Source organism: Cavia porcellus, unplaced genomic scaffold (genome assembly GCF_034190915.1).
Source record: "Cavia porcellus strain 051 isolate PalLab524CR breed Dunkin Hartley unplaced genomic scaffold, mCavPor4.1 scaffold_9, whole genome shotgun sequence".
NCBI classification, from domain to species: Eukaryota; Metazoa; Chordata; class Mammalia; order Rodentia; family Caviidae; genus Cavia; species Cavia porcellus.
The window spans coordinates 11,052,957-11,120,165 of NW_026947492.1; the positions used below are offsets into that span (position 1 = coordinate 11,052,957).

Genomic DNA, 67,209 nt, shown 5'->3' on the forward strand with positions numbered 1-67,209 from the left:
CCATGGCCTCTCCCCACCGTGCTCAAGCTGGCCTTGAAATCCTGGGTCAAGTGATCCTCCTGCTTCAGCCTCCTGGGTAATGACACTATAGTCGTCCACCCTCAGGGCAGGCTAATTCTGTGTCTTCTGTTGGCCTTGACACGTTGGGGGAGGGAGCCAGACAAAGAAATTCACAAGCACAGAAAGCAGGACCATCTGGACCATCTTGGAGGGTGGCAACACCATACCTGGGACTTGAGGGAGCACAGAGGAGCTTTCTGCCTCCCAACCCACCCTTCAAATCTGTTCCAACCCGCGCATCTGGGAATCGACCTGGATTCTTCCTTCCCTAACCTGGGGAAGTCACTGGTCTGTCACCTCTCCTTGATCCCGGCACTGCTCTCCGGCTCGGCCAGCGCTTCTCCCGGGCCATGCTGCTGCTCTTGGGTGTTCTGTTCTCTTCCAGTCCCCCGTCTCACCAGCTGTCAACCCACCCTCCACACTGCTGCAATGACCCTCACACAACCGCACCTCCGACAGCTTTCTGTTTTCTTTAGGGTAAAACCCGGTCTGTGGGTTTTGGATACAAAGCCTCTGGCAACCCTGCCAGTGGCTCTGGTCTCACCAGCTCCCTCTTCAAGTCCTCTTCCTAACCAAAGGGTAGCAATGCAGTTACCAGGTGTGAGGATGAGTCGCCTCTGAACCTTCTTACACGCTACTCCAAAATCAACTCTGGTTCATTCTTCAAAACCCAACAAGCTAGGGCTGGGGGTTTAGCTCAGTGGCCTGAGTGCCTGCTTGTCAAATGCAAGGTTGTGAGTTCAATCCCTAGCACCGGAAAAAAAAAATGGATGGATGGACAGATGGACAGATAAGCAGTTCCTGTGTGCCTGGCCCTTAAGGCATGCTTGGCGTACAGGAAACAGCTCGTTCACCTCAGCTTCCTCTCCCATGGACTAGCAACTCCCTTCAACATCAGCTTTGCTGATCAGCTGCTGGAGAAGCAAATCCCATGTTACATCCTACCTGATGCACCATCTGCTCAGTGCCCTTGGGAACATCATTTACCATCTCTGTGCCTCTAGTTTTCTTTGCAGTAAGAGTTAGGAAAAAGGCAAGGATCCAGGCACAGTGGTGCACACTTGTAATTCCAGATTCAGGAGACTGAGGCAGGAGGATTCTCATGAGTTCAAAGCCAGCCTGAACTATACAGGGAGACCCTGTCTCAAGAAACTAAACAAACAAACTTAGCATTCTGGGAGACTGAGGCAGGAGTATCACAAATCCAAACCCAGCTTAGCCAACTTAACAATTAAATGAGACCTGGTCTCAAAAATCAAAAATAATGGGGCTGGGGATTTAGCTCAGCGGCATAAGCGCCTGCCTTGCAAGCAGGCAGTCATGAGTTCGATTCCTGGTACCGATAAGGAAAAAAAATCAAAAATAAGCTGGGGAAGGCTGGGAGTTTAGCTCCGCAGCTCAAGTGCTGGCCTGGTAAGCACAAGGTTATGAGTTTGATCCCTAGTTCAAAAAAAAAAAAGCTGGGGATGTAGCTTAGTGCAAGGCAGGCAGCTGGTACAGTGCACACATCTGTAACCCCAACACTTGGGAGGCTGCAGCAGGAAGATCGTGAGTTTCAGGTGACCAGCCTAGTCTATAGAAGACCTTGTCAAACAAAGAAAAAGAAAGAAAGAGGGGGAGTCATTTGGCACCCACATTCCATCCTCCCTGAATGGGAAGGATTGTCTTATTGTGGCAGCTTTTCCAGCCTTAGATCCCAAAGACAGGTTTCACCACTTCCCAATGGACTAAGGTTCGATGAGTGCCGCTGACCTCTGAGTTCAAGCCCTCGGGGTTCCCTTGTCCACACCCAGGGCCTTGCACAGAATCCTACAGATTAGGGCAGTAATCTTCAGAATTCATTCTGTATCTTTATTTTATAGGCATTTTTACACCATCATATCTTGCTAGATCATCTGGGTAAAGAAAGAATTTTCAATGTGAAAAACTTGAGGTACAAAGTGACCTCCGGAAAGCTCGATGGCAGCTCTGTCAACACAAGGACAGTAGTTGCCATCGGAGGTCTGCAGGCCTGTGGAGCGGGCATGTTTGCCTGACTGGCTGGGTGACAGAAGAGTGGCACTGCGGTGTGAGAAACGGGTATAACAGACAGACGTGGGTTCTGATGCCAGCTCTTCTGGTGGTTAAACTATAAGAGAGAGAAAGAGAGAGAGAGACACAAGACAGAGATCTCTCTCATGGTCCAGAAAGAGGAGGTCTCCTTTAGCAGGTAATTTTCTGGGTAAATTACAGCCTGAGTAAAATAGAGAAATTAGGGACATTCTTTGAAAGCAGAAACTTAGCTCACCGTATATCTCTGGTGCCTAATACAGTACCAGGGATACTCTTGATGCTCAATAAATGTCTGCTGGCTGAATAGAAGATTTGGAGGGAAGAAGGCAGAGGAGAGAACTCAAGTGTGTATAGAATCAAGAATCAAGAGGGAGAGAGGTAAGAAAAAGGAAGTCCAGGAGAGAAACTCCAGACAGGTGGCCCTGCTCTGCTTCCTCTGAGCCATCGGTAAATCCTCCAGAGGAACGGGGTTCTGTGGCTTTAAATGACTTCAGCGTTGTCAATGAATCTGCTTGCTAAAAGAGTTATCCTCTTGCTCCTGCGCTTGGCCTCCCCCTCCTCTCAGCTCCCCAAACCCTTCTCGGCTGCTGTGATGGGATAATTAGATGCGAGAGCTCAGCACAGATGATGCTCCAGTTGCTTAGCAACTAATGGTTTCCATGGAGACCGCAAAGCACAGCCTCCAGAGCAGCCAGTGAGCAGCTCGGCAGGGCAGGGAGAAGAGGAAACTCTCTGCTCCTCCAGAAACCTGGGGAGGGTTGAGGTGGGGAAGGGAGGTGGGTTGGAGGGAACCAGGAGGGCTTAAAGGCCCAGAGCCCTCATATCCCTTTAAATTCTGTTTAGAGATCTGCCCTCCCTTACCCCACTCTGTCTCCCTGCTAATTTCACATAGGGCTGAAGGTTTAAGAGGACCCGGTGCAACCTGCCTCGAAATAAACCCAACCTCTTCCCTCTGCTCTGTGGTTATGAGTGACATGGGAAGAGACACCTCCCAAGCCCAAGTGTAAACGTCCTCTGGTGGGTGATGGGCTTTGAGAAGTCCTAGGAAGAGCCCCTCGCCCTGGCATTCCATCGTTTAGTCTCCCCCCGCTCAAGTTCCTTCATATTGGAGAGACCCTCTTTTGGTTTGGGGGTGGTGGTGGTAGGATCTCACCTAAAGGGACAAAAGCCAAGGGAGGGAGAAATAGAATTCAATTCTCCACCCAAAGGCAGCCTGTTGTAGCACGGTGGGGGGAAACAGCCAGCCCTGACCTCCGTCAGACACTGGCGTATGTGTGTGTGTGTTCCTGTGTGTGCATTTGTGTGTGTTCATGTGTACACACGTGCGTGGCACAGGGAACATCCCATACCAAGCCTTCTGGCAGCTCCAAGCGTGGGTCTTTTAGGCCAGTTCCATCCGTGTCACCTGAAAGATGTTAAAAATGCAGAATTTCAGGTCTTAGCTCAGACCCACGGAATCAGAATCTGCATCTTAGCCAAGTTCCTGGTGAATCATATACAGATTAAATTTGGAGAAGCTCTGGCCCAAACTGTTCCCACTGTCTGCCTGGGCCAGAGTTCTTTCTTCACTGTCAGTAAGCTCCGTCCTCTAGGCTCCGAGGTCCCTTCCCCACTCATAGTTGGGTAGGGACACAGCCCCTCACACCCCACTTTCCCGCTAGGACCCTGGCCTTTCTCTGACACCGGAAGAGACAAGCTGCTTCACAGAGCAACAAGACCTAGCCCAGCACCCTCTGTGGAGCACAGGTCTCTGCAACCTCTCCAGTTTCTGTGTCTACAAAAAGCCAGTCACACCCAGGCGCTCAGGGTGCCACAGGCTAAGGGCACTGGCACGCAGCATAGAGTAACCACATCCTGGCAGAGGGGGCCAAAGGGAAATTGTGTCTTTTTCATTTTTCTTCCCAGGTGTTTCTCTTTTACTCATCAGTACTGGGGGGTGAACCAGGGCCTCGAAGGCCCTGAGCACGTGTCTTACCCTGAGCTATTCCCCAGCCTTCTGTCTTTATTTTTTCTTGATCAGTTCCACAGGTGTTTGCAGACTAAGACTGTCCTCACCTCGTCTCTGCTGGACTCAGCCAGGGTCCCCCTCTTCGCTGGCCTCCCACGCCCACCTCCAGCGGGATCTGCAGGCCTGTGCTGTGGCCCCCTCTCTCTCTCAGCATGGTGGTACTGGGTCTCAGTCTGAGACTTTTGAAGCCAAGGCTGACACTTTGCCGCTCTGCACCCACACCACCCAGTCCTGCTCTTTCTCTCCCGGTTCTCCAGTGCCTCAGGTTTCCCTCCTTTAGCTGCAATCAAGGCAACTTCAGAACTCAGTGGCTTCCTGGGAATGCGCCCTGTCACCAGAGAGAGCAGCCCCCCACCAGGTCGGGCTCCAGACACACACATCTGCCCAGGGACAATGCCTCACCCACGGAGGCCCAGAAGAAGGGGGTTCGACCTGCCCCTCTCACCAGCTAAGCCTCAGGGCCAGACAGGGCATCCCCTTGGGCCTTGAGGGCCAGCACCCCACCCTGAAAAACCTGTCTCGCCCCCTCCCTCAGTGTGTGGGCCCCAGGGGCAGGTTGGACAGGATTCCCCTCCAGCTCCTCCCACCCCCAGGACAAAATCAGCTTACCCTGGGGGCAGGGCCTCACTGGCCTGCCGAAGCCCCAGCCTGCCAGCGCTGTCCCCTCCCAGCCCAGGATGGTGTCCCTGCTGCCGGTCCACACCTTGCCTTTGACGCTGATTCTGCTGGCTCTCCTGGCCCCTGGAGCTACAGGTCTCCTGAGGGAATGGAGAGGGGTTCAGAGGTCTAGACAGGGGCCCCGTGCCTCTCAGGGCTCTCAAAGGGACTCGGTGTGGCTGGGGATGGCAGTGACCTAGGAGGCAGAGAAATGTGGGAAAGGTCCCAGGTTGCAGGGAGAAGGCAGTGGGCATCGCCGGGCTCCTGGCACCCAGACCTGAGCTCTGGAGTAGCGTGGAGGAGCGGTCAGCTTCAGCAGTGCAAGCCTGCCCCCTGGTGGCCAGACTTGCACAGGACTGTCCGCTCTGCCCCCGGGCTGCAGAGGGGAAGGGGAGCCGGACCATTAATCCTTAGCAATGCTCCAGGGAGGGGTTCGGCCAGATCTGAGGCTGGCGAGGGCGGTGGTTCCTATCTGAGCCTCTTCCTGGCCTCCCGGCAGAATTCAACATCTCCAGCTTGTCTGGCGTACTGTCACCAGCGCTGGCGGAGAGCCTACTGGTTGCCTTGCCTCCTTGTCACCTTACAGGAGGCAACGCCACACTGATGGTCCGGAGAGCCAATGACAGCAAAGGTCTGCATTCCCTCCCCCAGAGACCCCCCTGAACCCCCAGACCCCTTCCCAGAGCACCCCCAGGCTACACCTCCCTTCACCCCTTTTCCAGAGGCCCCCTCTCTCAGGGGCCTCCAGAAACCTGACCCTGATTTCCACTCCCAACGTCCCGCCCAGTGGTGAACTCCAGCTTTGTGGTCCCTCCGTGCCGAGGACGCAGGGACCTGGTGAGTGTGGTTGACAGCGGGGCTGGCTTCACGGTCACGAGGCTCAGTGCGTACCAGGTGATGAACCTCACACCAGGAACCAAATACTAGTAAGTACCTGACCCAGGCCTGGACACCTGTGCCTTGGGATGCAGGAGGAAAAGCTGGGGAGGGGACCGGTCAGCGTGGGGACATTGCGCAGACCCAGCCTGGGGCAGGGTACAACGGAGGCACAGCTGTGCCCAGCTCCTCTTCCCTGATACTCACTGAGGCCTCTGTTCCCCAAACACCACCCCAAAAGCATCTCCTACCGAGTACAGAAGGGGACGTCCACTGAGTCCAGTCGGGAGATCACAATGTCCACGCTTCCTCGTGAGTAGCGCTCCCTGCCGCCTCTCACATCTCAGGGTCCACTGACCTTGTGAGCGCCCCCTCCTCTCCAGTCCTGGTTAGCTGTGCCCCTCCCCCAGAGGGTCCCCTCAGCACCCTGCTTACCCCTGTCCTACCACTGAGTCCCTGGCTCCAGGCTAGGGACGGTGTCTGTCTAACCTCTGGATCCTCAGTGACTCACCGAGGAGGTACCTCATAAATGTCAGTTTGAGGGGTGCTTGGGCCCATGGCTGGCTGGCTGGACTAACGGCTGGATGCATGGCCGGCTGGTCAGGGGCGAATGAGGCTCAGGGAGCCTAGGCCCTGCACAAACGCTCCTCTTCCCTCTCTCCTGCCAGGAAGGACTGTAGAGTCCATCAGGGTGGGAATGGCCCGAACCGGAGGCATGGTGGTCATCACAGTGCTGCTGTCCGTGGGCATGTTCATACTTGTTTTGGGCCTCATCATCACCCTAGCACTGGGCGCCCAGAAGTGAGGAGGGCTGGCCTGCACGCTGGGCTCTCCAGGACGCCTCCTTCCAGGCCTTGGCCAACACCTGTGGCTCCTCCAATGCCTTTATCACCCCCTCCCTGCCCCGTCCCCTGGGGTCCTTCCTCCCTCTGTCCCTTGCATTGCCCCCCAGTGCCTCACCTTGTGATGTCCCTTGAGGCTCCTCACCTGCTCTGGTCAGCATCCACCTTCCGCCTGTTTCACCCCGCTGCCCCTGCACATAACAATGCACCCCTCCCTCTGTGACCTGGGATTCAATAAAGGCTGCCTGTCATGTGTTTCCCTCTAGTGGGCCCAAAGCTCTAGACTTGAAGTCCAGGCAGGAAGTACACAGTCCTTTCCCTGCCTCGAGCCCCTGAGCGGCTTTTCCCACCGGAGAGGCAGGCAGCGTTCCCAGACCCACACCTGGCTGAGGCTTTTATACACGGCAAACCACCCATCAGGGCCAAGTTGAGGGCAGAAGCTGGGACTGGGGTACCAGATGGGGACCGAGAGGCCTGAGAACCTGGGGCAGCAGAAGACGGAGCCGGGGTGCGAGCAGGGAGGGGTAGGGTAGAGGCTCTGCCTGCAAAGACAAGATAGGGTCACCAGCCAGGATGACCCGAGGACAGGGCGCTGGGGGACCGGTGGCAGACAGGCTCACAGGGCTCTAGGAGGTGAGAAGGGAAGGGGAAGCTGCCTGGCTGAGGGGAAAGGACAAGCGTGCTCCCCCACTCATGCATGACTTCCGCAGTACACGTTCCTTATAAGGATCGGTGATCTGCACATTGCTGTAGGGCAGATAGCAAAATCTGCAAGGCGATCCTTGTGGTTTATATCTAGATGCCCCGAAACCGCATGCGCTTATAGTGGGGCTTCTAGAGGGTGACGGGGTACAGGGCCTTCCAACTAACTTGTTGCTAGGAAGTGAGGTCTTGCCAGAAGAGGAGCAGGGTGGCCTGGAAACATTCACCTCCCTCCCGAGCTCCTCTGCCCTCTCCACTTCCCGTCTGCCACGCCCCTCTGCCTGGCGTCCTGCCTTGGTGGACCACAGACTCAAAAGTGAGCCACTTCTCTCCTTTAAGTCACAACGCTCAGCTCACCATCCCAGACAGAAACTGCACACACATTAAATAATAACTCTGTCACCTCCACCAGCCCCTGACAGCCAGCACTTTGCTGTTGCTGTCAGTTTGTCTGTCCTAGGTACCTCAAATAAGTGCAATCATTCCAAAATGTGCACTTTTGCATCTGGCTTATTTCCTGTAGCATAATGTCTGCACAGTTCAGCCACTGTGTGACATGTGTCAGAATTTTATCCCTCTTCAAGGCTGAATAATATTCCAGTACACATATTTATTATGCTTACGTAAATGTATTTATCATTATTCATTGGTTCATCAATTGAACATTGGTCGCTTCCACCTTCAAGCTCTTGTGAATAATTTTGTTGTGAACAGTGTTTACACACATCTCTTCAAGTCTCTCCTCAGTTCTTTCGGCTGTAGACCCACCATATGGTAATTCCCGGTTAAGTCTCTTTAGGAACTGCCACACTGTTCACAGCAGCAGCTGCACATTTTTACACCAGCCCCACATAAGGCTTCCATCTTCTCCACTTCCTCACCAGTATGTTTGCTTGCTTTAAAAAGGTCATTCTGATCCTTAAACATATGTCTTAGAAAAAAAAAAAAGGTCATTCTGATCCTTAAACATATGTCTTAGAAAAAAAAAAAGGTCATTCTGATCCTTAAACATATGTCTTAGAAAAAAAAAAAAAGGTCATTCTGAGCCAGGCGTGGTAGCTCACATGGTAATCCTACAACTTGGGAGGCTGAGGCAGGATAATTGCCTGCAAATTCAAGGCCATTTTGGGGGTACATAATGAGTTCAAGGCTGCCCTGAACCACACGGCACACTTTTTCAAATAAATAAATAAGTCGTTATTCCACTGAAGGAGGAGTGGTTTGGGTTTGCATTTCTCTAGTTATTCCTGTATGTCTTCTTGGGGGAAATGTCCACTCTAGACTTCTGCCTTTCTGTTGTGGAAGTGAGAAGGTCCTGCTACGTTGCCTGGGCCCCTCTCAAATTCAAATCCTGGGTGCAAGTGACCCTCTCACCTCAGCCTTATGAGTAGCTAAGACCACAGCGTGTGCAGATACACACACACCCCATATCACCAGCCTCAGGGGTCCACCTTTTTTTTTGGTTTTGTTTCACTTAAGACAAGGTCTCTGCATAGTTCAGACTGACCTTGAACTCACTACGTAGCCCAGGCTGGCTCCAACCTGCCTCAGCCTAAGTGCCAGAATTCCAGGTGTACACCACCTCGTGCAGATTTTACTCACTGGAGAAAAGCTCTTCCTAAGTAGCTCAGGCTCCTCCTCCCTTAGCCTTCCAGATGCTGACATTACAGGCATGTGCCACAGTTTTCTCTTTTTTTATAATTTTACTTTTATCGGTACTGGGGATCGAACATGCAACCTCACGCTTGCAAGGCAGGCGCTTATGCTGCTGAGCTAAATCCCCAGCCCTTAAGTGCCACATTTTTAACCAACACCCCCCAAAAAACCCACCCCACAACATCCATGAAGAAAATGACTAAGAATAGCAAAATATAATCAATTTGGGGCTGAAGATGTAGCTCAGTTATAGTGTTTCCCTGCTTAGAAGACACAGATCCTACAGCAATCCCCAGTGTCATGCCTGTAATCCCAGCACATGGGAGGCTGAGGCAAGAGGGATCAGGGGTCACTTTTTGTTTCATTGTTTCTCTTTGTGCTATTTGAATTTTCCAAATTTTCTATATCAAATGTGATTGTTTTTATAATTAGAGAAATTATCATTAAAATGATTATTGCTGTTGATATCACAGGTAGAGCATTAACAAACTTCTAAGCAGGAGGCTGTTGACACCAGACTTGGTGGTGCATCCCTGAGGTCCCAGCACTTGGGTGGCTGAGGCAGGAGGATCCTCATGAGTTTAGGCCAGCCTGGGCTAGGTGGTGGGTTCAAGGCTAGCTTGAACTATATAGCAAGACCCTGTCTCAAAAAAAATTAGAAAACCTGAGCTGGGGATTTAGCTCAGTGGTTTAAGCGCCTGCTTGGCAAACACAAGGTTGTGAGTTCAATCCCAGGTACCAAACAAACAAAAATCAGTAAACCCAAAGAAGGAATGTGTTGATTGTACTTGAGTTAAAACAACTGGTGCCTAGATGGGTAGCTGGTGCCAGAGCACACAGCTGGTGTGCCCTTAGTCCTTGGGTTTAATCCCCAGCAACAAAACAACATAATTTCCCAAGAGGCTTTTTATGTGGTTTTTTCCCCCCTCAGGGTTTTTTCTGTACTACTTTTTTTCCCCTTGATACAGGGTCTTGCCACAGTGGCCTTGAGCTCTAATCCTCCTGCCTCAGCTACCAAAGTGCTGGATTCCAGAGATCCACCATCTGGGTTCTTAGGCTTTGGATTCCATCCCAGCCATGATCAGAGTTAGCAACTGGGATCACATTCAAATCAAATTATAAAAAACAAGTTTCTGATTGGCAGACAAGCAACCCGCAACACACAGGAAGTGGAAGGGGTCGGACTGATGGGGAACCAAGATGCCACAGGAACCAGGGGGGACTGCTTCAACCAGGGGCCAGATTGAGACAATTTCAGGATGAAAATAAATAATGAAGCACCACCCATAATCTCAGCACTCTGGGAGGCTGAGGCAGGAGGATGGAAAGTTTGAGCCTGGGGCAAGGGATCAATTTACCCAAACCAGCCTCAAAACAAACAGAAGAGTTCTGAGGCCTCTGGGTTCAATCTTCTTCCGCAGGACAAAAGCAAACAAAACAACACAATGGGTCAAGTGCATACCTGTAGTCCTCGGGAGACTGAGGCAGAAGGGTACTTTGAACCCAAAATTTGAAGCCAGTGAGCGGAAGGAAGGAAGGAAAGTTTGAGTTGATGTGCGTAAAACATTTCTTGTACATCACAAAGTTTTAGATTTACACGGTTAACTTGCTCTTTGGTATTTTAAAATAAAAACACTGATTCAAGATTACTCAGAGGTCTATAGAAAGACAGCCAAGTCTACTATCTTGAAAAAAAGGGACACTTTAAAATTCAAATGGCTGTGTTGAGTTTGTTGTAAAAGGTCATAGTAAATAAAAAATATTGAGAAGGCTATAAATGTAAGAAATATACTTTTGATATGAAAGAATTCTGTATGATAAAAGTCTTGGCCCACTAAAAATTTAAGAAGAGATAGACAAGACTAAAAAGCTTAGGCATGTCAGAAAGGTTGGTAAAAGCAGTTCATTAAAAAACAATGTATCTACAGTCCCGTGTGTTGCCTGGTGCAGGTTGGGTTGTTCCTACTCAAAACTCCCATGAGGAAAATAGTCACATCAACATGAGATTACCAGTCAAGTAAAAACCTTTTAAAATACTTATATGGTATATATACTGGATTATTCTATTCAGCCCTAAGATGGCCATTTCAGTGTGTTACAGGGGTTGGGGGTTTAGATCAGTGGTGTAAGTGCCTGCCTGGCAAGTGTGAGGTCATGAGTTCAAGTCCCTGGTACCAAAAAAAACCCCAAACAACAACAACAAAATAAAGTGTTACAAAACCAACGTTGTCATGATTGTCCTGCTAAAATATTATATATGGCTCTTAATCTCAAATTTTCTTTTTTTTTCAAATTTTCTTTATAAAGCTATATATTTATATAAAATTATAATAATTAAACCCACTACAATATTAATGCCACTGATCTTCTGGGCGTTGAACAACTAAAGTTTAGGAGCTTAAGCTAAACAGGTGATTAGGCTAAGAGGCTATAACAAAAAACACCACCCCCTGCCTCACCCCCTGCCCCACCCCCTGCCAGTAGCTTCAGTTCATCAGTTGCCCACGTGATAATTCGTGCTCCAATCTGGTTGCTCCTGTCTCTTAAAACAGCTGGTCACAAACCAGGTGTGGTAGCTCACGCCTGTGATCTCAGTACTCAGGAGACTGAGGCAGGAGGATCTCTGCACATTTGAGACCAGCCTGGGCCATAAAGTGAGCTCAAGGTCAGCCTGAAATGCACAGAGAGATCCTGTGTCAAAAAAGAGAGACAAACCAAACAGCTGGTTGCCGTGACACATATCTGGTCACTATACTGATAGACACCTCTCTTGCCTGTAAAGCCAGGGCAAGGTCTCCTCACACTCGATGTACCCACTGTGATTCTAATACCAGCAGCACCAAAGCCGTACACGCGCTGGGGCTCCCTCCCGATGCTGCTTGGTTCCCTGTGTAGATTTTTTTGTTGTTGTTGTATTTTTACCAGTATCAGGGATTGAACTCACGACCACATGCTTGCAAGGCAGGCGCTTATGCCTGGTGAGTTACATCCCCAGCCCCTCCCTGTGTAGATTTAAGATGCTTTCTTCAGCCTGCAAGTGGCCTCTGCCAGTCAACTGCTCTTTGCCTTCCAATGGAAACACACTGACCAGGACAAAAGGGGCAGCTCACATGGACTCGCTTCCCTCAAGTTTTTTTTTTTTTTTTTTTTTTTTGTCTTTTTCCTTTTTATCGGTATCGGGGTTCCCTCAAAGTTTTAAAACCTCCCATGACCAAAGAAAAATAATCAGATGGACGTTGGAAAAAACTAAAAACATTCCAACAAATCAAAACGGCCTTGACCTCAGCTCCACCCCTTAGGAACCCCACATGTGACCTGCCCCTTCCTCGGTAAAAAGCAACACGTAGCCTCAGGAGTCTTAACTCAAACCATGGGTCCCTGGGAGGGGCCAATCACCCACATTGGACTCAGTGCCAAAAGGATGTCCTCCCTGTTGGCAGCCACTAACTCCTTACCAGCCAGCCTGAGCTCCAGATGGAGCCGCTAACAGATGCTGAGTGCGCCACTCAGGGATGGAAGTTGCTCTGCTAACAGCAGACATCACCTGGGATGTGGCTCAGCAGCACCGGCCTCTGCCTGGCAAGCACAAAGCCCTGAGTTTGATTCCCGGTACAAACAAAAAGACAGTGTCAGGCCAGTTAGGCTGCTGTTACCACCGAAGAGGTGCTCTGAGCAAAGCCTCTTCCTCAGAAGTGGTCCACTCGGGGAGCCCTTGCCTGGGCAAAAGATAAAAACGTGAACAGTCATACAGACTCCAAACATGCCTTCGCTCATCCTAAAGGAACTGGCCTGCACCTAGATGAACATCACCATGACATCACCTACAAAGAAGGCTGCTATGGCCCAGCTTCCAAAGTGGACACCAATCTGCAATCAGTCAAAGGTGTCAACCCTGTGCACAGACTTAGCCCTCAACCACCTGGACCTCACCCACCACCTGAAATCCAACACATGGCACTCTCTCCCCTTTCAAAGACCCACGGGTAGATTTTACCGAGGTTAAGCCAGGTAGAGGCTACGGAACAGCTCCTGGGATTTGTCCGCACTTACTCTGGGTGGCCGGGGCCCTTCCCCCTAGGACTAGAAAGGCCTCTAAATAGGAGCAGCAGGGGTCCAGCCCGAGATCCATCACTCCACGATCCAGCGGGCCATCCCGGGGATTGCTGGTGAGTGAAGCCCCCTGAAGACCTCCATAAAGAGACCACACACTCCCAAGTCTTGCTCTGGCCACGCCAGAAGCTGGCAGCTCTTCACACGGGCAAAGATGAAGTGGACAACATACACCGGAGTAGCCACCATAACTGATCAGGCTAGCATCAGTTAGTTCCCTCCTCTCCTTAGTCTGGTGCTTGCCTTAAGACTCTGGGCTGCATCTCCAGACAACTAGAAAGTTCCCCACACAATTGCCTTTGTTCTTTTCTATATTAGTGTAACAATTAGCCTGGGTACCTCAAACGGTCTCTCCAAGTTTTAAAATGACTGTCCTGTGTTCCTCTGCAGCCTGCTTTGCTGAGCTGCCATGCACCGGCTCAGCTGCCATCTCCAACACTGTTACCGTCAGGCTCCTCGTTAATCTCTGTGTTCATTTTCTTTCTTTTTTTTTTTTTGTCTTTTTCTTTTTTATGGGTACCAGGGATCGAACTCACGACCACACACTTGCAAGGCAGGTGCTTATGCCGCTGAGCTAAATCCCCAGCCCTGTGTTCACTTTCAATCCCTGGGTCGCAACTCCACAACGCGGGAAACCCCACCAGAAAGTTGCTTTGGTTTTTGCCTGCACAGATATAATTCTTGGGCTACTTACTTTGAGCTGTCTTAACCAAAACTAAAATGAGTCTGGGGCTCCCTGGGCTTTCTCCCCTCAAAGATAAGAGCTTTGCTCAGACTGCTGATGGCTCTCCCAGGGTTTTGTGTGATTCGCATCCTGACTTCATTTCTGACTTATCGGCTCCTTAAAACTGAGGGGGAAAAAAATCTTCCCTAGAAAAAAATGGGGGCAGGTGACAGAAATTTTGAGCAGCCTGATGTCATATTGAAAGAAAATATACTCATCCGGCCCACCATGTAGCTAACGCTAAACCCAGTGAACCCTAACTGGCTCCCCCGTTAATTTGGTAGATGTCTGACTCAAGTCAGCCTGACCATGTCCAGCTGTACTTATCTGTGCTTTCCCTCTTAAAACTATATTCTGTTTTTCTAACATATTGTAAGAACTTTCTACCCAGCAACAGGCAGTCAGTCACCACCCAATGAAAACCCACCACACTTTTAAGCTTCTGTACTTCCTGCTTGTAAAGCCTCAATAAGCTAAACCCAAAACTGACTCAGGGCTGGTGACTTGGACCTGGATCCCACCAGCTGCTGGAATAACAAAAAGTTGCCTTCCAACTCCTTGGTGCAAAGCATTTTTCATCCAGGCTGGTGTAACTTTCTGTAACAATCTAGCCAGCTGTGGTGGCACACACCTGTAATAATACTTGGGAAGCTGAAGCAGGAGGATCACTGTGAGCTTGAGGCCAGCCTGGGTTAAATAAATAATAAATAAATAAACCAGTTCAATGTCAGTCTGCACTACATGGAAAGACCTTGCCTCTACACAAACAAAAAAATAAAAATTTTGGTACCAGAAATTGAACACAGGACCTCACATTTGCCAAGCAGGCAAACAAATACAATAAAAAAACAAAAACTAATCTGACAGTATTTCTAGAAAAATGTGAGGTAGCGAAAAACTTAATTGGCCACAATTTACAGTATAACTGTCAATTGGGTTATAGTTACAGGGCCTCCTACAATAAATCAAAGCTCAGCTACAATGATTAAACCCTGTATTAGTTTAGTCTTTTGGGCCCAGAGTAGCAGCCTCAGTGTTCTCCTACACAACTTTGTTCACCCAATAGAACAACAGCTAAATAAAGACTTTGGTTTTTGTTTTTTAAGACTGGTTTTTTTGTTTGTTTGTTTGATTTTGGTACCGGGGATCGAACTCGTGACCTCATGCTCACCAAGCAGGAGTTTATGCCACTGAGCTAAATATCCTGCCAACAGCTAGACAAAGAGGAAAAGATAGATTTGGAAACATTAGCCAGGCACTGTGGAACACACCTGCAATCCCAGCTACTCCGGAGGTGAAGCAAGGGGGTGGCAAACTCAAGGCGAGTTCAGCCAAGGCAGGTAGCACCTGCCCCAAAGGAAGATGAGGGAACGTGGGGTTCACTGGTAGAGTACTTGCTCAACACTCACAGCTATGGGTTCAGCCCCTAGTACTGAAAAAAATTTAAATTATCATTGTATAGACACCATAAGTAGTGACTGAGTCAGACAACAGTTATAATTGGATGCTGGTGAGTTCAAATTTGACACACAGAATCACAACATTAGGTTATTATTCCTATTATTTTTTTTTTTTTTTTTTGAGACAAGGTCTCACTATGCGGTTCAGGCTGGCCTTGGGCTCACTTTATAGCCCAGGCTGGTCTCAAATTTGCAACATCCTCCTGCCTCAGCCTCCCAAATGCTGGGATTACAGGCATGCACCACCACACCTGGCCCAACATTAGGTAATTAGTGGGGCACAGTGGTACACTCCTGTAATCCCAGCACTCGGGAGGCTGAGGCAGGAAGATCACTGAGAGTTCAAGGCCAGCCTGAACTACCTACATAGACACTGTTTCAGAAAAAAAAACCAAAACCAAATCAAAAAAACAAACAAAAAAAACCAACCAAGGCCCTGCAAAACAAAAAATCCCAAAACACTAGGTAATTGCTAGCATCTCCTCCCAAAGTGCTAATTTAAAAGATGGGGTAACCTTACAGTCAAGAAACCTGGTGACTGCCACTAAACCAAGTGATTGGAATTTAATATTACCAGTGAGAAAACAGAGCACAGGTCTTCTGAAGCATTACTTTTCTGGCATTCTTGCTCCCAAAATTCATATCTCACTCTAATTGTGAGGAAACCTAAACTGATGACCATTCTGTAAAACAAAAGGCCCATGCATCTGAAAAATGTCAGTGTCCAGAGGCAGCTCAGCTGGAGAGCACGACCTAGGATGTGTCTCCCAGGCTCAATTCCCAATCCTGAAAAAAAAATGTAAACACTGCTTGAACCCCAACTTTTGTCTCAAAACAAAAACACAAGAATCAGTGTTGGCCTGGCTTCAACTCTGTGGCGACCTTCCTGCCTCAGTTTCCAGGGTGCTGGAATTAGGGGGCATGTGCCACCACGAATAGCAATCCTGTGAATTTTAATATATCATAAACTTTTTTGGTGGGGGAGGAGATACTGGGGTTAAATCCAGGGCCTTCTTACTAAGCTTATTGAGTTAGATCCCTGTCCCGGCTTTTTGTTGTTGTTTGAGCCAGAGTCCCACTATGTAGTCCAGGCTGGCCTCGAACTCTCAACCGTCTTCCTGCCTCAGCCTCCGAAGTGCTGCCATTACTGGGGTGCATCAGCACGCCCGGTTTTTTGTTTGTTTGTTTTTTGCCAGAGAGGATTTTGCTAAATCGCCCTGGCTAGGCTTGAATTTGGGATTGTCCTGCCTCAGTTTCCTAGAGGGCGGGAATTACAAGCATGCGTCACCACGCCCATCGAGAAACCCAAAACTTTAAAAAGTTCAATCAACCGTCATTCTAATGCAATCTCCACCACCTACTGCAGATGCAAATTTAGATAAACCATAAAACCTATCAGAACTTTCAGGAAGGCGCTATTATCACTGTCACAATGTGAGCCTGAGGCCAGAAGGACGAGGCAGAGACACGCGGCAGCGCTCCGGCTGGAGCCCCGAAGCCCACGCGCGGAGGGGCCGGGAGGCGGCGAGCTCGGGCGCCCGCGCTCACCCCGCGCCCCGGCGGCCGCCGGGTACTTAGGCAGCGGCGTGGGCGCCGCGCCCCGCCCGCGCGCCTCTCCACCCACGGTGGCTGTGAGACTCCGCGACGCCGCCTTCTGGGCCAGCCTCCATGGCCAGGTCCCCGGGCTTCTGGACTGGGACATGGGCAACGAGTGCTTCCTGGCCTTCACCACGTCGCACCTGCCCGTGGCCGAGCAGATCCGTGAGTGTCCACGGGCGGGTGGGCGCGGGGGGCTCTGCGCGCTGGGCGCGCTTTTTCAGGGTTCCCGCCCCTCCCCCACCCCTGCTTGCTGGAGCCCACGCAGGACGGGGCTCGGCCCCCCGGTGGACCCGACCCCTCCTAGGCAGCCGTCTCCCCCAGAAGGTGCATCGCGGCTGCACCCGCCCGCCGAGGCCCCAGAACTTTCTAGGCCTCTTCTGGGCCCTTCTTGGCGATCGCTGACCCGCCATGACTCTTTTTGGTGGCATTGGGATTGAACCCGGGGCTTTCGCGACGAGCCGCCTTACCCGCGTCCTGAGCAATGTGTAGCCTTGGACTGGGTCTCCCTCAGGGCTAGATCCCCCAGACGGGGTGCAACTTGGAGCCCTCCTGCCCCACCACCGATGGTGGCCAGCGTGTGTCCGCGCCTCTTCGAGCGTTGTTCAACGTCAAAAAGTACTGAGTATCGGTGACTCCGTGGCTGACGGTCTTTCTCGTTTCTAAAGAGTTTCTCCTTTCTTTGGATCAATGAGTTAAAGGGACTCACACCTGCGTTCTCTGCACCTGCCCCATCCCATCCAGGTTCTGAGTCCACTGTATTCATTGTATCCCTTCAGGTTCCGGCCCCACCCCTTTCACGCCCATGTGCAAATCTTAAACCTTTTAGTGTTGCTTGTGCATCTCGCCTATTTCAGGTTTTTGTTTGTTTGGCTTGGTTTTTTGTGTTTTGAGACAGTGTCTGGCTATGTAGTTCCCACCTGGCTTGAAACTCACTATGAAGCCCAGGTGTGCCTGGGACTCAGCAGTGCTCCTGCCTCAGCCTCTAGAGTGCTGGGATTACAGGGGTGGGGCATGGCGCGCGCCTGCACACCTGCGGCTTTCGCTTTGTTTCTGACGCCTGTCTGGATTACTAAGTGAAACTGGGTCCAATTAGTTCTGCCTGTTGCATGGCGTTCTCTTGTCTGCTTAATGTGTCCTTGCCTACACCTAGATTGGCCCCTGCTCTTTGCCACTCGGTAAAGCTAGTAACCTTCTATGTGGTCAGTTACTCAAGAGGTTCTCAGTAATAAAATGCTTGTCTAGCTTGTCAAGGCCCTGGGTTTGATCCCCAATGTTGGGGGAAAAAAAAGAGGCTATGATAGGAATGTGTACCACAGCGACAGTAGGTGGCACCCAGGTGATAAAGACAGGCAGTGAGGTGACTTGGATTTGTGGTATAACAACAAAAATGGAGGGCTGAGGGTGTGGCTCAGTGTTTGAGCATCACCCTGCATGTGTGGGGCTCCTGCGTTATATCCCAGCCCTGCAAAACATAACATTCCCAACAACTTTCCGGTTTTTTCAGATAGGCTGGCCTTGAACTCAGTGAGTGATCCTCCTGCCTCAGTTTCCCAAGTGTTGGGGTTATAGGCAGGCACCACCAGGCTGGGCTCTGACAACTTTTTTTTTTTTTTTTTTTTAAGTCTTCTTCCTTTTTACCAGTACTGGGGATTGAACTCATGACTGCCTGCTTGCAAGGCAGGCCCGTATGCCGCTGAGCTAAATCCCCAGCCCCAACAACTCTTTTTTTTTTTCTTTTCTTTTTGTACTGGGGAAGGAACTCACCACCTTGTACTTGCCAGGCAGGCACTTATGTCACTGAGCTTAAATCCCCAGCCTCTTTCTTGTTTATGTTTTGTTTTAGTACCAGGGATCAAACTCAGAACCTCGTGCTTGTGAGGCAGGCGCTTATGCTGCTAAGCTAAATTCCTGGTCTGGCTCCCACAATTCTTTTTTTTTTTTTTTTTTGAGACAGGGTCTTGCTATGCAGTTCAGGCTGGCCTTGAGCTCACTTTGTAACCCAGGCTAGTCTCGAACTTGGAATGATCCTTCCGCCTCAGTGCTGGGATTACAGGCCTGAGCCACCACGCCTGGCCTGCTCCCACAATTCTTAAGAGGCCAGTGGATCATCTTTTTTGTCCCAACTACCCAGGAAAGTGAGACAGGAGGGTTGGAGCCCAGGAATTCAAAGCTAGCCTGGAAAACATTTCAAGACCCCATTTCTAGGAAAGAAAAAAAAAAAAAATTAACAAGCTGGGACTGGGGATGCAGCTCAGCGGCATAAGCACCTGCCTTGTAAGCATGCAGTCGTGAGTTTGATCCCCAGTACCAATAAAAAAGAAAAAGACAAAAAAAAAAAATTAACAGCTGACTCCTGAAATTTTGGGCCGACTGGAAGGGTAGCCTTGTACTGAGATAGGAGGTGTCTCTGACCATGGGTTTAAGGAGAGAGATCAGGAATTCTCTGAACTTGATGACTTGGAGGAGATGCTTATGGATGTCACATACATGAACCTGAACTTTTGGAGACAGGTGTGGGCTACAAATGTCAATTTAATTTAATTTAATTTAATTTAATTTTTTGTGCTGGGGATCGAACTCATGATCTTGCGCTTGACAGGCAGGCACTTGGTGAGCTAAATCCCCAGCCCTAAGTCTTGGGTTTTGTAAAATGAGAGACTTAACATGTTTGTCTGTTTGTTGTTGAGAATACTCCAGTGGACACAGAAAAATGAATGACAGGCTGGGGATTTAGCTCAGGGGCATAAGCCTTGCCTTGCAAGTGTGTGGCCTCTGTACTGATTTAAAAAAAAAAAATGAATGACAAAGGAATGAGCGGAGCCTTTTGGCACCATGCCTTTGAGAGGGCACTGGCAGACAGATGCCCGTCACTGTCCTTTGATCCCACTGAGACCAGCCCACTGACCCCGTCACTTTTTGTGGCTCTCAGTCACTTGATGTCCTCTTTCTTCAACCCACTTGGAACCCGTGGCCCAGCATCTGGCTGCCTCCAAGCGTCAAGGCCCTGGCCCCTCTGTGGCTTTGGAGCACTTTGGCCAAGCCACAATTAATTGTCCTCTGTGACACAGTGCTCTGAAGCCAGGTGGCGGATGGGCAAAGTGCGAGGGCTCTGGGGTCACAGGGGAGTGAGCTGCCCGCTGGATGCGGCCACAGTGAGGCTGTCTGTAGCCTGCCATGTCAGTTTGGGGCATGACTGAGAGGCGCTGGGTGAGAGAAGTGTGCTCCCTGCTGCTGGGGAGCCAGGAGCGGATGCCCTGAGCCCCAGTGTAGGGTCAGCCTGGACCAGTAGGGAGACTCTGTGCCCTTTGTCTCTTTTTTTTTTTTTTTTTTCTTTTCAGTGCTGGGGATCAAAACCCAAGGCTCCACGAGTTAAGCAAGTGCTCTGCTCCTGAGCTACACCCCTAAATTTTCTCTTTTTTTTCCTCGTACCCATCGAGCTCGAGCTCCTCACCTCACGCTTGCTAGACAGGCCTTTGTGCCACTGAGCTGAACTCCTGGCCCCACCTCTGTCTCCTAAAGAGTAGGGCTGGGGGGTGTAGCTCAGAGGTACAGCACTTGCCTAACATGTTCCAGCCCTGGGTTTGATCCCAGCACTACAAAAAATAAAATGTTAATGGGGTGGAAGCGCATCCTTGGAGAAGCTTCTAAGAAGTGGCCAAAATTTAAGGCAGGAGCAGGGCTGAGTGAGCCAGCCCGGAGCTAGGGGAGTAGCCGAGAGCAACCTGCTGGGCCGGCAGGCTGTGTGTTCTTAGGCAGTGAATGAGGCGCCCAGGAGCAGGGGGAGGCCAGGTCCCTCCTCATGGCTCCTCAGGGGACTGAGCTTCTCCGGGGCTGCACCTGGGCATACTCAGACTGGCAGGGATCCTGTTCCGCTGCGTTCTTTGTCAGTACCTCGGATTGTCTCTTTATAACTGTCAATGTGGTTGACCATAAAGTGTTATCTGCATTTTTCTTATTCCTAAGAAGCCTGAGTGTCTTGTTAGCCATTCAGGGGTCCCATCCCTGTGAACACTGTTCACATCTTTTGTCCACTCCTTAAGTTATTTACTGACTTTTTTGTTCGTTTGTTTTTGTAGGAGCTTTAATAGAGAACTGAGAACTTCTGGGCTGTTGTTTTGTTTTTTGACACAGGGTCTTGCTATGTTAGTCAAGCTGGCCTTGAACTCACTATGTAGCCCAGGCTGGCCTTGAACTCAAGGTGATCCTTCTGCCTCAGCCTCCCAAGTGCTGGGATCACAGGTGTGCGTGAGGGTTTGTGGGGCTGGGATTGAACCCATGGCATTATGGATACTAAGCCAACACTACCACTGAGTTACAGTCCCAGCCCTATTTCTAGTCCTTTCTGTTCTAGAAAAGTGATTTCTTCTTTCCCCACTAAGGTGTAATTACATTCTTTACTGATCGACTCCGAGATACTTTATAATTTTGCTTGCTATTATAACCAGTACCTTTTTTTTTTTTGGTACTGGGGATCAAATTCCCGACCTCATGCTTGCAAGGCAGGCACTTATATGCCACTGAGCTAAATCCCCAGCCCCTAACCCGTACCTTTTTAAAAGTTAATTTCCAGTTTTAATGCTTGCATAGAGGAACAGTATTGATTAGTATGTTCTTATCCAGCAAAGTTGCTGTGCATATTCTTCTTGGTTGTAATCATTTGTACATTGATACTACATTTTTTTAATGATACTACATTGTTTTTTATATTTTCTCACTTTATTTATTTATTTTTTTTTGTGGGGGACAAGGTCTCACAATATAGTCCAGGCTGGTCTTGAAATCACTTTGTAGCCCAATCTGGCTTTGATTTCACAGTGATCTCCTGTCTCCGCCTCTCAAATGCTGGCACTACAGGCATGCGCCACCGTGCCCAGCAGGCAGTCCTATTTAAGAATTAGCCAAGAGGAGCTGGGGATTTAGCTCAGCAGCATAAGCGCCTGCCTTGCAAGCAGGCAGTCGTGAGTTCGATCCCTGGTACCGATAAAAACGAAAAAGACAAAAAAAAGAATTAGCCAAGAAACCCAGGCTAGAGGCAAAGATTTGCAAGCCCTGTGTTTGCAGATGGTGCCTGAAGCCATCGGCACACATGAGATTGTACAGGGACTGGGCATGTGAAATGGGAAGAAAGGATGCAGAGGAGGCCTGGTACGCGGCGTGCATCTGTAATCTCACCACTAGGGGGCACAGCAGGAGAATGACGGAGTTCAAGGCCAGTCTGGGCTATGCAGCAACACCCTGTCTCAAAAAGAGACAGAGCTGGGTGTGGTGGCTGAGACTGAGGCCGGAGGATCATTGTGAGTTAGAAACCAGCCTGGGCTACAAAGTGAGCTCAAGGCCAGCCTGAACTGCATAGCGAGACCCTGTCTCAAAAAGAAGAAAAAAGCCAGGAAAATGAAAAGGGCAGAGCTGAAGGAAAGACTGATAAAATAAAATCCATAATCCTTCCTTTCCTGAGGCAGCTTCAAGGCCCAGGATGTCAATGGAAATTCTGAAATATTGTGACACTTTCTATCTTTTCACCAGTGGCGAGATATAAACTCCGAATAGTTGATCCACCTGTGTTGCCTCTGGAAAAGAAACCCAACTCTGATGGAGATGGTGAGTTGAGCAGGAAGGGAGCCCTCCAACAGGGACAGGAAGGCTGCATCTCCTGGGCTGAGACCAGGGACACTCAGAGCCGCTGAGCTGTGGCACCATCTTTTGCACCCCACACAGGTCCAGATATTGAACCCAACCTGTGGATGTGGGTAAACCCTAACATCGTGTACCCCCCGGGCAAGCTGGAGGTTTCAGATCCCACAAGTGTAGCAGATGAGACAAGTGAGGTCCCCTGCCCTCAGCCACCCCTGGAAAAACAAGATGCCAGCAGCTCAGAGGGCACCGGGGCGGAATCACCGCAGGCTTCCTGCAACGAGCATTCGCCCCCACGGAAGCAGAAGCGGAAGCAGAGCTTCTCGTCCCCTGGTGACCAGGAGGTATGGACACAGCCTGGGCAGTGGGCAGGGTGGGCACAGGGACTCAGCAGCAATGGCTTAATGGGTGCAGAAGTAAGCAGGCCCCTTGGGTTGGGGACAGGGCCAGGTGGCCTGCACCGCTCCCCTTCACCCGCTGCACCTTAGAGTGGAGGTCGCTGAGTCAGCAGAGTTCCTACTCTGCTCCTCCAGCTCACAGAAGAGGAGGCCGAGGACCAGGATGACAGCTCCTCTGTGGCTCTCCTGCTCCCCCTCAAAAGGGCCTCCCTCCAGAGTCGGAGGCTGCAACCAACCATCAGCCCGGAGGGGAGGCTCTGGTCCCGGCCCCCTCTCAATTACTTCCACCTAATTGCCCTGGCACTAAGCAACAGCCCCCCCTGTGGCCTCAACGTGCAACAGATCTACAGTTTCACGCGGTATGTGCCAGGGGCCCTGTGAGGAGGGGAACGGGAGGGGGCCCGAAGCCCTGCGATCTGCCCTGGCGCTAAGCTGTGACTCAGTTTCCCCATCTGGGTCTCAGGATGAGCACCCTCCCAGGCCAGTGTGTAAACAGGGTCCCTACTGGAACTCACAGGTGCACTTAGGTCGGTAACTCTTCTTCTTAACCCCACCTCTCAAGATTAGCCAGTGCGGACGCTCGGAGGTCCTGCCTGTCACAGCTCCCTGCACCCCAGGGGCCAGGGGAGCCCAGTCAGGAAAGGACATCGTTCGGTGGGTGTGTGCACATTCATGCGTGTGCGCTCGGGACAGAGCCCAGGCCTCACACATGCTGAGTGTGTGCTGTACCCCAGAGGTCACCCCGGTACTGATGTAGCTCTGACAGGGACCTGCACGAGGGAGTCTCTTCTCAGGACTGGAATGGAGAACAGTTTAATGTCTCAGGTTCTTCATCCTCCAATTGGGATATCCCTCGCTCAGAGGCCTGATTCTGCTTTGTTTCTGTGTTTCTGTGACTCAAGTCCTGAGCCCTGAGAGCAAAGGAGGAAAAAAAAAGAGTCTAGGGAGAGCAGTGAGGTAGGATTTGCAAAGAAAGAGTTAATGCTGGGAGTGGAGGCACACCTGTAAGCCTAGCTCTTGGGAGGCTGAGGCAGGAGGCTCCCTATGACTTCATGGCCACCCTAAACTATGTAGTGAGACCCTGTCTCAAAAATACAAAAGAGAGGGGCTGGGGATTTAGCTCAGCGACATAAGCGCCTGCCTGGCAAGCACGAAGTCCTGAGTTCGATCCCCAGTACCGCCAAAAAAAAAAAAAAAAAAAAAGTGTTCACTGGGTGTGGGCAGGCATTTAATCCCAGCACGCTGAGACGCTGAAGCAGAATGACAGCAAACTGGAACCCAGCCTGGGCAATTTGGCAAGACTCAAAATAAAATTAATAAATTAATTAATAAATAAATGGGGGGGCTGGAGATGTAGCTCAGTACAAGGCCCTAGGTTCATCCCCAGCATTGGGGAGGGGTGCTCATAAGCAGTGCACAGTGGGGAGGAGATCTGAGGCTCCTGGCCCCTGGGGAGAGCTGGCACAAGAGCGGGGCCTCCTCCAGCAAAGCCTTGCCCTGCCTTACGCTTCCTCCCTGCCCACAGATGGCACTTCCCCTTTTTCCGGACGGCTCCAGAAGGCTGGAAGAATACTATCCGTCACAATCTCTGTTTCCGAGACAGCTTCCAGAAAGTGCCGGTCAGTATGCAGGGGGAGGCCAGCCCCCGGCCCCGAGCCTGCCTCTGGAAGTTGACTGAGGAGGGACGCCGCCGCTTTGTGGAGGAGGCCCGCGCCTTGCCCTCCACTCAGCTGGAAAGTATCCAGCAGTGCATGAGCCAGCCAGGTGTGCTGCCTTGTCGCAAGTGGGCCCGTGGGGGGACCTGAGGGCCCCGAACTAAGCCCACAGCCTGGGTCCTGCTCCAGGGACATCTTCTGTAGAAAGCAGGGGTGACAGCAGTGCCCGGTGGAGATGAGGTCATTCCTGTTAGTGTGAGCCTTGATGCTCCAGGGATTGGGGGCCACAATAGGTGTCACTTGTGAAGGCGACCTCCTCTTTCTCCTGGTGCTGTTCAGGGAGCCTCAGGAGTGTTGTGTGAGCGTCCAGCGAGGGGAAGTAAACGGCCTGCTAGAAGAGTGTTCCAGATTTGGGGGCTGTGGTGGCGAAGTACAAGATCCCTTGAACTTTTTATTTTCTTACAGATGTGATGCCCTTCCTCTTTAACCTGTAAGGAGCAAGAGTCATCAGCCATGCCTTATTAAACTTCGCAAAGCAGCCTCTGTGCAGGCGTGCGTGCATGCGTGTGAGTTTGTGTGTGTGAGTGCATGCATGTATGTGTGTGAGTCTGTGTGTGGTCGTGTCCATGCATGCATGTGTGTGTGCATGTATGAGTGTGCATGTATGTATGAAAGTGCATGTGTGAGAGTGTGTGTATGTGTGTAGTCGTGGGTGAGCTCATGCATATTAGTGCATGTGTGTATGAGTGCTTGTGTGGTGTGTGTGTGTGTGTCAGGATGGGCTCTGGCAGGAATGTAGTTCAGCGCCAAGGGTGGAATCGCAGGCCCTCAGAGCCAGGGGCAGCTCCCCAGGCAGCAGGCAGTTGCTGGTGCGCAGTCTGGGCTTCTCATTCTCCTGGAGCAGCTCCTGGTTCCTGGGCTGTGAGGATCATCTGAGGAGATGCCCTCATTCACCTTCAGCATCCCCTGAGAGGCTGCTGCGGAGCAAGCGTGGTTGGGAAGTGAGGGGCCCTGTGAGGGGCTGTCGTCCCAGCAGAGAGGGTTCAGGGAGCTCGGCCGTTACCTGTGTGGTGCTAGGCACTAAGCCCAGAGCCTGGGGTATGCTGAGTACTCCTCCACTGAGCTGCGTCTCCAACCCTGCTGATCTTTGTATGTTTTTTACATCCCTCACAAATAGCCAGAACCAACACCCAGCAGCATTTTTGTTTATTTTGACTTGTTCCTCTGAACTGTGTTGTCCTTGGTAGAAGTTTTCTTAACATTTCTAAATCTGAGTTTCCTTGATATGTAAGAGATAATGAAACTGCAGAGACTGGACATGAGAACCAAGTAAGATACTGGGAGGGCAAAGTCTGATGTATTACATTTAGGGAGCTTACAGACATTGCTCATGTGGGTTTGTGGGTTAGTTCATCAAGGAGCAGTCCTGTACTGTTCTTTTGTCTTTGCGGAACAGCCTTACATTTGAGGACTAAACTTTATTTCCTGGGCTCTCATCACCCCTTGATCCCTGCACTCTGAAATTCAGCTACCTCTTCCTTGCTGCTTTTTTTTTGAGGCAGGGTCTCACTATGTAGCCGAGGCTGGCCTTGAATTTGCATCAGGCTTCCCAAGTGCTACAGTTACAGGCATGTGCCACCAGGGTTATGTCCAGGCAAACACTGGAAGTTGAAAATACATTGAGTATACATAATTATGTACACACTTAGCTCTTATTTCAAAGAAGTTAATGTAAAGAAATATTTTCAGTGTTCACTTGAAGATCATCTTGTAGCCTATTTACAATAAGGATGTGCAAATTTCCAACTATTTCATGTATTCACATAAAGTATTTTGCAATTAATAATTTTTCTTTTTTTTTTTTTTTTTTTTTTTTTGGTACCAGGGATTGAACTCATGACCTTACGCTTTTGTACTTACCACTGTGCTAAATCCCCGGCCCCAACTGCAAAGTTTTTTATCATACCTTTTTCCTTTATCTTTCTGAATGAATACAATTAGCATGGTAGAGCATTAAAAGTCACATGTGTGAGCCGGGCATAAGTTCCATGTGTGGAAGGTGCTTGACGGGGTGCTTTCCAGGGAGGTAAGGTATGTGCGCTGTCCCTAGGGTGTAAGGTAGGCAGCACAGAGAACCACTGCCGAGCATCGCATACAACCCTCAGGCCCCAGGGCTCCCCTTCTGTGCAGAGCCTAGCACGGGGCCCTCTAGGCAGGAGGCTTGCAGTGAGTGGCACCGCATAGCTGGCGGCTCCGGACTCTGCGAGCACAGAGGAGAAGCAGTCCAGCTGGAGGACCCGCAAAGGCTTCTGTTCCCACATCTGCTAGCGACTCTCCAGAAGTGCCAGGTGCTTGAGACCACACTCTTCAGCGAAATAAACCAGATACCTGCTTACTGCATTGCTTCTCTGAGAAACCTGAAGTGTAAATAAGGACCAAAATGTATACTAGATATTATTAGGAGATGGGCAGAGAATGTTTCGGCGGGGAGGGGAAGGGACAAGGAAGAAAGAAAAATGGAAATAGCTTTTGTAAATAAGGAGGGGAATGGGGAAAAACAAGATATATCATGTACATAAGTTCCCTGTGATGAATGTTACATTTATCTCAAATGTACCAATAAAAATTTTTAAAATGCAAGAGAGAAAAGTGCCCGGTGCTCTGTGAGGACCTGGGGATGGCACAAGGGGACAGGCCGAGGAGCCGGGAGGAGCAGAGATCCAGGGAAGGCTACTTACAGCCGGGCTGTGTCCAGCTAAGCAGTAGATGCTGAAAGTACACCAGTAACCTAAGCTATGGAGCCTCCTCACGGCCCTGCTTACACAGTGCTGGTGTCCAGGCTCGCCTCAGAGTCGTGGTCCGCCTGCCTTGGCCTCCCGAGTGCTGGAGTCATGGCAGTGCACCACCACTTCTGGCCTATACAATGAACTTCATCATAGAAATGTATGTATAGGACACATACATACCCAGTTTCAGTCGTCCACTGTGGGTCTTGGAATATCTCCCCATCTCTTTTTTTTCTCTGAGCCAGGGTCTTGTAGTTTAGGATGGCCCTGACCTCACTAGATAGCCCAGGCTGGCTTCAAACTTGCAGGGATCCTCCTGCCCTCTGAGTGCTGGGATTGTAGGTGTGTACCACCACATCTGTCTTGCAATGTGTCCCTTGAAGATAAGGGAAAAACTGTATTTGTTGATTGTTTTTTGAGGTATCGTCTTGCTTTGTACACCAGGCTGGTCTGGAATTTGCATTCCTCCTGCTTCAGCTTCACTGGTGGGATTACAGGCACACATTACCACACCCAGCTAGACAGTGACACTTTTTAATTTTTTTTTGTCTTTTTCCTTTTTATTGGTACCAGGGATCGAACTCACGACTGCCTGCTTGCAAGGCAGGCATTTATGCTGCTGAGCTAAATCCCTAGCTCCGTCAGTGACACTTTTAACGGACCTTATAGTAAGTGGAAGCCAAAGTAGCCAGGCCTGGTGGTGCACAGCTGCAATCCCAGACTCAGGAGGCTGAGGCAGGAGGATTGCCATAATTTTTAAATGGGCTACATACTGCGCTCAAGGTCAGCCTGAATTACATAGACTGTTCAAAATAAATCCCAACACTTTGGGAGGCTGAGGCCAGAAGATCACAAATCCAAATCCCATCTGAGCAATTTAGAAAGACACTGTCTCAGAGGAAAAGGGGTGAAGGGTGGGGCTATACCTCAATGCAAAGATTCTGGGTTTGACCCTTAGTTTCACAAAAACAAACCAACCTCAGGTATGGTGGTGGCACATGCCTCTGAACTACATGGTGAGACTGTCTCAGAAAACCAGAGACAGATGCAGAGACAGACAAACATGCTTACTGTGTTGTCCAGTCTGGTCCTGAACTTGGTTCAAGTGAGTTGCGGGGACTACAGACGTATCAGCCTTGAAGAGGAGAAGGGATGGTACCTGGGGTACTAGTGGGATGCGGCCACAGAGAATAGCATATGGTAAGCAACGGGAGAAACAGCCAAGGCACAGCTGCGGAGGGCCGAGGACTGGACCCTACAGGCTTCCCCAGGTTATGATAAAGATTTGGAATCTGGGGGTTATGTTTTTGAGACAAGATCTCACTATGTAGTTCGGGCTGTCTTTAAGCTCACTATGTAGCCTAGGCTGGCCAAGAACTTGTGGCAATCCTGCCTCAGCCTCCCAAGTGCTGGGATTACAGGCATGCACCACAGTGCCTGGCAGGGTTTTTGTTTTGTTTTTTTGAAGCTCAGTGGAAAGAAGCTGAAGTAACTGACATAACCTGTTTGTTATATCTAAAAGTTGTTATTGTTAGTCATGTTGAAAGGGTTGTAAGGGTGAAGTGGAAGAGCAATTCAAAGGTGTTTGAAGTAACCTAGGCAACAGGGGCAGTGGATGGAGAGATGTACAGGACCCTGGATCTTTTTTTTTGTCTTTTTCTTTTCTTTTTTTTCTTTTGGTCTTTTTGAGACAGGGTTCACTGTGCCATTCAGGCTGACCTTGGACTTGCTTTCTAGTCCAGGCTGAGGGCTGGAGGTACAGTTTGAGTGGTAAAGTGCTTGCTAGTGTACACTGGGCCCTGAGTTCAATCCCCAGTACCACCACAAAAATAAATAAATAAAGGTTCCTTATGGACTCCTAGGGGTACTTCTTTGGAAGATGTGTCTAGGTCCATGACTGTAGCCCAGGCTGATTTTGAACTTGCAACGATCCTCCTACCTCTGCCTCCCAAGTGCTGGGATTACAGGAGTGTACCACCACACCCAGCAGGACCCTGGATTTTGGAGGTAGAAAACAACTCTCTAAGACAACTGGGTGCAAGGGAACACAAGGACTATGTGGCTCGCCTGAGTAGTGGGGCGGTAGTCAGCAAGCAAGCATGGGAAGCAGCCACTTGAGCAGTTCTCTGTTTGGAGGCTGAGACACACAGGATGCTATGTCAGGTCAGAGTTCCGGAGAGAAGCCTGAGCTGAAGATGCGATTAAGTTTGTTCTTGGTGTCTGGCACACTGGTTCTGGGAGGCCCCTGCAGAGACCTACCTCCTGGGGTGTGTAGGTCGCTTATATAAAAAACTTGCAGATACTTAAAAGCATCCCTAGGTTTCTTGTGAGTCCTATTACAGATGCTGTGTAAAAAGTTGTTGGTACTGTACCATTGAGGAAATATCAAGAAAAATGTCTGTACATGTTTAGTAGATATAATTTTTTCCCTGAATCTTTGTATTTGCTTTTAGGCAGGGTCTCACTATGTAGTTCAGGCTGGCTTCACATTCAGAGTGATGCTCTGGCTTTAGCCTCCTGAGTGCTGAGATTACAGGTGTGCTCCATTCCTGGATCTTTCTGGTGCTGAGGATTGAACCTGAGGCCTTGTGCATGCTAAGCACTGCTCTACCCTGAACTGCATTCTTGAAAGTTTAGTTTTTATTTGAAAGGTTGTCCAGGCTGGCCTCCAACTTCTAAGCTTCCTACTGCAACCTCTCACATAACTGGGCTTACAAGCATTCCCAGCTGTTACCAGGTTCCGGGGATTCCTCCAAAAGGGAGTAGTCAAAGTAGGGCTCCATAATTTGTATTCAGTGAAGGAACAATTCAGGAGACAAGGGCGAGGACTATTCCCCCGTCAGGGGAATAATGAGAACAAGGTATTGAGTATTACAAGGGTCCTCAAAAGGACTCACTAGTGGGTCTCGAGTGGCAGAATGTGTGCTTGCCATGCGCAAGGCCCTGGTCAATCTCCAGCACTGGAGTGGGTGAGGGTTGGGGTGCAGAAACCTGTGTGGCAGAGACAGGGAGGCAGTGGGCAGCTCCAGCGGGGAGTCAGTAAGTATCTGCCCAGAGTCTGACTAGTAGCCGGGCCTGAATTTTGTAGAGGTGGCCACATACAGCTCCACGGACATGGTGGCCCATACAGGTCAGTGCAAAAGAACTAGTAACAAAATCTAAGAGAATTTCCGGTGTGGAGCCAGCTCTGGCTGCTTCTGCACACAAGATCCGGGCTAGGCCTTAGCTTTTGTAGATTTCTAGGGAGGGATCCAGCTCTGAGAAGCAACAAGCACGTTAGGCCCTAAAAGAAGCAGGATAAACAGGTTACTGATTCTGGGCAAAATGGCTTGCAAAGAATTACACATTCAATGGAAGCAAAACCTTTACAGGTTTAAAGTGTCCGCTAACCCTCAGGTCTGATCCTGCAGGTTTAAGTTTCTCCTTTGCAGGAGCAGCGCTCAGCACACCGTGCAGTGATGAGATGCTAGAGCACAGTCCCCACTACATGTGTTCCTCCTGCAGGGGCACACGGAAGCTGATTGTGTTAGCTCGGCTACTAAACTCCTGGGCGACCTTCCGCAGAGCTCTTTACCTGCCTTTTCTCATTTGTAAAGAACCAAGGATGACCAACACACAGCAAGGATTCAGTGTGGTCATTACTGCAAAGCTCAGGACCCAGTGCTCACTCTATAAATATCAGGACTTGTTACTTTGACAATGATCAGAGATGTATGTGCTCTGTGCTCCAAACTGGCGTGCACTTTTCCCTCCCGTGGCAGCGCAGGACTGCCAGGTCTCTGACAGCCGGAACAGCTCCCGGGATGCAAGCTCCATCGGACCGCCCTGGGAGCTGGTGAGGAGTAGGCGGAGCCGGTGAACAATCTGCGCAACCGCAGAACGTACTGCAGTGGCGCCTACTGGCCACTAGGGAGCCTCGGTAGCTACTCGATTCGCCCCGCCCCCGAGGTCAGGGGTCAGCGGATGGCGAAAGAGTGGCTGAAAGTGGCGGGGATACGAGGTCCCGGATCTATGGCTCCGCCGCAGCGCTGTCCCCTCTGCCGCCAGACCTTCTTCTGTGGTCGCGGACACGTCTACAGCCGCAAACACCAGCGGCAGCTGAAGGGAGCTTTAGAGCGGTTTCTGCCCCAAGTACGAGGCTGCAGGGGCCGGGGATGCGGTTCATTGGCGGGAGGGCCCGAGGGACTGTCATCTTCCCCCAGGCCCCCGATCCTACCCGGCCTCTCCCGCAGGTGGAGGCCGCCCGCAAGGCCGTCCGCGCCGCTCAGGTGGAGCGCTACATGCCCGAGCACGAGCGGTGCTGCTGGTGCCTGTGCTGCGGCCGCGAAGTGCGGAAACACCTGAGCTACGGCAACCTGACGGTGCTGCACGGGGCGCTGCTGGAGCATCTAGCCAGGTGACCGCCCCTCACCCGCGCCCCAGCACAGATGCAGACCTGTGTAGGAGAAGAGGAGCTGGGGTGAGGGAGAGGAAGGACGCTTTGTGATTTGATCGAGGTATATAGATTGCGTCACGTTGCAAGGCATTGACAACCTGGGGACGGGCCTTGTGGCTGCGATGGTTCCCAGGGTTGTGGGCGTTCTAGCTGCAAAATCTCACTCGCTCACTGCCCATCACCTCACTTTGTTTTTGGAAAAAGGGACACTAGATCGTGAAGAGGTGTGTAGTAGTATTTCTCTATGTGCCTTGCCCGAGTTAGGAAACCAGAAGTCATTGCGCATCACTTATCCAATGCTTAGGTACCTGAGCGTGGCTTTACAGTCTGCATCCTCTCCCTTCTCAGTCCAGAGCACAGGAAAGCGACCAACAAATTCTGGTGGGAGAACAAAGCTGAGGTCCAGATGAAAGAGAAATTTCTGATCTCCCCCCAGGACTATGCACGGTAAGTCACTGATTATGAAAGAAGTGAGTGGGGGCTGGGTATTTAGCTCAGCGGCATAAGCACCTGCCTTGCAAGCAGGCGGTTGTGAGTTCAATCCCCTGTACCGATAAAAATGAAAAAGACAAAAAAAAAAAAAAAAAAAAAAGAAAGAAAGAAAGAAAGAAGTGAGTTCTCGGGATCATCAACAGATGTGAAGATTTTTTGTTTTTGGTGTGGTGAATTGAACTCAGGACCTTTGCACTGAACTGCATCTCGATCCCTTATTATTGTTTTTTTTAATGACAGGGTCTTGATAATGTAGTTCAGCTGATCTTGAAGTCACTATTGAGTATAAGCTGGTTTTAAACTCGTGGTGACCCTCCTGAGTGCTGCGATTACAGTGGTCATTTAAAGGATTTTCTTCCTCCTCCTCGTTGTTCTTTTTCTTCTTCTCCTCCCCCTTCTCCCTCCTACTCCTTCTCCTTCCTCTTACTGTTATTGTGTGTATGTGAAATTAGGGAATGAACCAGCACTGGTCACTGAGTTATATCCCCAGCCATTTTTTTTACTTTTTATTTTGAGACAGAGTCTTGCTAAGTCTCTGAATTGCTCAGACCAGGTTTGAATTTGTGGTCTTCCTGCCCCAGCCTCCTGAGTGCTGGGATTACAAATGTGCACACCATGCCTGGCAAGAACGTTTTCAGATTGGCAGGTTCAGCAGGGATTTTATCAGTATCCATAATCTTGATAGCCTTCATTATTGTGGGCATTATATTGAACGTACATGCACACACACAAATGAGACAGGCTTGGGGTGCACACCAAGTTCGGCTCCTGGGAGCGGGAGCTGGGGCAAAAACATTGCTTCAGCCGAGGAGCTGAAAGCAGCCTGTACCACATAGCGAGCCGAGACGCGGCCTAACAAAGGGAAGAAAATGTGTGACAGAGCTGAGGTTTACAAATGGGAGGTGAGTTAGCAGCGAGAGAACAGTGCAGAGTGAGAGTTGGCTCCAGTCAGCCTCTTACACGCGAGGCCCAGAGATAAAGTGGGGCTGTGGAGGTCTGTGTGGCAGGTGCTGCTCAGCTTTCCCATTGCCTGTCCCCACAGCTAGCTTAGCTTTGTGTTGTACACACACAGAGTGATCACGGTCGCGGGGGGACTCGCATCTGTACGTGGTAGATCTTGCTGCTGCTTTTCTCTCACTCCCCTCCCCTACTTTCAGCCCTCTTCCCCTCCTTATTTATAAAAGCTTTGTTTCCATTTTTTCCTCCCGTTCTCTTTTTTTTTTGTCCCTTTCTTCCTTTTCTTCGCTTCCCTCCCTCATTCCTATTCTCATTGAAACAGTGTCTTCCCATTTCCCAGTATGTATTATTATACATTTAGGTCCTTATTTACACTTTCGGTTTCTCAAACCAGAAAAGTAATGTGACATTTAGTAATGTGAAATAAATGCGTCCGATTTATTTCACTTAAGAGTATGATCTCTTTGAGCAACTATCTCTAAGATGATAATATGTAATCTATTAACTGGTGATTTCTTACTGTTTTTTTTTTTTTTTTTTGTAGTTCTGTATTACTTGTACCCTTACACCGCTTTGTTTTGTTTTGTTTTTTCTCTTTTTCCTTTTAAATAAAAAAAAAAAAAGAGTATGATCTCAAGGTCCACCCATTTAACCAGAAATGTCTCAAGCTTAACCTTCTGTATAGCAGAGTAAAATTCTACTGTATAAAAACACACATCATCTCTTTTTTTTATTTAAACAGAAAGAAACAAAAATACATGGAGATAAAAAGGGTAGAAATAATACAGAATTACAGAAAAATAAACAGTAAAAAATCGCCAGTTAATAGGTTACATATTGTCATCTTAGACATAGCTGTTCAGGTTACAAAATTAAAGTATGTAAAATGACATTCAAATAGTGACACTGCCAACAGTTCTGCTCAATGATCTAACAAAAACTTAGTAATATGGTTATCAGTCCTACACACTTGTTTTATATCTTAAAGAGGGTAAGATTAAACATATCAAAACAGAACAAAACAGTTAAAAAAATTTAAAGAAATACAGATTTCAAAGCAAGTCCACTGGAGATCTTCACGATTTATCTAATTATCTCTAGTTTCTTCCAAATAATTGTCTCCATCTTCACGCACATTAAATACATACTGCATATTATAGAACTAATCAAATCATTACAGGATGATGAAGGCTTTTTAGGTCTTCAAGATCTGACATTGGGGAAGACAATAATAACTACCATCGCATCTCATTCTCTTCGTAGTAACTGTCCTTATCTTTACATATGCTGAAACTGAACTTAAGAGACTAGACTAACATCACTCTGATCAGTGAATAATAGTATTGCTAGATTTTATATCATAATGCTACAAAATTAGCATTGGGTTTCTTAGTGTCTCTTCTTCTTCAGAGTATCTGTTCATTACATCTTGCATTATATATTCTGTTCCTGTAAATAGTTTTTTTAAAAAACAATCTCATGTGTGAATTTCTACAGGTATATCTATCCTCTCTGTATTATAGGGAAAAAAAATCATAGCAAGACAGCAAAACAAATGCCTAGAAAAACATGCAATGAATAAGACACATAAGACCACAATAAGAGGTGATCTTCCGTAGTTACTATGCTTTCTCTTGTTATTTTCAATAGATTTGTCCACATCATCGGGCTTAATATAGCTAAAGATAGTATTACCTAGCTATTTTTATAAAAACACAACTTTGAAAACATTGTAGGACTTGAGAGCTGTTAATAATTAATACCAGTATGGATATCTTTTATATCTTGTCATCTTCAGAGTAGTTGTCTCTACTTTTAGGGTTGATACTATCAAGCATACCAAATTCAAATAAAATCAGCCAAGGCAAAACCGCAGTCTTATGAATCGGATTTAAATAAGATCAGTCATAGTAATACAGTGTAAGTAATACAGGATTTCAGTTTAAGTTAATAGGAAAATAAGGATAGTTACCGGTATAACTGCAAATATTTTTGGGTCAGATGTCTGTGCCCTCAAGTCTGATATGAGTGGACAGACCAGAACAAATTAAATTCAAACTACACAGGGCAATAAGACTACTGTGTCTTTTAAATCCTGATACACTATTAACAATGACCTCTGCCTTTTTTTATAGTGTTTCAGAGCTATCTATACTAAAGACTATAGCTTACCGTCTCTGCCTCATGTCTGCTACTCCACTTTTCTGCTATAATTTGTCCACCTTATTCCCTCATTCCACTGTCTGCCCCGTTCATGAAGGCCTCTCTGCCACTGTTGCTGGAATCCTAGTATCCCTTCCTCTCTTTCTCTGGAATGTCCTTCAGCACTCTCTGTAGGGTTGGGTTGGTGGCCACGAACTCACACAGTTCCTCCTTGTCTTGGAAGCATCTTATTTCTCCATTAATTTTGAGAGAGAGTTTTGACCGGTATATGAGTCTTGGTTGCATATTATTTTCTTTCAGGACTTGGAATATTTCTCCCCATTCCCTTCTTGATTTAAGAGTTTGTGTTGATAATTCTGTTGTTACTTTGATAATTTTCCCATTGTAGGTAATCTGCTTCTTTTCTCTGGCTGCTTTTAATATTCTGTTCTTTTGGTTGATTTCTGGAATCTTGATTATTATACGTCTGGGTGTAGATCTGTTTTGGTTGTAGGTAGCTGGTGTTCTGTATGCCTCTTTTATCTGGATATCATTTCTTTTTGCTATACATGGGAAATTTTGCTTTAATATATCTGTGAATATTCTTTGTATTTCATTTTTGGTTGCTCCTGCTTCCTCACTCACATTCTTTATTGTTAAGTTATGTATCCTTTTGTCATCTTTTAACCTTTGAATTGTTTCTTTCTGGTTCCTTGTTATTTTTAAGAGGTCTTTTCTTTCACGATCATATATCATAAATCTCTCTTCAAGTTTCAAAAGGCTAACTTCAGTTTCTGTCAAGGCATTTTGCCAGTGTTCAATGGAGTTTTTAGTTTCTTGGTAATCTCTTTGGATCTGTTTCATGTATTCTAAGTTATGTTTAAATTCTTCAGAAGTTTCTCTTTCTTTTCTGATTTCCTCAGTTCTTCCATCTGTGTTCTCTTGGGCGGGGCTTGTCATTTCTTTAATTAATCTCTTTATATCTTGCCTCACTTGGATCAGGAGTACAGCTTTAAATTCAACTATGAGGTCATGGAGGTATTTTTTTAATTTTGCTGATGCTGTGTCCAGTATTAGATGGTTACTGTGCTTGTTCTCTTCAGTGTTTACTTCTCCTGGGCTTATTTTCTCATGTTGGGCAGCTGGAGATTTTTTTTTTATTCTATCTCTTGTCATGTTTCTGGTTTCTTTCAGACTGGAGTGTCCTGGGGTTCTCTGGCCCTCTCCGTATTGCTTAGGGCCTTTCAGAAGCGTGCTGACTTGAGTTTTTGCTGTCCTCCCCAATTTGCTGTTATGTGGGGTAAGCAGGGATGCAGGGATGGCACAGGCTACCCTCCAGCCTCTGTGCCAGTCAATCTGCAAATTAGGCTGTACTTTGTGGATGTCACAGAGTCGCGACTATTTTGTATCTGCTTATTGGGTCCCAACCAGAGGCTTGGTTTAACCCTAGCAGATCCTGCCAGTTCTCTGTGCCAGAAGCAGCTGACTAATGTAACCATGGCACAGGGCTCTGCCCTGTCCTCCTCCAGACCTCTCTGTGCCAGGAGTGACTATCTAATGTCACCACGGCAGTGGGTCTGCCCAATTCCAAGATGTCTTCCACTAGTTCTCTCTATGTCTCTGACGTCGTCATGGCACCGGGCTCTGCCCAGTTTCAAAATGTTCTCCACCAGACCTCTCTACATCAGGGGACTGTCTGATGTCACCGAGTCACAGGCTCTGCCCAACTCCAAGATATCTTCCACCAGACTCTCGGTGTTATTGATGTCGCCCTGGTGGAGGACTGCCCAATTCCAAGATGTCCTCCAGTCAGCCACAGCAGCCATGGGATCCAGTCCCTTGTACTCACCAGGACTCAGTACAGGTCTTCCTCTTGGGTCTACTGTACATTGTGCCGCTTGCCTTCACTGTGTTCCTGACACAGCACAGAACAGTCAGAAAACTGCACGGTGCCCGGCTTTGGAACTCCGGAGCTTCTCATAATCTCCTCCGGTGCAGCCGGCAGCCCTGGCTGCTTCGCAGGGTCCTGGATCTCAATTTCCAGCAGTTGCCAAAAGCCAATACAGCTTTTCCTCTTGGATCCACTGCTCAGTGTGCCGCGTTAAAGGTGCGGGATTTGCAGACTCCCGTTATCAGCCGTTGCAGTCTCAGCACGACCTTGAATCCTCCAGCCGTGCTGTCTTGGTTAATAAAAATCGTTATCCATTCGTCTGGCCCTCTCCATGTTGTCATATTCTAGCATCTAGTATGATTTCTGCAGAGAAACTCTCCGCCCAATCCCCTAACAAGCCACCATTTTTTTCTCCAACATTATTCTTATCAAAAAACCCACATCATCTTTATCCACTCATCAGCTGATGGGCACTTGGTTGTTTCCAAGATTTAGCTACTACAAAGTGTGCTGCTGTAAACATAGGAGTGTATATATCACTATGGTAGGATGCTTTTAATTCTTTCAGGAAGATACCAAGAAGGGGACTAGCTCGTCCCTAGTTTTTTGAGGAATCTCCACCCCAACTTGCACAGTGGTTTGGCAGATACTCCCACCAACAGTGGAAGAGGGTCCTTTTTCCTTTTTTCCCACAGCTCCACCAGCACTTGTTATTTGTTAGTGGCTGATTTCTTTTTTTTTTTTAATGTGCCAGCATAGTCAGCATTTATTTATTTTCCCATCTTTTTTCTTTTTTCTTTCTTTTTTTTTTTTTTTTTTTTTTTTGGTACCAGGGATCGAACTCACAACCTTGTGCTCACCAAGCAAGCACTTATGCTGCTGAGCTAAATCCCCGGCCCTAGTGGCTGATTTCTTTTTTTTTTTTTTTTTTTTTTTTTTGTCTTTTTTTCCTTTTTACCGGGGATCGAACTCACGACTGCCTGCTTACAAGGCAGGCGCTTATGCCGCTAAGCTAAATCCCCAGCCCTTGCTGATTTCTTGATAATAGCTATTCTTTCTGGGGTGAGATGGAATCTCAGCAATGTTTTGTGTTTTTTTTTTCAACTCCATTTTTTTTTAGAGAGAAAAAAATAAAATTTCAAAACACGTCGATGGGGCCAACAGTGGTACATACACTGCACCTTGTCATCCCCACATCATTCACCCAGAGCACAGGACATCTACATTCAATTGTCTGATCATTACAAGCACAAATCCTTCTCTTCACTGAACTCAGAGAAATCAGTATATAACTATCTTAACTATTCTTATATATATATATATATGTTGTTTCAGCTTCTCATACCACTGAGACAATACAATATTCACACATGTGTGTCTGATTGATTTCACTAATGAGTATGGTTTCAAGTTGCATGCATTTACCTACAAAAGCTGCCAGTTCATCATTCTTTATGGCTGACTAGTACTTCACTGTATAAAAATACCACATCTTTTTAATCTGTTTCTCAGTCGATGGGCATTGGGTTGTTTCCAAGATCTGGCTAGTACAAATTGTGCTGCTATAAACAGAGGTGCACATATGTCACTCAGAGATGTTTTAATTTGCACCTCTCAAATGACCAGTGGTGCTGAACACTTTTTCATAGGTTTATTGCCATTTCAACTTTTTTACCTGAGAAGTGTCTGTTCATTTCAGATGCCCATTTTTGGACTGAGTCTTTAAATTTGGGCGTCGGAATTTTTTATATATTCTAGATATTAGTTTTTTGAGGAATGGTTAGCAAAATGTTTTTCCCATACTACCATACTATGGGTTGTCTTTTCACTCTGTTAGTGGTTTCTTTTGCTGTGCAAAAGCTTTTTTTTTTTTTGTACTGGGGATCAAACTCACAACCTCACACTTGCCAGGCAGGTGCTTGTGCCGCTGAGATATATCCCTGACCTGTAAAAGCTTTTTAATGAGATGAGATCCCAAGACAGATGTGGTGGCACACACCTGTAATCCCAGCAGTTGGGAGGCTGAGGCAGCAGGATCCCTGTGAGTTTGAGGGCAGCCTGGGCTACAAAGTAAGTTGAAGGCTAGCTTGAACAGCATCATGAGACTCTGTCTCTAAAAGACCCCCCCAAAAAGATGAGATCCCAGTTTTTGATTCTTTGTGATATTTCCTGTTTTGTTCATAAAGTCTTTGCCTACACCAATGTCTTCAAAAGATCTACTTAGTCTTCCAGCAGATTAAAAACAAGTGTTCCTGTTTTTTGTTTTTGTTTGTTTTTGTTTTGTTTTTGATACTGGAAATTGAGCTCAGGACCTTGCATTTGCCAAGTAGGCATCTGTGCCACTGAGCTACATCCCTGGCCAGTGTTTCTGTTGTAATATTTAGATATTTTTATTTATTTGCTTATTTTGGTATTGGGGATCAAACTCAAGGCCTCACACTTACTAGGCAGGCACTTGAGCTGCTGAGCTAAACCTCCAGCCCAATATTTAGATCTCTGATCCATTTTTAGTTTAGTGCATGTTGAAAAATATGGGTATAGTTTTAGTCTTCATGTGCAAAGCCAATTTTTCCAGCACCATTCATTAAAGAGGCTATCTTTCTTCCAGGAAAAGTGTTTGGCTCCTTTGTCAAAGATAAGGTGGCTAAGTGTGTTTGGAGTTGTTTCTGCAACTTCTAATCTGTTCCATTGATCCTTGAGTCTGTGTTGTTTGTCTGCCAGTACCATGCTGTTTTTATCACAGTAGCTCTGCAGTATAATTTCAAGTCTGGTATTGTGATGGCCCTGCCTTGTCTTTGTTGCACAGAATTGCTTTTGCTATTCTAAGTCTCTTCTGGTTTCATATGAATTTTAGAACTGCTTTCTCTAAACTGTGAAATATGCTATTGGTATTGTGATCAGGATTGCATTAAATCTGTACAATTTTGGAAGTATGACCATTTTTACTGTATTGGTTCTTCCTACCCAAGAACAAGGAATATCTTTCCACTTTCTGATACCCTCTTCACAATGCTGTGGTTTTAAAGGTCTTTTACTTCGTTAGATTGTTTTCTAGGTACTTTATATTTCTTGGTTGCTATCGTGAAAGATATCACCAACAATTTAAAAGGGTAAATGGTTTATTTGGCTTATGGCTTCAGAGGATCCAGTGCAAGGTCAGCAGGCCGTAAGGCAGAAACATGGTGGCAGAAGGGAACAGCAGAGCCACGCTGCTTAAGCAGAGCAGGGAAACAGTGTGGACAGGAAGGGACCGGGGACCAGAACAGACCCCAAGATCATGACCTGTGACCCACCCAGTCACATCTGGAAGCTTGTCCTACTAATCTTCTAAGTGGTTCCCAAGACAAACGGTTAACTATCACATGGTGTGTAAGCAATTAGGGCTCGCCCAGTGTGTCCACTTAGAGAAGCTCTTGCCCCTGTTTTACTGCCCGATGGAAGGCCCTGAGGCTGATGAGTAGGAAGCTGATGTGCAGGGTGTGGGCCCTAAACGGTTTGCGGGGGAACACAGTTTGCTGTGCCACTTTTGTTTTTTGTTTTGTTTTGGTTCTTGAACCCAGTGAAACTATTTTCTCTTACATCGCTGCCCCACCCCACCCCCTCTATTTTTGGAGACAGGATCTGAGTCACTAAAATTACCCAGTTGGGCTCAGACTTGCGATTCTCCTCCTCAGCATCCCAGGAATTACAAGTGTGCATCATGACACCCAGCACTGTGCCACTTTTAATTGGAACCACACTGAGATTATGGAGTATGGAACCTAAGGGGAAGTTACAGGAAAATTCACAGTATCTGTGACTTCAGTGGACTCAGCATGTGTTGGGGGAACAGTAACGAAGGCCTGAATTCTACCACTTGCCTTCAGATTTATGGTTTACACTGGGAGGAGGAGGAGGAAACTGAAGGCAAAGAGCACTTACTCCCAGATTGGAATCTTTCCTTCTCCTCCTACCCCCATCCTGGGGATTGAGCCCAGGGGCGCTCCACCAGTGCCCTACATACCCAGCCCTTTCATTTTTTGACACAAATTCTTGCTAAATTGTCCAGGCTGAAGCTGGGCGTGATGGCACCACGAGTAATCCCAGCACGCAGGAGGCTGAGATAGGATCATTGCAAATTTGAGACCAGCCTGGGCCACAAAGTGAGCTCACGGTCAGCTGAGCTGCATAGCGAGACTCTGTCTCAAAAGACCAGAAAAAAAAAAATTGCCCAGGCTGGGCTCAAACTGTCATTTGCTTTTTGGATGAGTGATTGAAAGACAGATGACTAGAGTTTTATAATAGACAATTTTTTTTTTTATCGGTACCAGGGATCAAACTCATGACTGCTTCCTTGCAAGGCAGGCACTTAGGCCACTGAGCTCTAAATCCCCGGCCTTATAATAGACAATTTTGAAGATAGACTCTTTCAACTTATACGGAATGATTTTCAAGTCATTTTTAAGTGAAAAAAGCAGGATATAAAAGAACATATAAGAGAAATATAGTGCATGCCTAACATCCCAGCTGCTACTTGAAAAGCTGAGGCAGGAAGATCACAAGATCTAAGTCAATTTGGGCAACTTGGTGAGACCCTGTCTCAAAAAAGACAGGGTCTTAGGGCCTGGGGATTTAGCTCAGCGGCATAAGCGCCTGCCTTGCAAGCAGGCAGTCATGAGTTCAATCCCCAGTACAGATAAAACGGAAAAAGACAAAAAAAAAAAAAAAAAAAAAAAAAGACAGGGTCTCATGATATGGTTCAGGGTGGTCTTCAACTCACTGTGTAGCTCAGGCTGGCCTCAAACTTGCAGTGACCTTCCTGTCTCAGCCTCCCAAGTGCTGGATGAGAGGATGTGCACCATCAGGCCTCATATGAAACCCTGTTTTAAAAAGTAAAAGAAGCCAGACATAACTTGTCACCTTACTACTTTGTTTTTGTTTTTTTGGGTCTTTTTTGTTTTTATCAGTACCAGGGATCGAACTCACGACTGCCTGCTTGCAAGGCAGGCGCTTATGCCGCTGAGCTAAATCCTCAGCCCCCAACCTTACTACTTGGAAAGGCCAGGGTACAGGGATCATGACTTTGAGCCCTTTCTGAGCAACTCTATGACTTAATAAGATCTTGCATCATAATATGAAAAAGAAAAAACAAATTTTTAAGGATTGAGGCTGTAAGTCAGCATGTAAGCCCTAGATTCAGTCCCCAGTGCCACAAAAAATAAAAAATTAAATGTAGCTCAGTGCTTGATGCTTACCTAGCTCAGGTTCAATCCCCAGTTCAGACACACAAAACATCCAGAGAGCAACTTAGATGTAGGCAGCTGCGCCTACATGCACAGTGACGAGATGGGCGGGTCCAGTCCCGTGTGCTGAAAAGGGCCACGTTAGAACAGGGTCCTGTGAGGTAGGGTGAGGTGGGGAATATCCTGTTGCTCGGCAGGCAAGTCTAGACTGCAGAACAGTTTTTTGTTTGGTAAGTACAATTTTTTGGGGTCAGGACTAGGGATGCTAAGTACATAAATGGGTTTTTTCTTTCACAGTACTGGAGATTGAATCAAGAGCCTCTGCACTGAGCGACCTCCCTAGCCCTTTTTAGATTAAGTTTTGGGGCGGTCTTGGTAAATTGTCTAGTCTGGGCTCAATATGCGATTCTCCTGTCTCAGCCTCTCAAATGCTGGGATTACAGATGTGTGCCATCATGCCGAGCATGAAGGGTTGAGGGGGTTAAAGAAGGAACAATAATAAAAAAAGGAATAAAGCATAGTTTTGAGACAGAAAGGGAAAGTTGAATATCAACTATTTTTGTACTTACTAGCCAAATGTAGGACAATTTGAACATCAAAGAGATCACTTTTGTGTGTGTGGCAGCATGATCAGTCGAGTATTTCCATGCTCTGCAGAAGCATTCTGAAATACCTGGGGTAAAGTGTTACGCTGAACTTTTTCTTTTCTTTTTCTGCTTGGCGGTACTGGTGGTCGAACCCAGGGCCTGCGTACTGAGACACAGCCTCAGTCCTTTTTCGTTTGACTTTAGCGTTCTTGAGACAGGTTCTCACCATGTAGTTTAGGCTGGCCTCGAACTCAGCAGTCCTCCTGCCTCAGTTTCCCAAGTGCTGGGATTACAGGCGCCCAGCATCACGCCTGGCTTTTGTTTTGTTTCGTCTTTTGAGACAGACATGTCATTCCGTTGCCCAGGCTGGGTTCCACTTGTGATCTCTGCCTCAGCCTTCCACAATGCTGGGATTACACATGCGCATCATTATACATAGCTAAATCTGTTTTCATTTTGGCAAAATGGAGGGATGTGTGTAAAAGAAATGGAGTTAGTAAGACAAAACGTTAAACACACGAACAGTGAGAAGAGTGAGGCTGTAGTCATCAGCAGAGATGTTGCCTAGCACACCTGAGGTCCTGGGCTCCGAGCTCAGCCTGGGGCAGAGATGTGAACAGAGAATCCGTGGGAGACACACAGAGGTTGTCTATTTTGTTTTTGCAGGTTTGAGAATTCTCTATATTGTTTTAAACGTGGCAGGGGCTGAGGTTTGAGGCGGATTTGTGTGTCTTTTCCCAGATTTAAGAAATCCATGGTGAAAAGTTTGGATTCCTATGAGGAGAAAGAGGACGAGGTGATCAAAGAGGTGAGCCGAAGGAAAGGTCTGTGGCGTCCGACCCCGCAGGCAGGCCCGCTCAGCACCCTGTCTCCCACAGATGGCGGCTCAGATCCGGGAGGCGGAGCAAAGCCGGCGGGAGGTGGTCCAATCTGCCTTAGAGGTTGGTTCCCCTCGGAGGATCCAGAGCAGTATCCACACGCACTGATCCCTGGTTTCCCCAGGTCCAGCATTTCAACCACCAGCTCTTCTAAGAACTCAAGGACTCCGCTCCTCAGCTGCGTGCTGGAGCTCCCGAGCTGTCTGCTGGGCAGGCCTAGGCCGGGCAGGGGGGGCACGCGGGCCGGGCAGCACCGCTGAGGCCCTGGGGTGGGCAGTGAGGGGCGCGGCCTAGGCAGGCTCTGGAGTACATTAGACACATTTATTTTTCCTGAATCAAACTCAGCCTCAGACAGAGCCAGATCCAGAAGAGGGCTCTTCAGTACCTGGAAGCTGGAAAGGGACAAACAGGTAAGGCTGTCAAGGGACTCGCTGGAGTCTGGCGACCGTGTGGCTGGGAAATGGGTACAGAGCTACTCTGCCATCCTTGCGGTCAGAGCCTCATCTGCCAGCCTGGCTCGTTTGCCTTTCAGCCAAGTAGCCTGCAGTTCACAGCAGCCCTCATCCTTCGACCTGCCAGCGGCTCCAGAACTTGACTGGACGGAGCCCGGACAATCTCTGACATTCATCGGCCACCAGGTACAATGGAGAAGCAGGTCAGAGGAGGGCCTGAGGCCCAGGTCCACAGCAGTCCTCTTGGTGTCCTGCACTGAGCACCCCGTGCCCTCCGCAGGCTCCTTCTTCCTTATTCACATCTACCGCCACCACTGCCACACAGGACTGCCATACAGGACCTCAGTGTCCACAGGTCCTTCAAACCCTGCCAGCAGCCTGTTTCCAGCTGCCATGGATGCAGATCCTTAACCCATTTCTCACCACTGACTGCAGTAGTGGGAATCACACCCAGCGCCTTCATGCCGAGCTATGCCCACAGCCCTGTTTCAAATTTTGAAACAGGGTCTCAGTGAAACACTTAAAAGATGTTCAGGCTGGGTTTACATTTGTGACTGTCCTGCCTCATCCCATAGGTTACAGGTGTGTACCACTAGTTAACTCCCATGTGAATTCAGCCTCGGCATGATTTCTCCTCTCTCTTGCAATCCTGCCCTGCAGAAGCCACTGCAGCATCTGCCAGATCCTAGTGTCCTGACTTCCCAGCCCCGGCTGCCTCTCCTCCCTCCTCACCTTACCTTCCTTCAGCTCAAATGTCACATTCCCACCACTGTTGTTCCCTAGGCCATCCCTATAGACAGATACAGTAGCACATACAGCTTCTCATGTTGTAATGGTTGCTTATCTCTTCCCCAACTAAGTGCAGCCAGCCAGGGCAGGGCTGTCCCCATACACAGTGGGCACTACACTGGACACATCCACAGTGAAGACCATGAGCCAAGGCCAGGACTGTTTCAGTGACTGATCAGGGGTGCAGAATCACACTGAGGCAGTGTGATTCTGTTGTATCTACCTCCTTTAAAGTCTGCTTTGTCATTAGCCAGCATTCTATCTTTTGGCTTTCTTACGAAGGATTTCTTTTTCCCCCCATTTCCATTTCAGGATATGCCTGGAGTTGGTAACATCCACTCAGGTAAGTTCCTAAGCAGTATTTTTAAAGCTGTAAGAAATAATTTCTTAAAAAAAAAAAAAATAAAGTTGACCAAGATAAAGTACATGTATCTGTTTTAAAAAACTCATCTACAATGTCAAAGAACTGAAAATTTAGTTAAGAGCTGCTGGGGCAACTCAGTGTCGAGTGCTGCCATCAGCTAATCACTGATTTGACATAAACCTACCACCACTACCCAGCCTTTCTTATCTACCAAAAGAACTCATCTAAAAGAATCGTACACAAGTCCCCAGACTGAAGAGTCCAGATGTTCATCAGCAGGTTAAGATTAACTGGGTAGTACTTTGCAACGAAGAAGGAAATACAAGGCCAGGGATTTAGCTCAGTGGTTTAAGTGCCTGCCTGGGACACACAAGGTCTTGAGTTCGATCCTGGTTCCCCCTCCCAAAAAAGGAAGGGAATACTGACAATAAAAGAATGTGTGAGGGCTTGATACAGCTCAGTGGCACAGCACCTGCCTGCCAAATGCAAGATCCTGCGTGTAGGTCCTGGTACCAAAATGAACAAAAAAATACATGAATCTTTGACATAATTACGGTAAACAGCCAGATCTCGCCCTCAAAATACATGTACTATTTATAGAAAAACCCTAAAAAATACAAAATAAAACTGCATGAGTGCTTTCCAAGGACAGAAAGGGCAGTTTTTTGTTTGCTGCTAGGGATCAAACTCAGGGCTTCACATAGGACTTGTCTCCAACTTCAAGTGGAAGGTTGCTCTTGTGACATGCAGGGTCTTGTGGTTTTTAAGATTTCTGCCAGGCACAATGCCTGTAATCCCTAATCCCAGCATTTAGCTGTCTGACATAGGGTCTCACTATGTAGTCCAGACCGGCCACTATCTTTCAGTCTTTTCCCAAGTGCAGAGATTATTGCAGGCACACACCACTTGGCCTGGGTTATATTTTTAAATGTTTCCAGTTCATTGGGTGAGGTAAAACACTAGCACATGCCTCTAACCCCAGCTACTCAGGAAACACAGCAAAAGATAAATTCAAGGCCATCATGACCTTGTCTTCAGATAAAACATTTTAAGCGTGAGTGTAGTTCTAGTGAGTGACAGGGTACCCTAAGGCTCAACCAGTATTAAAAACCAAAACCTTGAGCTGGGGTTATAGCTCAGTGGCACAGCACCTGTCTGGCAAGTGCAAGGTCCTGAGTTCAATTCCTGGGATACCCCCGCAAAAGGAATAAACAACAAAACCTTTAATTTTTGCCTAATTGGTCTTTTTCTAGGTGCCACACCACCTTGGATGATTCAGGATGAGGACTACAGCTCTGGGAATCAACAAATAGGACCTTCCTATGAAGAATTTCTTAAAGAAAGTGAGTAACCTGATTTAAAAGGGCAAAAAGATCAGATCTTCACACTTAAGACTTTCCTTGACATTGCAGAGGAGAGACAAAAACTGAAGAAACTGCCCCCAGACCGAGTCGGGGCCAACTTTGATCATAGCTCCAGCACCAGTGCAGGCTGGCTGCCTTCTTTTGGCAGAGTCTGGAACAACGGGCGGCGCTGGCAGTCCAGGTATGGGTCCAGGGCCACCTCTCCTGGGAGGTCTCACCCTTCCTCTTGTTAACCCTTAATTTCCTTTCAGGCACCAATTTAAAACCGAAGCTGCAGCAAGGAACAAACAGCAGCGTCGTAAAGGAAAAAGCTAATCATTCCCAGACGTTTTCCCACAACCAACCCTCACCCACTAATACTCCTGCCACCAAGCCCTGTTATGGAACAGAAACAGACCCGTTCATTTAATAATAAAGTTTTATTTTTTCCAAATGTACAGCTGGTTGAACCTGTTTTAAAGAAAAAGAAAAATCAGAACCAGAGCTTTGTAAGGAGGGAAAACAAAGCTTACCCTGAGCCCAAGTTCTTGCTCACCTGTTCATCATGCATCCTCACCAGCAGCAGGGGCATCTCCACCCTTGGTGTTTCTGGTATAAATAACCTGAGCTCTGTGCTTTGAAACCAACTTGATAAGTCCTAGCAAGACAGGACATAAAATTTTTATATAATAGCACTGAGGTACTCACTGTCTACTAGAAACTAGTTTTCTACCCCCTCCAAAATCATATTGCTTAATTTGAAACAAAGGCAGGTACAATTCTCAATTTTTTTTTTTTTTTAAATCAGGCAGCTAAACATTCAATTCAGGGTCTTCACACTGTGTAGTCCAGACTGAATTTGAATTCTTGGTGATGTGAGTCCTGGGATTACAGGTGTGAGCCCCTATGCCTGGGTTTGTTTTTTTAAAATTGTGTAGAACTACAGCAAACAATGATTATGTACAATTTAATTTTATTGGTGCACTTGATATGCATAATGATCACATTCATCAGGAAATTTGTACTTGTGCACAATGTATCTTGAGTTATTTTTAAAATATGTATGGTTGTAACGGAAATTCTTTCATTTTTATTGATCTATTAAGCTAAACACTGATGAGTCACTAAAGTGAATAGTGTTTTTTAAAAATCCCCCCCCCCCCTTGGGATGATGGGTGGAGGTGAAGCCCAGGGCCTTACACAAGTGCTGTACCACTGTCTGTAACCCTAGCACTCTGGAAAGCTGAGGCAGTAGGATCAAAAGTTTAAGCCCAATCCGAGCAATTTAGTGAGGTAGCAACACCTTGTCCGAAAATTTTTAAAAGGCTGGGTGTGAAGCACAGTGTGAAGGCCCTGAATTGAATATTTAGCTGCCTGATTGAGACTTGTACCTGCCTTTGTCTCAAATTAAGCAGTACAGGCATAGGGGCTCACACCTGTAATCTCAGGACTCACATCACCAAGAATTCAAATTCAGTCTGGACTGCACAGCAAGTTCAAAGCCAGCCTGCACTATACAGACTCTGTCCAAAAAAAAAAAATCCCCACGCTTCCCAGTGAAAGCTCTCAGGATGCATTTCATGATTAAGACGACCGAGCCCCTAAAAACACACATTCTGACACACCTCACCTTTACTAAGGAGCTCCTGAAGGGCTGCCCTGGCCAGTGACCCGCGGATCTTCAGTCTCTCAGAGACCACAGCAGGCGTTATAAGTTTATAGTTGGGAACCTCCTTACAGAGTTTGTCGTAAGTAGCTTTATCAAACAGAACCAGGTTGTTGAGCTTGTCCCGAACTTTGCCTTTGGACCACTTCTGCTCACAAAGAGAAAAAGCTTTGGGGTCAGTAATCCTGGCAAGACTGGCTTTCCTTCCTGTACAGCATGAGTTACAGATCTCTTCACTGTTCTCTCAAAGGCTAAGTTACAGGTTGCAAAAATGAATGCTGCATCACTGGAGCTCTGGAAGATGAGCTGAGACTCAACGTTTTAAAATAACCTGTACACCCATCAAAGTAAACCCTTTTATACACTTATTTCCGCGCCCTTTTAAGTAATGTGTACCACCCTATCCTACCAGGGAGGAAAAAAAAGGGACGACAGAACATTAACTTCAATAGTATGGGTCTGAACCATCTGCGCTCGCCTACCTTCTTTTTGGCCTTGCCCCCGGATTTGTTCACTGGGTCTTTGTCTTTCTTGGCCGACTTCCCGGCATCTTTCTTCTTCTTGTCGTCCTTGGGCGGCTGCGGGGGCAGAGCAGGGACGCACGCCGGTCACCACGCGGCTCCACGCTCGCTGACCGCCCACCTCCCAGCGTCTCCAGGGCTCCCCAGCAGCACACCGGGACAGCCGTCCCCCTGCCGCGCTGAGCACAGCCTGGCGGCCCCCGGCGCCCTACTTTGCTGTGTCGCCTCTCCTGCAGCCCAGGACAGCCAGGATCTAAAAAGCCCCCGGCTTCACATATCCGAAACTTACCATCACGGAGCTCGGAGAGCGGCGGCGACCACGACACTCTCGTCAAGATGTCGGACAGAAAGGAAGCGCTGCTCACCAGCAGGCGCAGAAACCGTCGCCGGCCGCAAGTACTTCCGGGGCAAGGGGCGGAGCCACGAGCCGGAAGTTCGGCGGCGAGGCACTCGCCTTTTCCACGGAAGCAGGGTGGGGAAGTGGGTTCACTTCTCAAGGCGCGGCCCTGAACTCTGTCTTCTAGGTTATTGGACTTTGCCACTAGCAGTAGTCAGATAAGGCTCATCTACTGCTGAGACGTGGAAGACAATTTACCTGGTCCCTGTAACTAAGAAACTTCCAGAGCCTGACGGTAGCCCCGAGTGCGCAAGCGCAAGGAAAAAGCTGGGGCGGAAGCCCAGTACAGTTTTTTGACAGCGCTTCCGAGGCTGGGCCTTCGCCACCGTGACAGCAATGGCAATTTTTAGTGTGTATGTGGTGAACAAAGCTGGTGGCCTGATTTATCAACACGACAGCTACGCGCCGCGGGCTGAGGCTGAGAAAACTTTCAGTTACCCGCTGGATTTGCTGCTCAAGCTGCACGATGAGCGCGTGCTGGTTGCCTTCGGCCAGCGGGATGGCATCCGGGGTGGGTTGGGCTCGGGGGCGGGTCCCGGTGTTTTGGAATTAGACTAGGGTGAAGTTGCCGAGGTGGGGGCAGGTGGGGTGCGCCGCACCCCTTGTGCCCTCGGCGGAGTCCTAGGGCTGGAGCCTTGCTGACCCTTGGCCTCGCCTCTGCAGTGGGCCATGCAGTGCTGGCCATCAATGGCATAGACGTGAACGGCAAGTACACGGCTGACGGGAAGGAGGTGCTGGAGTATCTGGGTAACCCTGCAAATTACCCGGTGTCCATTCGCTTCGGCCGGCCCCGCCTCACCTCCAATGAGAAGCTGATGCTGGCCTCTATGTTTCACTCGTGAGTTTCCTCTCTTCCCGCTGTGTATTGGCCTTGTTGGATTAGTATAGTTCTCTGCATATTTGTGAAAAGAAAAACTCGTCCAGTATGCCCAGACTTTACTTGTCTTGCCTAAGTTGATCTTGCCTAAGTTAGTTTTTCCTCTCTGGGCCTGTTTCTTCATCTTTAGAGTAAAGCAATTGTAAAAAATAAGTAAATAAATAAAATAAGGCAATTGTTGGGGGGAGGAGTTGGGGAGGATACAGCGTGACTGCCAGAGATGAAAATATTCTAAAATATTAGAAAATAACCTAAATTTGGGGGGATGGCTCCCCGAGTTCTTCATATACCCAAAACATTGGATTGTATACTTTAAATAGGTGTACTTGTGGTATGTAAATGGCATCAGTAATATATTTCAGAATTATTACTCCATACACTTGCAAAAATAAGGCAATTGAACTAAACAATCTTTTAAAAAATCTTTTCCTCCTCTCAGCCATGGTCTGAGATGTGCTGGTGTAGGCTTTGCTGCGAGCTAAGTAGGCATGCACATGTTCCCCAGAATATGCATTTTAAGTTTTTGGTGTAAAATATTTCGTAGTAAAATGTATGCAGAAGCCAAATAAATGTAAAAGAAATTTTGATCCTGCTGCCAGGCAGTCCACACTGTCCCCTCACTGTACCAGCCTGTAAAATGAACTGTGCCGAGTGTGGTGGTGCCTGCCTGTGACTCTAGCACTTTGGAAGACTGAGGCAGGATGATGGCTAGATTAAGCCCCCCTGGGCCATTTAGTGACTTAGTGAGACTCTGTCTCAGAATGAATGAACAGATAATGTGCTGGTGGTGCAGCTATGTGCAAAGGCCCAGGGTTCACGCTCCAGTACTACAAAAATAAATAAATGAGGGCCAGGGAGATGGCTCAGGGGCAGAAGTGCCTGCCTGGCAAGCACAGGGTCCTCCAAGCACAGAGTTTGCTTGTGAGTCTCAAATAAATAATCTCAGCAGATTAGGATGACTTCAGTGGAAAAGTCTGAGAAGCACTTTGGGGCGCTTTCCCAGCTTTGCCTCCTTTGCATTATAGGCTGTTTGCCATTGGCTCCCAGCTGTCCCCTGAACAGGGAAGCTCAGGCATTGAGATGCTGGAGACAGACACATTCAAACTGCACTGCTTCCAGACGCTGACAGGTATGCCTGCAGGTGGGCCCATGGGGATGGCTGGGGCTGGCTGCGCCAAGAGTAAAGACGGCTTTGGAGAGCAAGGAAGGAGTGTCAGGTTTCCCCAGAACAGTTATACAGACACAACTATTGTTTGCTTCAAGAATCCAAAGCCGATATTTAGAAAATAACCTAAATCTGAAGCTCATTTAAATCCGTATCACGTGACTGTTCATCCTGGGTTCAGATAAAACTCAGTGATAATGTTGCACATGTATTCCAAAATGAGATTTAAAAAGCCAAACAAAAATGGCTCTTGGGTCATTCCAGCACTTGGGAGACTGAGGCAGGATTACTTCAAGTTTGAGGCCAGCCTCTACTGCCTGCAAGACTGTCTCAAAAAACAAAACGATAAAAGAATAAAATTGCCTTTGGATTGTGTTACTGCCGCTCTCCCTTAATGTAGAGAGTTGAAAACTGCCTGAGTTTGTTCTCTGCTTGTACTGTCTGTGCTGAGGGATTCCAAGACTGAAAGTAAGTGGCAGAACTCAAAGCCTGGTCTCTCAGTCACCTGCGTTAAGTGTCACTGTTTCTCTGACCCCTTCTGTAACTTTGAGGTTTTGCCTTTTCTTCATGTAGCAATGCGGAAAGAAGGGGCTTATGATAGTACTTCATAAAACTGAAAGTACTATAGAAATATAGGATGGCACTGCTTCATGGGGCCTTTGGTAACCAATTTCTGGCTTCTTTCCAGGGATCAAATTTGTGGTGTTGGCAGATCCTAGGCAAGCTGGAATCGATTCTCTTCTCAGAAAAATTTATGAGATTTATTCAGATTTTGCCCTCAAGAATCCATTCTACTCCTTGGAAATGCCCATCAGGTAGGTGGCCTTACTCCCCACAAAGTCATTAGAGGTATGGCAAAATATTACTTTTAGTAAGACAACAATGACTAGCCCTTTGTTTTTGAGGTAGTCTCACTAATGTAGTCTAGGCTGGTGTTAAACTCAAAGTAACCCTCCTACCTTAGCCTCCCAAGTGCTGGGATGACAGGTGTGCACCACCGTGCCCAGCCAACCCTTTAATATTCAGAGAATTTACGAAGACTCTTTTCTTGGAGTTTGTCCGCCAACTGGTCTTTCCACTGACCCTGCCTTTCTGCAGAATGGAGAGAGCCTCGGGTCTCACAAGTGTTTTGTCTTTCTGGCTGGCCTAGGTGTGAGCTGTTTGACCAGAACCTGAAGCTAGCTCTGGAAGTAGCAGAGAAGGCTGGGACTTTCGGACCAGGGTCATAGGCTAGACCTGTATCGGACTTCCAAATTCAGATCCGTCTTAAAGCAGGATTTCCTCGGTTTCTACTCCAACCCAGCAGCCTTGCAGTGCACTTGGAAACGGAAAGTGATGAGCCTGATGACACATACTGATCCCTGAGCCTTAACGCCATGTTCTCCCTTCTGTATATATTGTGGTCCTCCTTCCCAGTTCTGTACAGGTTTATTTATGGAGGCAGTAGGCCCACAAGGGCTGTAATAAACATTCCTCTGATCCAGTGTTTGCTGTCATCACTGATGGTTTTAAGGCAATGCATGGGAGGGAGAGAGAATGGCATGGGAATTCTGAGAAGCGAAGACAGTTTCAGTGTCATGGACATCATCCAGATCTGCTGCTTTCCTGGGCCGAGGTGGCAGTGGTGATGCACACGGAACATCTGCTCAGGACAGCAAGGCTTTCCTGTTTATCTAACTTCATCTTCACCCATCCTCGGGGGTTCATTCTACAGGACTTAGCAAATACGGACTGTGCCCCAGTCTCCAGTGAGTTACTACCCAGCCTGAACTTACGTCCCGTGCTTTCTGACCACACTGCGTCAAAGCACTATCCCATAACCGCCAGGCAAGTTCATTAACCTGCCTGCATTCCAATATGCTTGTCTCTGTAAAACAAACATGCAAATGTCCTGCAAGACAGGTGCCATGAGCTTAAAGGCTTTAGCCACGCTTCCACTTTCCTATTTCAGGGAAATGTGCACATACTGACAAGCTAACGTCCCAAGGAAAGCTCTGGCTTGTTTTACCCCTTTTGAAAGAATGAGTCACTGTTTTGTATCAAATCTAGTTTTAATCCTATAACAAGTCTTCTTAACCCCCCCCCACACACACTCCCCTGTTGTGTCCAGGGAGGGTGCTGGTGAGAGTGGTGGCCTCTCTTCCCCTGAAGACTCGGGTATTAGCAGAAGCTATTGCCCACTGCCGGGAGGCCTCAGGGCATAGCAGAAGTCACAAGTCATTAGTGCCCCTCAGCTGCAGGGAGAGGACAGCCTTGGTTCAGATAAGGATGGGTAAGATGGGGTAGGACAAGGCTTAGGAGATACAAAAGGGTAAATCCACATCCAGTTTCCAGTTTGGAAATGAACTGATTAGCAGAAAATAGCTAATGGAGTCCAAGAACAAAGGTTGTCTTTTAAATAGAGCCTAGGATGGGGAGCTGACACCTCATTAGCCACTGATAACTTCCAGTGCGACCTGGGGGAAAGACGGGATATAGAGCTGGATGCTGAAAGGCTCAGCGCTAGCCAGGGCAGCCCCCCTTGCTGCAGGCCTGAGTGTGCAGGGTAGCCACAGGTGACAGCGTACTCCAGAGCCAGCACTCTTCACTCGGCCTTCTTGGGCACTTGACCCATCTTGGTGCGGATGTTTCGGAGCAGGAAGAAACCAGCTGTAGTGGCTGCACAAATCATTTCCGCCACCCAGAAGGCTGTGCTCCAACTGTAGTGTTTGGCGATGGTACTGAAGGGCAGCCCGGCCAGAAAGCCACCCACTGTCAGAGAGGAGGGGACAGCCTGAGCCCTCGTGAGGGGAAAGCAGGTGGGCTGGCTCTTGCCTCCAGCACGGCAGAGAGGTTACAAGGTAGGTACTCCAGAAAATATCACTTACCATTGGCCATTAGTCCTACAATGGCATGAGAGGTGCCACACAAGTTGGAAGGGGCACATTCATTGGCTATGACTCCGAACAAGGCAATGGGACCATAGGAGGAGAAGCCAAACACAGCACCCAGGAGCAGGATCCAGATCTGCAAGGGCAGCCACATGGGTGCAGTCAGAAAGCCGGCTCCCTACCTGCGTGCCCTGATGGTTTTAAGGCAAGGCATGGGAGAGGAGACTGGCGCTGGGTTCCCAGGAGCAAACAGTAAGGGGGAGACAGTAAATGACCCTCCCCTGTCCTTCCCCATTGTCACAGTACTGAGCCAGAATGGCAGAAGCCCAGGAGCCAGCCCGAGTGGGCGGGCAGGAAGGGAGCTACAGGAGCTGGGCTGGCTGGGGACAGAGATGGGAAAAATCAGGGAAAAACTAGAGATGTGTTTAAGGCACCTCCTGTTCTGTAAAGCCTGTGAGCTCAGCGAGAGGGTGGAGAGCAGGAGTCCAGAAAGCATCTTCCTAGAGGGACAGAGGGAAGAGAAGAAAAGCAGACCCAGAGTGGAGGAAGGCGACGAAGACAAAGAAGAGCCAAGGGGCAAACAGGACCGCAAATGGAAATCGGAGGCAGGAGGCAGGAGGCCTGGGCCAGGCAGCAGCAGGGCGATGGTGGCAGCCTGGCCTGCTTTCTCTCCTTGTGCTCTGCTGTGGCCCGCGCTCTCCGTATTTACCTTGGGGGAGTCGCTGGTCACCGTTACCCGGAAGAGGTACATGGACGCAGTCATGCCAGCCATCATGAACAGCAGCAGGCCATGGCGCGGGTTCCCGTAGGCAGACAGCCCCGCCTGTGGGGACAGGCCCAGGCACAGTGGGTCAGACACCCACTGTGGACTCTTTCTTTTTTATCGGTACCGGGGATCAAACTCACGACTGCCTGCTTGCAAGGCAGGTGCTTATGCCGCTGAGCTACCCCCCCCCCACTGTGGACTCTTGACACAGGAGGGCCTCTGCTGTCAGAGCTTTGGCAATCACATCACAGTTCTTGGCTCCAGACAGCTGTGCGTGGCCCTGAGAGCTCCTCACGTCCTGAGGCCAAATTCCACACCCTCTCCACCTTGGCACAGGCCTGGAACACGTGCTGGGGAGCTGCACCCAGGCTACCACCACCCCCAGTTTTCCTGGAGCAGCAGAGAAGCCTGCAGCCAGGCTGAGAGAAATTCTCCCTGAGCTGTTAAAACCCCTCTCCAACAGCGCTATCCCCATGTCCCCAGGGAAGGTAATACCCCCCCCCCCAACCTAAACCCGAATACGCCACCAGGCCTTTCCCAGCGCTCCCATTACTCCAAGCTGCCTCGGCCACCCTGGAAGACCCCAGGGACTCTTCCCTCTCCTGTCTGCTCACCTTTGCCATGGCTCGGTCTGACAAGTAGCCAGCAGCGATGCTGCCCACAAGGCCCCCGACCTCCAGGGCACTCATGTAGGAGCTACCTGCAGTAGGGAGTTGTGGGCAAAGGGAAAGGCAGGGTAGAAGGCTGTCCCACAACGGAGGTCCAGAGCCACAGCTGCCTGAGTACTGCCCAGCCTCAGGGAAAAATAAACACATAAAGGGAACGTGGCCTGGGTGTCTCATCTCCTGCCTGGGTTCCTGCGTTTATGCCCTGGTAGTCATCTTACCCACGAGAGCGGACTGTCCTCTCTCCTGGATAAGGAAGAACTGGCCCCAATCTGTGCAGCAAGTCTTTACTCCAAACACCACAAGGTAGCCTGTGGAGAGCACCCACAGGTAGGGGGACAGGAGCAGCTCCCGCAGGGTACTGTCCTCTTTCGAGGAACCTGGAAGTGGGATGAGATCAAGCCTCAGGCTCTGCCCTTGGCACCCTGTCCCCCACCACTCATTAACCCTCATTAAGAGGGGCAGAGTCCACGGGCATAGCCAGCTCCAGGGGTATCCCCTTACACCCCGCTGGCCAGCCCCACTGCAAATCTCAACAAATGAAGAAGCAGAACGAGGGCAGATGGAGGAAGGCACCCAAACCACTTAGGGTGTGCTCTGGGACAGGGGTCTGCTGCCGCAAAGAGGGACAGGCTATGACGGGAGTCCCGCACCTGCTGGCTGGCTCCCCGGAGTTCTACTTATTCCCCACGCACCTTCCACGGCTACTCCTTCCTTACATTCCCTGGCCAGCATAGGACAAGGTTTAACTGTAGTCCTCAACAACACCCTGACAAGAGCAGTGCAGAGCCAGGTGCCCACAGCTGGCCTGGGTGGCGGCTCACCCTTCTTGCCCTTGGAGGGAGTAGGGTCCAGGTTGCGGAGTCCAACGTCAGCAGGTTCATTGTGGATGAGCAGGAGACAGAGGAAGGAGACAGCCACACATAGTGTCCCAGATAGAGCCAGCGTGGTGCGCCAGCTGTAGCTCTGGGCAAGGATGGTGGCCAGGATGGGGCCCAGCCCTCCGGCCAGGTTCATGCTGGCTGACAGGATGGCCCACCAGGTGCCAAACTGAGATGGCTCAAACCACTGTGAGGCAGAGGGGGAGAGAGTGGGTGCCAGGCCGCCAACACGCACGGAAGGCCACACTCACGTCGGGGAGACTCAGAAGCTCACATTACAGGGCCAAGGGAGAGGGTGCGTCTCCTTGGCAGGGCCAGTTCCCTCAGCTGCCACCTCATCCTCCCACTTCCTAAAATATCTTGACAAGCAATAGGAGCTGGCTGGGAACTCCTGAGGAACCTGCTGCGGGGGTCAGAAAGGGTGCTCCCGCATGCACACTAGGTATCCTCTATGCTGCGGTGGCAAACCTATGGCACACGTGCCACAGCTCTAAGAGGTTCGCCGTCACTGCTCTGTGCCACCCAGCAGGCTTGTTGGAAGCACTCACCTTCCGCAGGATCTTCCCACAGGGGGGCCAGCCCAGCCCCTGTGCCAGGCCATTAAGGAACCAAAGAGCGGCAAAGACAGGTACTGTGGAGCTCCAGGAAAAGACTACATTGACCAGGCCAACCAGGAGCAGCCCGGAGCAGAAGAGCCAGCGAGCACTCATCTGGTCGGACAGCACCCCGCTCACAAACTTGCTGATGGCATAGGCTGCCGACTGGCTGCTGGTGATGAGTCCTGAGGGGAGCAGGGAGCAGGACACCTGGGGGGTTAGGGTAGGGCAGAGGCACAGGAGGGGTGGAGGAAGGCATGGGGTCAGGTGTGTGGAGGAGCCCCGCAGGGTACGACAGGGTCTTCCCTGAGAAACAAAGAGCCTGAACTGCGCTGGATGCTGCCTCTGCTAGCGCTCCATCCAGCCCAATTAGATTTCTCCCCTGCTAGAGTCCAGCTGCGGCTGCAGAAGACGAAAAGGAAGCAGTTTCTCTCTACGCGAGTTGCATGTACCTGAGCTCCCGCCTCACCCCAGGTGCCCTCCGAGGCATCGGGCAGCTCTGTGGCCCCACCTCTGAACATGGGCTGAAGGCCTTCGGGACTGGAAGGGATCTTGTTCCTCCTGAAGGGTAGCATGCCAGGCCACCTGAAACCACCAGCTTCCCAGCACTCCCTGCGTCAGCAGCCAGCACTCCTGCAGCCTCAACGTGCACCCACAGCAGAGAAACCTTGCCCAGAGCCCCCCAGACAACACGACCACTGCTTGTGCAGAGGGAGGTGGATGGGGGCAGATTCACACCAGACAAGCACCCTCCTCAGTCCGTTCCCCACACTCTGGGGCGCACAGTGACTGGCTCAGCCCTGCTGTGCAGACCCTGCACACTGCATGCCTGTGCCCTGCGCACTGTCACGCTTGGTGTGACCTGTGACTTCTGGGTCCCAGGATCCACCACCCTACCCTTTAGGGCTCACCCAAATCATCCTTGTCCAAAGGGATCTCGTTCACCAGTGCTGGCATGACAAAGGAGAAGGTCTTGCGGTTGAAGTAGTACAGGCTGTAGCCCCCAAACATGGCCGAGAAGATCACAGTGCGGTAGTAGCCATAGCCTTGGCCTGCCATGGTGGGGAAGAGCAGGTCCCGCCAGGCAGGACGCACAGCCTCTGAGCGGGCTCCTGCTGCGGCTCTCAGTGCCCAGATCTGCTGAGTTGTCTTTTTTCAGCTCCCTCCTCCACTCAGCCTCCCAGGCTCCCTTTATAGCTGCCTTCTGGACAATTATTAAGCCTGGGGCCTCTCCTAGGGAACCCAGTGTCCTAAGAGAGAGAAGAAAACACATTACTGACAGCCAAACTGCCGGGTTGGGAGGGGGCTCCCAGAAAGAGGCAGGCCAGCCTGTTCAGCCCCCCTTGTTCCCAGGATTTCTGCTTTTCCCTCCTTTTCCACGTCTGCCTGCCTGGGAAATCAGCTGTGATTAAAAGTTCAACCTAATTACTTTTATTCGCAGGCGCCCAGGGGAGGCAGGGGGAGACAGCAGAACAGCCCTCTCCATCCAGCCCTGCTTCCTCAGTCATCAAACCTTATTCACTCCGGGAGGGCTACTGAGGGCTTCCTGGTGGCCAGGCACTGCATAATCACTAGATCACACACTCTCCCTCCCTCCTTCAGGAGGGCATAATGTTCCCGCAAGCGCAGCGCCAAGCCTCCTAGAGCTGACCTCACTCAATGCTTAGCACACAACAAGGCTCCTACGGGGCTACGTGGCCCCACTCCTCCCAAGGACAGCAGCATGCATATATATATAGATCATTCTATGAATACTAATTTTATTATACACACCTATGGTAACAGTTGTAAGTTAGGCACAGGAAGAGATTAACAACATAGCAATATACTTCAAATGTATGAATTCTTTATTTCTGGAATTTTCCTCTTCATATTTTACCACTCCAGTTGACCTCAGTAACTTGCACCAAACCGCGGATAAGCGAGGGCTCCGGTAGTCGCAGAATGAGAAGCAGGGAGAAGCCCCCCCCACTTGGCCCCACAGCGTCACGCCGAAAGCTCCACGCGGGGCCGAGGGCTCAGAGCTGCCTCGGGGTCCCCACGGCCCGGCGAGGCGTCCGTCTGCAGGGGCCCGGGCCGGCGAGCGCGGGAGAGGCTGCGCGCCCCGCTTCCCAGGCCCGCGGCGCGGCCGGCCTTTCCGCTTGGCCGGGCGCAAGTGGAGCAGAAGGCGCGGGCGGGCGGGCACACGTAGGCGGCCTGGCAGAGGAGCCCGCGGCGAGACACGGAGGGCACCTGGCCAGCGCGTGTCCTCCGGACCCAGGCTCGGCGGCGGCACAGAGGCGGGCTACGCGGGCTGCAGGCGGGGTCAGCGCCTCGGCGGCCCCAGGCCCAGGAACTGCCCCCACCCCAGGAGGGGCCGCGGCAGAAACAGTCCCGGGTTCTCCAGCCGGGTAGCCCAGCACCCGAGGCGCGCCGCCCGCTTTCCCCCAACGCCCCTCCGCCGCCCGCCCCCCTACCTGGGCTGGGCGGGAGGCCGATTAACGCGGGGCGGGGCCAGCCGGCTGGCGCTGCGCATGCGCTGGGGATGAGGGCGGGGTCTCCGCCAGGACCTTCCCACCACCCCCGAGCCGGTCCTCCTGTCCTTTGCGATGCTCCTAGCACGGGGGCAGCGCCCCCTAGAGGCTGGGTAACATAGGTCCTTTTTTTTTAATCGGTACCTGGGATCTAACTCACAACTGCCTGCTTGCAAGGTAGGTACTTATGCCGCTGAGCTAAATCCCCAGCCCCTAGGTCCATTTTTTTTGATGCAGTATTTTGCTATGTAGTTCAGAGATCCTCCTGCTTCAGCTTCTCCAGTAGTGGCATTAGGAGCATGTACTACTATGCCTGGTGAGATCCACTTTTTTTTTTTTTTTTGTCTTTTTAGGACAGTTTCACTATGCATTTCAGGCTGGCCTTGAACTCCAAGCAATCCTCCAGCCTCTGCCTCCCAAATTACAGGCGTGTGCCACCATGCCTGATCCTTAGGTCTACTTTTTAAACAATTTCATTCGACAAATCAGTTTCTAGTGAGTACCTCCCACTACCAAACACACGTGGAATAAATACTAAATAATCATTGTTCCCAAAGATTTCCCAAGTCTGGGTAAAGTCTTGAAGGACTAGAGCATGGCCTGTACAAAATAAATGCAGTTTTCAGCACAATTTGAAATATTAATCTGTAGTCAGACTTCATAGCAGAGATAATATAATCATAGTGTTTAAAGGACAGGGCCTTAAGTAAACCTCAAATGTGAATCATAACTCCTCTCTGTTGGTTTTTTCTATACAGGTGACAGGCCCTGGGGTGCTCTACCAAAGGCCTACATCCCCAGCCCCCGTCTGTTTTTTTATTTTGAGGCTGAGTTTTGTTAAGTTTCCTAGACTGGCTGGGAACTTGTGATCCTCCTGTCTCAGCTTCCTTAATAGCAGCCATGTCTGACTTTTGTCCCCACTTCATCCTGTAGGCCCCTCTTTTTATTTTTACTTTTATTTTTAATCTCCAACACCACACACATAGTTTGTTTTAAGGACTCAATATATGATGTAGAGGAGAGCTCAGAAAATTTACATTAGAGGTCTCCACAACATGGCTTTCATCCGTTAAGCTGAACTCAAGACAGATCTCTAAAATAACAGAATTTTTGTATCATTATATATTGGCCAGAAAAGGACTCATCCTGCAACCAATTCCTGCACCACCACAGCAAGACTAGGTAACAGTTGGGAAAATATTTGCTAGATTTAAAAAGCCAAAGTAGCTTTTTTTTTTGTCTTTTTTTGAGATACAGTCTTGAAGTTCAAACTAGCCTTGAGCTCATTTGTAACCTAGGCTACTCTCGAACTCACAATGATCCTTCTGCCTCAACTTCCTGAGTGCTAGGATTACAGGCTAAAACTGGAGTATCTTAAAATGAAAATTTGGAATGAAAAAGCATAAGTAAACAAAGTGGGTGGTGCACACCTGTAATCCCAGCACTACAAAGACTGAGGCAGGAGGATTGCTGTGAGTTTGAGGCCAGCCTGGGCTACATAGTGAGACTCTGGTTCAAAAAAAACAAAAGCATAAATTGTTTAGTTGAACCTACATCAGCCGTACCTAAGACAGGTAGAACAACCCAAAACAGGCAAAGTTTGCGGGTAGAAGGACAAGTTACAAGAAATACCGGTTACTGCTGAGTTGGGGTGGCTGGGGCTCTGGCAGAACTGAGGTCAGGTTTCAAGGTGTGTTCAGGACTGTGGAGCAGTTTTTGTTAATTTGGCTTAAAGATGTTAGCTGATTAACTTCTCTTATCGATCTCCTCCTCCATCCTCTTGCTTTGTAGTTGAATTTAGGGCACCTCCGAATTTTTTCTTTATCACATGGGTCCCACAGAAGAAGGCCTGAGAGGACTGTGTGATAGCTCGGACCCCGGAATAAAACCCAAGGAAGCAAGAAATTAAAATTTGGGGAGCAAAGGCTTTATTTTAGGCCAGGCCTGGCGTCACAGTCTCCAGGAGCCAATTTGGAGACTGCGCACCTCACCGCTAAGGGAAGTGGCTTTTAAAGTTAAAAACCACAGGAATGCTGTAACTGTTGACACAGCTAGATAGCAGTTGGGCCTTACAGAACTTCCTATAATTTCTTTGAGGTTAAGTATTTCTTAAAGAGCAGCACAATTAGCACATTTTATGATAGACCACCACTGGGTAGGGAAGGGGGTTACCAGAAACTGAAACCTAAGGCCTTTATGGCTGTTCAGGGAATTGAAACTTACCTAGATAGATAGGGAGGGGGAAGGGGGAAGGGGAGGCAGTACAGCTGCAATATGGCTTTTTTTGTGGGGGGGGGGGACAAGATCAGGTAAGGGTTGTGCTAACAAGCCAGTCTCCCTGCATACAAGCAAGTTCCCCTTTAAACAAGTTTAAATTAGGAAGCATCCTGGTTTCCTCAGCCAAGAATAGAGAAGTCAAACAGTAATTAACAACCCCTGTTAGCTTATTTTGTCACCACCTCTGTTATTTGTAGAGGGCAGCAATGGTTAACATATCAATTAGGTAAGATTTTACAATTCTTTACAGAGGAAAGCATTGATTAACATATCAATTAGGTCACCCAGAGGGAGAAGGAAAACATATACATGATATGGCCCTGTTACAGGTAATTTGCTATAATACAACTATAACGGAGCTATTTTTCTTAGACTACAACAGATTGTAAGTATTCCAAACCTGAGAGCAAAGATCTTTCAGATTCTAGAAACGGATGCTGGAAGGCAAAAGTCAGAGATAAGATCAAACCATACTAATCACCATGGGAACAGTGGAAAAAGGATTGTGAGCCTTTAACCTGTTACTCATTAGAAGTATGATTTGAGCTGGGCTGGTGGCATATTCTTGTAATCTTACTACTCTGGGAGGCTGAGGCAGGAGGATCACAAATTCAAATCCAATCCTGAGCGATTTAACCAGACCTTGTCTCAAAATAGAAAAAGAAAAAGAGCTGAGGTTGTAGCTCACTACAAAAGGTTTTAATCTCCAATACCACACACACAAAAAAATTGTTTAATTTATTTTTTAGAAGCTCAGGTCATTATTTTGCACAATGTCCCCCAGTATGGATTTGTTTTTGCAATAAAAAATCATGCTATCAGAGGTGTGGGGATGGGGAAAAATAATTCAGATGTGTTCTGTATCCCTACCAATTCCCCAGAGTGAATGTAATCTTCATGTGCTATGAATATGTATTAATGAAAATTTTAAATTTAAAAAATTAATCTATGGGTCTCTAATAAAATGTATATACATTTTTTTGTAGCAGGGACTGAACTCACAAATGCACCCTTGCCAGGCAGGCACTTATGCTGCTGAGCTAAATCCCTGGCCCCTAAAATTTTTTAAAAATTGGGCCAGAGATATAGCTCAGCAGCACAGTGTCTTCCTAGCGTGTGAAAGGTCTTGAGTTCAATTGTTGGTACCAAGAAAAATTAAATTAAATGTTAGAAAAAAACAATCATGCTAAGAGCCTGTAATTCCAGCACTCAGAAGGCTGAGACAGGAGGATCACCATGTGTTTGAGGCCAACCTAGAATACATAGCGAGATCCTGTCTCAAAAAAACAAAAGCTAAAACAAAAAATCCTAGTCTAATGCTCTTTCGCCCAGTGGTTTTATCATTCATTGATGATTCTTTTTTTTCTTTCTTTTTTTTTTTTTTTTTTTTTTTTTTGTCTTTTTCCTTTTTCCTTTTTATCGGTACCGGGGATCGAACTCACGACCGCCTGCTTGCAAGGCAGGTGCTTATGCTGCTGAGCTAAATCCCCAGCCCCCATTGATGATTCTTACCTGAACCTTTTTTTCTTTTCTCTCGCTCTCTTTTTTTCAGACAGTGTCTCACTGGCCTTGAATTTACTGTGTAGCCCGGCCTGGCCTCAAACCCTTGGTGACCCTCCTGCCTCGGCCTCCCAAGTGCTGGAATTACAGTTGTGCACCACCATACCTGGCTAAATTGAAGTTACTTAAAATTTGACAGTGTCCACACTAAAAAGGACTATGTCCCATGTACAACTGTACCCAGTTAGGGTTCGGAAAGAACAAATTCTCTGTAAAATGCACAGCAATCAGAGACAAATTCTCTGTAATTTTTTGAACAAATCCTCTGTAAAATTCACACCATCTAAACACTGATATCTTGATTTTTTTGATTTTTTTTTTGTTATAGCATAATTTTTTTTCCAGTACTGTTTTGGGGAGTAAACATAGTGCCCTGCACATGTTAGGCAAGCACTGTGCTACTGAGCTGGACCCCAGCCTAGCATTAAACGTTTCTCACAGAGTTGACTTTGACCCCCGGGGACTGAAACACTGTTTTTTCTGAAAGCTGCTTTTTGCCAGGTCTGGGACTTTGCTTGCTATTAAGGAGCAGACACTAGGCAGAGCTCTCCCTCTAGCGGCGAACAGAGGAACTGCATTAGCAAGGGCCCTTTTCTCCATTCCAGCCAGGGGCAGCTCGGAGCAAGAGCGCCGAGACCCTGCCCCAGGCTCTGAACTCACCCCGGAAAGGGAGTCAACAGGGCTTCAAACATGCAGCGCAAACTAGGAAAAATCCTCAACCTCCTTTCAGCCATGAGTCATGCTGAGTTACAGTCCTAGATTATTACATTTTAGTTTCATCGCATAAAATATGACTGTATAACCTGCCTGAGCACTGCTGTGGAATTACTCAGAAAAATATTGGATAAAAATCCAAATTTTAGTGGTCCGTGGTGGCAAATGCCTGTAATCCCAGCAATTTGGAGGCTGAGGCAGGAGGATTGCCACAAATTCAAGGCCAGACTTGGTTACATAGTGAGTTTAGGGATCCCCTAAAATACATAATGAGACCCTGTCTTAAAAAAAGAAAGACAGGGGCTGGGGATTTAGCTCAGCGGCATAAGTACCTGCCTTGCAACAGGCGGTTGTGAGTTCGATCCCCGGTACCGATAAAAATGAAAAAGACAAAAAAAGAAAAAAGAAAGAAAGAAAGACACCCGGGCATGGTGGCTCACACCTGTAATCCCAGCACTTGGAAGGCTGAGGTGGGAGGATCGTTGTGAGTTCGAGACCAGCCTGGGCTACAAAGTGAGCTCAAGGCCAGCCTGAACTGCATAGCAAGACCGCGTCTCAAAAAAGACAAAAAAAAAAAAAAAAAGGAAAGACAGAAGGAAACATGACTATAATTCTTTATGACTATAGATAAGGCAAAAGTTTCTTAATTATGACCTTCAAATCATAAACAACAAAAGAAAAATATATAAATAAAAAATGCATTTGTATTTCAAGATACTTTCAAGAGAGTGAAAAGATAATTTATAGGATGGATTTGCAATCACACATCTAATAAGGATCTAATATGCAGATATGTAATGAAATTCTTATAATTCACTAATAAAAAAAAAGGACCAGCCAGCCAGGTGTTGGACCTTAATTCCTGCACTTGGGAAACTGAAGCAGGACAGTCACTGTGGATTTCAGGCCAACCTGAGCTGTATAGTGAGGTAAAGGGCAACCTGAAGTAAAAAGCAGAACCCTGTCTCCAAAACAAGGCAAAAACATGAAACAAAACTACTTTTTTAAATGGGCAAGGAATTTCAATACACCTTTCTCCAGAGATGATACACAAATGGCCAGTATACATTAGAAGTTTATTTTTAACATCATTAGGCACTATAATAAGGTCATGAGCTACCACTTTACACCCACTAGGTGCACTGTAATAAAATAGACAAATACTAACAGGAGCTGCCAAGGGTATGGAGAAGCTGGAGGCTGACCACATGTGTGGGGCTAAGGTAAGGCCAGCTCCTGAAAAACAGAAAGACCAAAACAAACTATGTAAGCAAGTTGTTTCAGCACCAAGAAGGCAAGGGGCTCAGGTCTGCCAGGCAACAGGTTGCTAGGCAGAGGGGCTGAAATTGACATCATCTTTCCCAGTCTATAAATAAAGGTGCTACAGTGGTTAACAGGTCCTTTCTTCCCATCAGGGGGATAAGGGCTCCACCTGACCCCAGCTTTGTCTTTTCTTTATTTTTCTCATCCTCTTGCCAGTCCTTAACCCCAAGAACCTCAGGAACCACATTGGGTCACAGCATATGGCACCCAAACAGGGACAGGGTAAGAGATTGAGGGCAAGGGGACACTTCTCATGTGCGAGCAACTAGGGGAGAAGTGTATTGGTTCGAGTCAGTAGTCATCACTGGAGTGTATTGGTATTGGCTTCATCAGGTATAAAGAGTGAGGCGTTAAAACTCCCTTATTCTCTAGGGCCAGTTATAAACGGGCCTCAGAGAAACCCCTTCCCCTGAAAAGAAAACAAAAAAAAAGGTATATTGCTTATATCAGCTGTCTAACTATAGGACAAACTTATCCAAAAGAATCAGAAATGTGTAAGAAACTGTTTGTTGTATGCTTGATTCCTGTATTTACATTCCTTCTGTGGATCTGCTTAAGGGTCTTAATAACCTTAAGCATCTTGAGATAATTTCAAGGGAACTGGCTCCAGGCACTGTTTCAAAATCAGGTCCCGAGCAAAAAACTGTTGGCAGCATGACCACCAGCCACCCTGATAACGTTTACTGAGCCACTAACTGTCCACTCAGCAAACCTTCCACCATCTGTCCGAAGTATAGAGGACAGGATGGTATCATTGGGCCACTCGATGTAAATTCAAAACTTCCACCAGGGCCTGTGGCAGCCCTGCCAAAAAGTAGGGGTGTGACGGCTCACATGGCTTCCCCGAGATGGCCTGGCCCTGCTTGGCCCAGCAGGCTCCTTCCTAATGGTTGGGGGTGACATGGTTTGCTGATTTCTGTTTACAAAATGCTCTTACAAAAGACAATTTCAAATAACCAATATGACAACAACTAACCTTTAAAACTTCTAAAAATTCAACGTTTGGCTTTCACTAGCTGGTACCAGGCTGCTCCAGCACATCGCTGTCTCACCATGGCTTTGTAGTGGGTCTTGGTATCCGGTAAGGTAAATTCTCAAACTCTGTTGTTTTTTCAGAATTGTTTACTACAGAGTTACTTTTTCAAATTTGCATTTAATGTAACTCTACATTTATTTAGGTGCCTTCTGCTTTCTTAGGTCAATTTTAGTTGTCAATAGACTGACACTACACAGCTTGCTAAATTTCTTGAGTTTGTCTCCAAAAAGAAAAAAATGTAAATTTACATACTTCGGAAGAAACTAAAAAACCAACAGAAATCAGCTGGCCCTCTACAGATTTTAAAGGGTTATTTAATAGAAACTGCTGGTTTCTCTCACTACTTCTCACAGGCTCACAGACCAAAAAAAAAAAAAAAACACCAAAACACCAAAGCCTCCACTGAGCCTAGAGTTTGGCCCAGACAAACAAGATTTAAAAAAAAAAAACAATGTTGCTTGTTTCAGCTGCAAAAAAAAAAAAAATCAGGGTTATCGTTCAATCTATTGCAAACACAGTTCAAATCTCCCTAGATTATTGTATTACTCAATTGGTTATTCTTTCCTTCACAAAAATTGGAAAATCTATAAATGAAGAAAAAGTACCTAAGGATT

General features: G+C 48.3%; 6 protein-coding genes and 1 long non-coding RNA gene across 17 annotated transcripts; 4 read left to right on the plus strand and 3 right to left on the minus strand.

Annotated features, from left to right (window-relative positions):
• Positions 1-1,890: 1,890 nt before the first annotated feature.
• On the minus strand, positions 1,891-6,775 carry LOC111757667 (uncharacterized). The gene is made up of 4 exons (XR_002791962.2): positions 6,614-6,775; positions 4,730-4,878; positions 3,462-3,517; positions 1,891-2,188 (listed from the first exon to the last, which is right to left on the minus strand). It is a non-coding gene; the product is annotated as an uncharacterized LOC111757667 (long non-coding RNA).
• On the plus strand, positions 2,992-6,760 carry Upk2 (uroplakin 2). Of its 2 annotated transcripts, none has more exons than XM_023566253.2 (5): positions 2,992-4,478; positions 5,277-5,408; positions 5,565-5,703; positions 5,895-5,965; positions 6,322-6,760. In XM_023566253.2, the coding sequence occupies exons 1-5, from the start codon at positions 4,442-4,444 to the stop codon at positions 6,456-6,458; spliced, it is 516 nt and encodes a 171-aa protein (XP_023422021.1). In that variant the 5' UTR covers positions 2,992-4,441; the 3' UTR covers positions 6,459-6,760. The 2 variants fall into 2 exon arrangements, with proteins under 2 accessions (XP_023422021.1, XP_003472835.1); XM_003472787.4 differs by lacking the exon at positions 2,992-4,478 and adding an exon at positions 4,743-4,873.
• A 9,784-nt stretch (positions 6,776-16,559) lies between the features above and the next one.
• Positions 16,560-24,968, plus strand: Foxr1 (forkhead box R1). Of its 2 annotated transcripts, none has more exons than XM_003472651.4 (6): positions 16,560-16,908; positions 22,270-22,344; positions 22,462-22,721; positions 22,911-23,134; positions 24,301-24,539; positions 24,896-24,968. In XM_003472651.4, exons 1-6 carry the CDS (start codon positions 16,848-16,850, stop codon positions 24,922-24,924), a joined length of 888 nt encoding a protein of 295 aa, XP_003472699.2. In that variant the 5' UTR covers positions 16,560-16,847; the 3' UTR covers positions 24,925-24,968. The 2 variants fall into 2 exon arrangements, with proteins under 2 accessions (XP_003472699.2, XP_063111970.1); XM_063255900.1 differs by having other exon boundaries at positions 16,724-16,908; positions 24,301-24,394.
• A 6,180-nt stretch (positions 24,969-31,148) lies between these two features.
• Cenatac (centrosomal AT-AC splicing factor) lies at positions 31,149-47,226 on the plus strand. 4 transcript variants are annotated; one of them, XM_003472786.5, is made up of 11 exons: positions 31,152-31,347; positions 31,449-31,612; positions 32,000-32,098; positions 43,684-43,750; positions 43,821-43,883; positions 44,166-44,230; positions 44,353-44,458; positions 45,374-45,404; positions 46,679-46,768; positions 46,838-46,970; positions 47,041-47,226. In XM_003472786.5, the coding sequence occupies exons 1-11, from the start codon at positions 31,180-31,182 to the stop codon at positions 47,102-47,104; spliced, it is 1,050 nt and encodes a 349-aa protein (XP_003472834.2). In that variant the 5' UTR covers positions 31,152-31,179; the 3' UTR covers positions 47,105-47,226. The 4 variants fall into 4 exon arrangements, with proteins under 4 accessions (XP_063111975.1, XP_063111973.1, XP_063111974.1 ...); XM_063255904.1 differs by having other exon boundaries at positions 31,151-31,347; positions 43,821-43,911; positions 44,166-44,458; XM_063255903.1 differs by having other exon boundaries at positions 31,150-31,347; positions 43,684-43,883; positions 44,166-44,458.
• Positions 47,190-49,423, minus strand: Rps25 (ribosomal protein S25). Its single transcript, XM_003472785.5, has 5 exons — positions 49,245-49,423; positions 48,917-49,012; positions 48,399-48,582; positions 47,325-47,426; positions 47,190-47,239 (listed from the first exon to the last, which is right to left on the minus strand). The coding sequence occupies exons 1-4, from the start codon at positions 49,245-49,247 to the stop codon at positions 47,332-47,334; spliced, it is 378 nt and encodes a 125-aa protein (XP_003472833.1). The 5' UTR covers positions 49,248-49,423; the 3' UTR covers positions 47,190-47,239; positions 47,325-47,331.
• A 9-nt stretch (positions 49,424-49,432) lies between these two features.
• Trappc4 (trafficking protein particle complex subunit 4) lies at positions 49,433-52,877 on the plus strand. The gene is made up of 5 exons (XM_003472784.5): positions 49,433-49,863; positions 50,016-50,190; positions 51,255-51,358; positions 52,083-52,209; positions 52,545-52,877. Exons 1-5 carry the CDS (start codon positions 49,689-49,691, stop codon positions 52,621-52,623), a joined length of 660 nt encoding a protein of 219 aa, XP_003472832.1. The 5' UTR covers positions 49,433-49,688; the 3' UTR covers positions 52,624-52,877.
• Positions 52,878-53,426: 549 nt separating this feature from the next.
• Positions 53,427-59,739, minus strand: Slc37a4 (solute carrier family 37 member 4). Of its 6 annotated transcripts, none has more exons than XM_005004946.4 (10): positions 59,629-59,739; positions 58,084-58,422; positions 57,125-57,357; positions 56,520-56,763; positions 55,917-56,075; positions 55,645-55,730; positions 54,974-55,087; positions 54,699-54,764; positions 54,262-54,400; positions 53,427-54,145 (listed from the first exon to the last, which is right to left on the minus strand). In XM_005004946.4, exons 2-10 carry the CDS (start codon positions 58,229-58,231, stop codon positions 53,979-53,981), a joined length of 1,356 nt encoding a protein of 451 aa, XP_005005003.1. In that variant the 5' UTR covers positions 58,232-58,422; positions 59,629-59,739; the 3' UTR covers positions 53,427-53,978. The 6 variants fall into 6 exon arrangements, with proteins under 6 accessions (XP_005005003.1, XP_005005002.1, XP_003472831.2 ...); XM_005004945.4 differs by lacking the exon at positions 59,629-59,739 and adding an exon at positions 58,946-59,131; XM_003472783.5 differs by lacking the exon at positions 59,629-59,739 and adding an exon at positions 58,946-59,131 and having other exon boundaries at positions 57,125-57,382.
• Positions 59,740-67,209: the final 7,470 nt, after the last annotated feature.

Bases quoted from the DNA above. Each gene is read 5' to 3' on its own strand.
- Upk2 (XM_003472787.4), top strand. From the start codon at position 4,798: ATGGTGTCCCTGCTGCCGGTCCACACCTTGCCTTTGACGCTGATTCTG. The intron at 5,409-5,564 runs GTCTGCATTCCC...CGTCCCGCCCAG, and splicing joins GAGAGCCAATGACAGCAAAG to TGGTGAACTCCAGCTTTGTG. The intron at 5,966-6,321 runs GTGAGTAGCGCT...CTCTCCTGCCAG, and splicing joins CACAATGTCCACGCTTCCTC to GAAGGACTGTAGAGTCCATC.
- Foxr1 (XM_003472651.4), top strand. From the start codon at position 16,848: ATGGGCAACGAGTGCTTCCTGGCCTTCACCACGTCGCACCTGCCCGTG. The intron at 16,909-22,269 runs GTGAGTGTCCAC...TCTTTTCACCAG, and splicing joins GCCCGTGGCCGAGCAGATCC to TGGCGAGATATAAACTCCGA. The intron at 22,722-22,910 runs GTATGGACACAG...CTGCTCCTCCAG, and splicing joins CGTCCCCTGGTGACCAGGAG to CTCACAGAAGAGGAGGCCGA.
- Cenatac (XM_063255903.1), top strand. From the start codon at position 31,180: ATGGCGAAAGAGTGGCTGAAAGTGGCGGGGATACGAGGTCCCGGATCT. The intron at 44,459-45,373 runs GTACAATGGAGA...TTTCCATTTCAG, and splicing joins TGACATTCATCGGCCACCAG to GATATGCCTGGAGTTGGTAA. The intron at 46,769-46,837 runs GTGAGTAACCTG...TTGACATTGCAG, and splicing joins TGAAGAATTTCTTAAAGAAA to AGGAGAGACAAAAACTGAAG.
- Rps25 (XM_003472785.5), bottom strand. The intron at 48,583-48,916 runs GTAGGCGAGCGC...CTTTGTGAGCAG, and splicing joins GGGGCAAGGCCAAAAAGAAG to AAGTGGTCCAAAGGCAAAGT. The intron at 47,427-48,398 runs GTGAGGTGTGTC...CTGTCTTGCTAG, and splicing joins TCAGGAGCTCCTTAGTAAAG to GACTTATCAAGTTGGTTTCA.
- Trappc4 (XM_003472784.5), top strand. From the start codon at position 49,689: ATGGCAATTTTTAGTGTGTATGTGGTGAACAAAGCTGGTGGCCTGATT. The intron at 51,359-52,082 runs GTATGCCTGCAG...GCTTCTTTCCAG, and splicing joins CTGCTTCCAGACGCTGACAG to GGATCAAATTTGTGGTGTTG. The intron at 52,210-52,544 runs GTAGGTGGCCTT...TGGCTGGCCTAG, and splicing joins TCCTTGGAAATGCCCATCAG to GTGTGAGCTGTTTGACCAGA.
- Slc37a4 (XM_005004946.4), bottom strand. From the start codon at position 58,231: ATGGCAGGCCAAGGCTATGGCTACTACCGCACTGTGATCTTCTCGGCC. The intron at 55,088-55,644 runs GTGAGCAGACAG...CTGTCCCCACAG, and splicing joins CAGACCGAGCCATGGCAAAG to GCGGGGCTGTCTGCCTACGG. The intron at 54,401-54,698 runs GTGCCTTAAACA...CTGCCCTTGCAG, and splicing joins CAGGCTTTACAGAACAGGAG to ATCTGGATCCTGCTCCTGGG.